The sequence below is a fragment of the Malus sylvestris genome, chromosome 16, assembly GCF_916048215.2.
Source record: "Malus sylvestris chromosome 16, drMalSylv7.2, whole genome shotgun sequence".
NCBI lineage: Eukaryota > Viridiplantae > Streptophyta > Magnoliopsida > Rosales > Rosaceae > Malus > Malus sylvestris.
The window spans coordinates 17,421,601-17,491,544 of record NC_062275.1 but is presented as its reverse complement, the minus strand read 5'-3'; the positions used below and the strand labels follow the sequence as shown (position 1 = coordinate 17,491,544).

Genomic DNA, 69,944 nt, shown 5'->3' with positions numbered 1-69,944 from the left:
AATTTATGGTGCCAACAAAAGCTTCATCAATGGAGGGCAACCATAATTCTCAAAAGCTTCACACACTTTTGATCAAGACAGTGTGAACCAATTTATGGTGCCAACAAAAGCCTCATCAAAGGAGTTCAACCACAATTCTCAAAAGCTTCACACACTCTTGATCAAGACAGTGTGAAGCAAAACCAATTTATGGTGCCAACAAAAGCTTCATCAATGAAGGGCAACTACAACTCGTAGAAAGCTTCACACACTCTTGATCAAGATTGTTCGAAGCAACTTCAATTTATATGGTTCATCCAAACCTTCGACTACTACAAGGTGTGGCTTGCATCACAATCTCTTGCTCAACAGTGTGGAAGCAAAATTTGTATATGTTGTCTCTCCCACATTTTCAAATTTCTAAATTTCCCCAAAAAAAAAAACCTTCATCAATGGGAAATTCAACAAAGCTTCACCACAAAAGCTTCATCAACAAAAGCTTCACCAACAAAAGCTTCATTAATGGAGGACAACTACAAATTCTCAAAAGCTTCACACTATCTTGATCAAGATAGTGTGAAGCAAAATCAATTCATGGTACCCAACAAAGCTTCACCACAAAAGCTTCACCAACAAAAGCTTCATCAATGGAGGATAACTACAAATTCTCAAAAGCTTCACACACTCTTGATCAAGATAGTGTGAAGCAAAATCAATTCATGGTACCCAACAAAGCTTCAACCTCAAAGCTTCACCTACAAAGCTTCAACACCAAAGCTTCATCTACAAAGCTTAAATATATATATTTTTTTTTTTGGAAATTCGAAAATTCGAAAATTCGAAAAAATAAATAAATTGCCTCGACCTCCTCTTCTTTGGGCCTAACAACTTTCATAACAAATATATATGAAGGAAGAGTTTTGGGCTACCACTTAGAAAGGAAATGCCTCATTCGTCAACACCCTCAACCGGAGACTTGAGGGACTCCTACCATATGCTACTGCACCTTGATACTTGGAAGTCTCACGACCACTCAGTGACTTGGATTTTTCAAGTCTCCAACCGAGAAGTTTTCCTCACTCGAGAAATTAAGGGAGTACTACCTCAACATACATGCTTCACTCACAAAGCTTCAACATACAAGCTTCAACAAAAGAAAAAAAATTCAAAGAACTTAGTGAAGAAGGCTTTGGTGTATTTAACACAATACGTTGAAATGAAGCAAAACTTATTTATTGATATTTCTGATAAGTTACAAGTATGTACATATACATGAATCAAAATAAACAAACAAGAGGGAGCCTTCACAAAGGTTGAAGTCTCAGCAGTCGGCAGAGCCCCAGAAAGAGAAGGCACTGGAGGGTGATCATTCGGAGCCTCAGTACTGGACAGAACCCCAGAAGGAGGAGGCATCATAGGTTGATCATTTGGAGCTTCATTACGCGGTACAGCCCCAAAAGACGAAGCTGGTCGAGCTTCCTCTTCATGTTTGTAGCATAGTCATGTGCGAGCATGTGCAACTGTTTATTCTTATGCTTGAACCCTTTAATCTCCTGTTTGAGACTTATCACTTCAACCGCCAATGATTCAACTTGGCGGGTTCGAGCAAATAGGCGTTGGGCCATATTAGACACAGAACCTACACATTGAACATTAAGAGCCAGAGAAACCTTAACAGCCAACTCATCAGACCGTTTGGAAAGTAGTCTATTATCTTTGGGAGTGAGAAAGTTCCTGGCCACCACCGCAGCGGTTTTATCATTCTTCATCACAGAGTCCCCAACGGTAAGAGGACCAGTAGAGGATAAGAAGGATGGGCGCCATATGTTGTCTTAAGAAGGCATGGCTACCTTTTCACCAAAGTTCAAGTCAAAACGACGATCGGATGGGCCAGACATTTTCAGCAATGATGAAGGAGAAATGAGGTGCAATAAATCTCTGAAGTACAAAAATAAGGGGAAAATTCCTGCAAGCAATAACTCTCTGAACGTATTTCTTGCACACAATTGGTGCCCTTATAAAAGAAAGGGCAACAGGGTCGTTGGTTCAAAAATCGAAGAGGCACCACTCTCCGAATTTCGAGAAGCAGATTTTCCTGAGTAAAATATGTCGACAATCCCCACACGCAACATCAGCTCCTCGGGCACCACAGATAACTTTGCCAAAGATCTCTGACAAAGTTTAGACACATAAATTTTGAAGGTTCAGCTACCCTACCATTACCCACAAGGGTCAAGGAACAGCACCACTGCTTGATAACTGGAAAGTCCCTGTGTGTGTCAACCTCCGTGCTCCGTGGCAAGGCAGACTAGCAAAAATGCCCAACCTTTACTCATATTCGAGAAAACACTCCCAACAAGATTGCTTGCTCAAAAATCGAAGAGGCACTACTATTCAAATCTTGAAAGCCAGACTCCCAACATGATTACTTTCTTAAAAATCGAAGAGGCACCGCCCAGACTCCCAACAAGATTACTTTCTCAAAAATCAAAGAGGCACCGTTCTATGAATCTCAAGAGCCAGACTCCCAACATGATTGCTTTCTCAGAAATCAAAGAGCCACCGTTCTCCGAATCTCGAGAGCCAGATCCCCGACAGGATTGCTTGTTCGAAAACCAAATAGGCACGCTCTCAGAACTTCGAGAGCTAGATTTCCTTGGATAAAGCTTGTCTGCAATTTTCACACGCAACATCAGCTTTCAAGATACCACAGACCACTTTTTCAAAGTGATCTGACAAAGTTAAAACACGTGAAGCTTACAGCTCCCACTACATTGCTAAGACCAAGAAGGGTAAAGGAATAGCGTTATTACTTGTTGTTGGAGAAACTCCTATATATGTCTACCTCCACCTTCCACGGATAGGCATACCTGCAAAAATGCTCAACCATTCCTCATATCTGAAAGGGCACTCCCAACGAAGCGTCTTGAAACACTCAGCTTTCTTTCCCCCGATAATACCTCTGCAAACAAGCCACACCAAAGTAAGAGTATCTCATATCATCAGGGTTAAAAGTAAAAGTATCTCATATCATGATTTTTCCCTGTCTTTTCCTTTGCCCTTGTTCTTACCTGCAAGACAAGGAGAAAGAGAGCAATCAGTCAGCACTTGGAATCAAGCTTCCAGTCAAGAACTAACTACCTGGAACTTCTTGCCTGATTACTTACCTGGCATTGCTCTCGAGTACTCATCTTCGACATCTTATACTTTCAGAAAAGATACCACATCTTCCTGAGGAACAGATAAGGCAAGTAAGAAGGATATAAGGAAACATGTGGAGACAAGCGCAACAGAACACGTGCCGATTCATCTATTACTTTGTCAACAGCAAAAGTGTCTCATATCATCAAGGTCGAACGCACTCTTAATTTGATGGACTTGTTTTGACCCTCAAATTCTTGAGTCGGCCTTATACTCTGAAGGAAACCAGAAAACCCTCCAGCCTAGTTCAAGAATAAGCCTGTGGAAAGTTACTTCTTAAAAAGCAAAAGTATCTCATATAATCACTTCTTTTTTTTCTTCTCTTTATCCTTCCTGCTACCTGCAAGATAGGGAGAATGAGAACAATCAACCAGAACTTGAAATCAAACTTCTAATCTGGGATTGATTGCTGGGAGCTCTGATTGCTTACCTTGTCTGTCACCTCTTTCAGCAGATCTCCTAGCTCGGCGACTTGGGGGACTCCTACTACATGGTTTGTATCGCGCTTAACCAAGCCTAAAACTACAAGTAAGCTTAAAGTGAAATTGATACATTACCTTGTGCATCTCCACTGGTTAAAGATACCACCCCTGGATGGAGGAAAAGTACTTCCAAAGAAGATGCCACATCTACCTATGAGACAGATAAGGCAAGTGAAAACGATACCATACTTCGGTACTTAGAAGTTTTGTGATTACTCAGCAGCTTGGATCTTGCAAGTCCCAAACCGATGAGCTTCCCTCACTCGGGAACTTAGGGGAGCACTGTTTGTACCATACTTGACCAATCCCGAAACTACCGAGCACCAGTCAACGTTATACCGTCAAGGACCCAAAAGAGTTTCCCTCAAACCAGGAGGCCAATCAGAGCACGACACGTGTCGACATCAGAAGCCAATCATAGCGCGACACGTGTCAACATCAGAAGCCAATCACAACACGACACGTGTCAATGTCAAAACAAAGCTAGAAACTCTCTTCTATAAAAGGAGATCATTCTCCCACAATATTGCCTAATGTCATTTGTACTAAATTATTCACTAGTATTCACTAAAGGAGAGCTTGAACCTATGTACTTGTGTAAACCCTTCACAATTAATGAGAACTCCTCTACTCCGTGGACGTAGCCAATCTGGGTGAATCACGTATATCTTGTGTTTACTTCCCTGTCTCTATCATTTACATACTTATCCACACTAGTGACCGGAGCAATCTAGCGAAGGTCACAAACTTAACACTTTCTGTTATACCAAAGTCCTCACTGATTTTGTGCTTCAACAAGTTTGTATAAAGCTTCATCTGCAGGTTCACTCCCATCTTCGTTATTGAGCTTCTTATTTACTGCCAATGGTATACTAACAGGTTTGCAATCCTTTACGTCAAACTTGTCAAAGAGTGCAAAAACATACTTCTTTTGGTTGATGAAGATGCTATGCTCATTTCGTAATATTCTCATCCCAAGAATTTGATAAAGTAAGCCAATATTTGTCATCTCATACTTGTTCATCATATCATTCTTGAACTCCTTAATCAACTTAGCATAATTACCTGCGTATAAAATATCATCCACATATATAGAAACAGTCAGTGATTCATCATTCTTGAACTTAATGTATAATGTAGCTTCACTAGGGCTCATGTGAAAACAACTCAGCAAATAGAAGTTAACTTCATCCCAATTCAACCTGCACTCAATCTTTCACCACTGCAACCGTTGAGTAGACCCTGCAACAATCCTTATGCCTCAACATAGACTTGTATATTGGCCTTGATTGTTAGATCTAATTTTTCTGTATTTAATTCTATGAGATGGTGATAGGTTTCAAGGCAGAAAAATAGAGCAGCTCATGGGCTGCAGCTTTGGCTTTGTCGAGAGTAGAAATTACAGATGGGCGTCATAACCCCCTCCCTTGTTGGTTCTTGTTATTAGTTTTTTTATTGGATCGCTTTGCGCTATCCTTTTGTGCCTTTTTCAGACTTGGTTACGATTTCTTCTTTTGTGGGAGTTTTATGTATTAACTCCTTCAGCATGGGATATCATTGTCTGTATTTAGTTCCGTTTCTTGGAGCTTTTGCTCTGTTATATGTAACTACCTCTTTCTGACCGAAAAAAAAAGAAAAAAAAAAAAGAAAAAAATTTGATAAAGGTGGTCTTATTAGTTAATTAATGTCATCCCAAATTGTCTTAGAAGAGTAGTACAACAAAACAACATGTATATTGTTGCCGTTGGCCAGTGGCGGAGCCACTTAAGAACCGGGAGAGGTCTTGTTCTACCCTGAAATTTTTCATTTTGTAGTTTTTGTTTGTGTGCTTTTAGTTGGATGCTTTGTATTCTTCGACTCATGTGCGTTTGCTCTCAGCTAGCTTTATTGTGTTTCTCTAATTGACAAAAAAATATGTTTTTACAATAGTATTGTTATGAAACCAAAGACATGTATCAACTAGTCTTCCTTAGTTAGTTCACTATTTTGCATGATACACTCTTGTTTTACAGTGAAACCATGAGTATATGGAATAGAGGAAGAATTCATCTTCAAAGACAATTTTCATAGCTGAAGTTTTGAGCCATATTTATTAATTTTGTTCAACTTTATTATAGGAACTTATAAAGAAGTTCTTGTGCTTACGACGTAATTATCTCAACAAAAAAAAAATTGTGACTTCATTACTCTCTTCTGATTAAAATTTTTCATTTCACTTCAAAAAATGAACATTTTCTTTCCACTAGTTATATTATATTTTTTTTCAATTTCTTTCATATAGTTTTGAAGCCCCTCTTAGTTTCGATTTCTAACTCCGTCACTGCTGTTGGCCTTATAACATAAGGTTATTCATCTATTGTTTGCGTTGAGCCTTTCGTATTTGGGGTCAATTCAAACGACTTGATCCAGATATTCAAAACGTTCACCCTATCTTTTCGTTTTTGTAGAATTTAATGTTAATTCTATGCGTCAACTTATGCAAATACCCAAGTCCTGCCGAAGGTTGAAAGCAAAAGCAATATAATTGTCCTGCTGACAGAGAAACTCATAACTTGCAAAATGGCTTGCAAGTGGCCCCTACCACAGTGATGGAGATGAGTGTTGTCTTTGCACTACAACATGAGTTCGAACCCTGTTGGCTCCTGAGTCTAACATCTAACCTAACAAATCTATAGTTTGGAACCAAAAAAAAAAACCCAAAATGATTGCAAAACTTATACAAAAGACCGGCACTTCTGCAAATATTGAAAATATTCCGAGTCTATATAAATCTATATGTTCGACATTCGGTATTTTCGATATTTTCTGACCTAAACTCAAGAAGATAGGATTATTGCATTCCTTAATGTCGAAAATATTTTCTGACCTAAACCAAATTTCTTATTACTTATTAAACTTGACCTAAATTAAATTTTCTATTACTTACAAAACTTGAGGTGAAGGACGTGTTGTTAATGAATTGTTAAGAAATTTTGATCAACAACTTGACCCCAATGAGTCTTGTAAACTTACAAAATTAGCTGAGCTGACTCCACATTCGGGGTGGTTGTTGATGTGATTCTCATCAAACCATTACATTACCACACACATAAGGTGGAGGTTGTTAATGATTTGATACGAAATTAAGCCACTATAAGTTAATTAAGTTGACCCTATGGCACTTTGTAGGATTTTTTTAATACAATGATATGTTTAAATTGAAAGTTTGATGAATAAATTATTATTTAACTCGACATTTATGATATTCGAAAATAAGACATCTCATTTATAAGTTGACCCCATAGCACTTTGTAGTACTAAGTGTTTGTAGGATTGAAATTTAGTTGAGTTGACTCTACAACCCAAACAACTAATGTACTTATATTCATTAATTCATTGGAACAATATTGATCTATCACTAATCCGGGACTTAAAACTATCAACCATTTCTATTTTTTTTTTTTTTAAGTTTTGACATAGGCATGGACTGATGGACGATCCTCAAACACCCAACTCTACCAAAATTTATTAGAAAAGAAAAAAAGTACACCAAGGGGGACAACTAGACAAAACCTCAAGAAAAAAAAAATTACAAACAAGGATATAAAAACCATATCAAAACGATAGTTGGGCTAACAATGTACGGGACCAAAAAGTTTCCACCATGCATGTCTAATCTGCTTCGTACAAATATCAATCTAACTTTAAAATCTTTTTGGCAAAAAAATAGAAATTGTTTATACCATATTTAGGACCTTCGTATTTAGACCTCGTATAAATACTTGTGGAACTCAAATGTAATTAAGGGAGGCTAAGTTTTAGGCCAAGATGGAGGGCAAGGCTTAGGCCACAGAAAATATGCACACTGCCTCTAGCCTTCTTGTATACTCACCATTCAGAGTGAATCAATATCAACATCAGTGTGGACGTGGCCCAAACATTGGGGTGAACCACGATACATCTTGTGTTCTTTACTTTCTTGCAGATTCACAGTCGGATTTACGTTGTTCCAAGACCTCTCCGGTTTCGTGCATCAACAGAAATAAAAAAATAACTTGAAATTCTTAATTTAATTGTATACATTTTGGGTAATTAATCAAGGAACGTATATTCCTGCGGGACTTCTTCCGCAACCAGCTTAGTTCTTGCATTGTTTCTTGGGGCTTTTAGATCCAGGTCCAAAAACATAGAGTGTTTTTAGGAGTGACTCCAGTTATCTAATTATATGTTTTTATTTCTTTTATACTCCTTTTATATTTTCTAAAAGTATTAAAAATTAATTAAAATATTTTAATATTATGCATTTTTCAACTCCAAACTATCTAATTAATATCTTATAAACAAAAAAAATTAATATACTAACATAAATCTATCTGCAAAACATTCTACCCTAACTCAAGTAGCAAATATATGAATGTATATTATACCTATAAGTGAGATATGAAACCTAACTAAAAGGTAGAAAAAAACATAATATACCTACAAGTAAGACACATTAATCTGTGACAGGTTGACTATGAAAATGAATATATCATATAGGTAGATAAATACAATTAACCTGTGATATAGGTTGATTATAAAAATTAAAAAAAAAATCTATAAATGGGTTAAAGCAGGAGGAAGAACAAGAAATAACAAAAAAATAAATAATCAAAGAGATAATTAGGCAGAAATTTGATTTTTACAATAAGTGTTTTCTTTTAGGAGATAATTATTGATAATTAAATAATTAAATTTAAAAATTTGAACTTATTTTAATAAACTGGACTATTCCTACTATTGGCTAAAAAAATTGGAGTTATATCAAGTTCCCCTTGTTTCTTTCTCCGACAGTGTACGCGGGTTACAGGTGCATGAATATTGTAGTCGTGTTGTACAGCACTAACGTATGAAAAGTTTCCAATTAAGTTGTGGATGAATTTAAAGAGTTAACATTTTGATTCTCTGTCGACGAAAACCCATTGACCACTCCAATTGGAATTTGGATGCCGTGGGGTTGGGAACAAGACCCACTCAAGGCTCATGTACTTCCGCCTCTGGCGGAAGAACATAAAGACTAGAGTAGTCATAGACAGTTAGATTTATCCTGGCTTGAAAATATAAGATTAGTATTCCACTTATTTTTATTGCTTGGCAACCCTTCTCAACACTTTAAACAAATTCAATTATTATCTTTTCTTTCATCCAACAGTTCCCATCTCAAAATTTAAGTATTTTATTTTAAATGGTCATTTATCACAAATCAATAACCTTTAAATTAAAACTCATCATTTATTTTTAATTAAAAAAAACCGTCTTTCACTTGTGCATTGGTAGAGCTATCCCCTCTTCTTCTTGAATTTCATGTATTTAGCCATTTCAAATCCCGAATTTATTGAGCAAAGAACAATAAGGTTTGTAAAACCCTGTTATTCTCTATACACTTTTATTTAGGGCTTGCAAATTTTTTAGTAATTCTTTCTCTTGTGTTTAATAATTTTTTCAATAATATAAATGACATCATGGAACGGTTTTGAAATATGAAAACTCGCCGGGAATAATTATGATTAGTATATATAAATAGATAAAATTATCTATGCATATGTAAATATTTAGATATATATTATGATGTTTTGTTTTAGTGATTTTATAGATACTATACATTTTTTTCTTCTATACATGTGTGAGGCCCCTCCTCACAAGAAATCATGCCCCCGCCACTTCTTCTGCCACTGGTTACTTCTAGGTTGTGTTTGGAGGAGATGAGTAGCAAATAAATTCATATCATGCATATACTTATTTGAAATTTGAGAAATTATGAACCAAAATAAAAAGTTAAGAATAAGTGACATAAGGAATGCGCGTGAGATTAAATTAACTGGCCCTTAATCAAATCTAATTCTTAACTTTTTCATGCGAACTGTTACGAATCAAGCTCATATAATTGCAAAAATATTATAAGAAAAGAAATTAAGGAGAAGAACAAAAAAATATTTCATGTATTTAATCAAATTGTTACATTGTGATTAGTTAGTTAAACAACTAAGAGCACCTCCAAAGGAAGAGTTAAAAAGTTCACATTAACAATAATAGTGAAAAAGAAACAACATTATTTTCTGATTGAAATGCCAATTTCTATATGTTATGATATGGATTGACAACAAAGTTAACTACTGTCAAATTTGAAAGCAACTTCAAATCTATTTTAGTGATTAATAAATATTTTCATCATTTTTATTATCTTTTTTTATTTTAGAAATATTGATCTCTACTAATTAATAAAACACTCATTGTCAACCAAAACCCAATGAAATTACCAGTTTAACCCTCTAATTAAAACTGAACATGAATAAGAAATATGGGGCATAAATGTAATTTCACACAACCAAATTTTGCTTGTTTTTTTAAAGCCTCACCTAAATGTAATCCTAACATATCTCTAATTATAAAATAAATAAATAAATAAAAATAAAAAACTTATCTCCCCCATGTTCTCTATCACTATCTTCCTCTCTCCTTCTATTTCAAAAACAAAAATAAAAAATTTTCTTACACACTTTATGTGTGCTCATATGCTAGTTACAATTATAAAAAGTAAATAATAGTTTAAATTTAACATATCGGATAAAATTTTATAATAAAAAAAGATTAAAGTGCCACATGAGTCTTTAAATTTAAATTTTATGTTCTAAAATTTGATATCTCTTTTAAAAATGTGATAAGTAATCATAACAGACGATCACGATCATCTATTTTGATCATTGTAGTTAGTTTGATTAGTTGTATTGGCATGTGAGGTCCTTTTCTCCTTATTCATAATTGTTCTCACGTGAAATTGTCAAGGTTTTTTCAGAGACCTTGTTTCATCGTTTCATACGCGCCGACTCTTTGCTTGTAATGTTATGGTGATTTTCCTTCAAAAAAACTTCATACGTTCTAACCAAGCCCCTTGCACAACTTTTTATATATATATATATATATATATAAACTTTGACTTTTGTTCACCTCGTCAATGTAAATTCAGTGTCCTTATTTCATGCTGGCTTATTAAAAATCGTTATCTATCTATTACAAGGATACAAAATATTGAACATTATTGTCTACTTTTTGTAGTTATTTACTATGAAATCATGGAAAGCTTCATAAAAAAAGTATAATATTATGTAAAAAACGAAGTAAAATACGCATAAAAAATAATAGGGTAAATTACACAAAATTATCTCAAGTATGGATCGAACCACAATCTTATACATCATGTTTTAAACATTGCAATGTCGTAACTCAACTTATGAATTCGTTGCAATGTCATACCCCTATTAATTTTTCTGTTAATTTGGCTGTTAAATTATGACGTGGCAAGAACTTGGCCCATTCCTTTGCCAACTGGAATAAACAATTAATTAATCAAAAAATAAATTATTTAATTTTTATTTAACAATTAAAGTTAAATAAAAACAAATAATTTTGTGGTCTCCCTCATCCCCAATCCTCTGTTATCCCCTTCGTTCACCCCTCAACCACAACCCCACCCTCAACCCCACATCTCCTCCCTAAACTCCATCGCGTTCTTCCTCCCTCCTAGAGCGATGCCTTCCACTACTCTAAAATTCCTACCACCTTCGATTCCACCAGTAGTAGCAACCATGTAAACAATGACAACCACATTAGCAGTGCTTTCCACTACTACAAAGTCCCTACCGCAGTCGTACTCGCACTCTCAATCCCAGGGCCATCGCCAAATCACTCATCTCATCATCAAATTCAAGGCCCTCTTCTTATTCATCTTTTGTCGATTTTGGTTTTAGATTGTTGGCGGGTCAACGCCTAAACAACATCCCCGCTCCATCGTCTCCCCCTTCTTCTTTCACCACCAAAACCACAACCCATCCACACTCTCTGCCACCCTCACCTGCCAATCACCTAAAATCCTTATATCCTTCACGTCCAAGGTTGGGCTCAGTACCCCTCTTTAAGTGAGACATGTTCTACCATAATTCCATAATGATGCAATCCCAACAGAAGCTCAAGGACAAAATCGACCTAGCTCGGTCGGCTCGCAAGCCTCCAAGTCATCTCCCACACCAACAACTGCATTGGCTTCATCCTTTCTCCTCCCCAGTCATCTCATATGACCCGTTTACCCAACCGCCTCATTTTCACCTCCAATCCCCTACCTCAGATCTGTCGTGAGCCTTGCCAAGGTCTTTTTTCAGATCGAGTCCAACCGAAATCCTGGAATAGATCGGAATCATTTCCTTGGCAACGAAACAACTCGATTGCCTGAAACCACCACGGTCTCGTTTTTGTTGAACGATGATGGCTGTAAAGATGCTATCGTAGAAGGACTCGATGTCTATGAAGGCTTTGGCGGTTAGTGTTGTGTAGGCCTGGCAATTCCTGACACGCCCAAGAACCCGACACGACACGAAATTAACAGGTGTTCGGGTTGACACAATAACGAATCGGGTCGGTATTGGGTAACCCAATAAGCACCTGTTAAGATAACGGGTTGGTTCGGGTATACACATGAGTAACATGATACACAATAAGCAAAATATTAATTTTATAATTTTATAACCCTAAAAAAATACTATAATAATTATATATATATATATATATATATATTAATTTAACAATTTTATACCCCTAAAATCTATAATAATTGTATATATATATATATTAAATTAAATTTAAAAAAGTGGTGACCATTGGATTGGTTAAGATTTAATCTCAACCATCCACTGTAAATTAGGTCTCTATTTCCCTCAAACCTCTTTCTGTCTCTCTCATTCTCGAATTGTTTGCGAACTCAAACTGAAACCCACCATTTCTGACGCCGCTCCTCCATCCACCCTCTCCGATTTGAATTTGGCCAGCCACAAGTAAGCCACACACAGAAAGAAGTAAGCACATCTTCTCCGACGCGAAGTCGACGCAAATCAAGTCCCAAAATCAAGGTAAGGGTTTCTGATTTTCGATGGGTTTTTGTTATTTAGGGTTTATTGCATGTTGATTTCTGAGTGCTTTGTCGAAATCTCTAGATAAAATTGGATGTTGGTTCTGATTTGATAGGGTTTCATATTTGTGAGGGTTTGAGGTTATGCGGGTTTTGAATTAGGGTGGGTGCAGTCGTGTTGGTTTCTGTTTGTTTTCTACAAGTCGTATGGCTTGTTTTTTTTTTTTTTTTTTTTTTTTACTTTTTTTTGGGTAAATTTATTGTGGATTTTAGGGCAATAAGAGTTCTCCACAGTGTTACCTCCATGCTTCCATGTTCTGACTCCATGCGTGCTCCTTCCATGTGCTAGCCCATAAGATTGTGAATATGTGTGCAAGTTGTCAGTGCATGTGCTAGCCAAAAGTTCTTCAATTTCTGTTGTGTATATATAAGCCTTCTTATAAGGCTTTAGATATTGAATCTGTATCCCATTTTCCCATGCCATCTGATCTTTGTAAACTATGTTAGATATATAAAAGTGTCCATTTGCACCGAAGCTTGTATATTTGAATTTGTGGATATGTGAATTGGATTTGAAATTGAATTGGATTGTGATTTGTGGATATGTGAATTTGATTTTGAAATTGAATTCGATATGTGAATTTGAAATGGATATAAATTGGTGAAATTGAATTGGATATGTGAAATTGAAATGGGTATGTGAAATTGAAATTGAAATGGATATGTGAATTTTAATGGATATGGATATATGAAATTGAAATTGAAATGGATATGTGAATTTGAAATGGATATGGTATGAAATTGGTATGAGTAAGATTTTAGAGTTTTGTTTTTCTTATGGGCAAGATTTTACAGTTTTGTTTTTCTTTCTTGAAGCAATGGATGTTGTAGAGCAAGATTTTACGAACTTTAATGATGGAAGGTCAGTGGAAGTTACAATGGGAATACAACCTAATCATGGAAGTGAAAATACAAAATATACAAATATAAGTCTGGCAAAGAAAAATGCTAAAGTGATCAAATTAGGTAAGCGAACACTCAGGTCTCTTGTTTGGAAAACTTTCAACAAATTGACTACTATTTTTGAAGATGATAAAAGTCGTGCTCAATGTAAAGATTATAAGAAATTGGTGATAGATGATAGTCATCATGGGACAAGTAATATGAATAGACATTTGAAAACTAGACGGATTGGTGGATTATTGTCGATGTCTGAATTATGTTCTCAAAACTTTGATCTTGTGGTATTTGTGGCTTATTGGTAGAGGCCATCATCAAGCATAATCTTCCTTTAGTTTTTCTGAATATGAGGGAATTAGGGCTTTCTTTGCATATATATCACCTGATATTAAGTTACCGTGTAGAAATACAATTAAAGCTTGTGTGTTGAGGATGTTCAAAAATGAAAAACGAAGGCTTCATAATTTGTTAGGCTCAATTGAAGGTAGAATTTGTTTGACATCAAACTTATGGACCTCGCAAGGCACTGATGAGTATCTTGCTCTTACTAATCACTTTGTAGACAAAGATTGGAAATTGCTTAAAAGAATTTTAAGTTTTTGCCACATGCCTCTTTTGTATGTTGGTGTTGCATTATCTAAGAAAATTAATGCATTGGTGACTAATTGGGGGATTGAGAAGAAGTTATTTTCTATTACTTTGGATAATGCTTCTTCAAATATTTCTTTTGTTAGCATTTTGAAGAATCAATTGAATCTTAGAAGTCTTCTCGTGATGAATAGTGACTTCTTTCATGTGCATTGTTGTGCTCATGTTTTGAATTTGATAGTCCAAGGTGAACTTAAAGAAATTGATTCTTTGGTGATAAAGATTTGTGAATGCATCAAGTATATAAAGGGCTCTGAGGCTAGGAAACTAAAGTTTTATGAATGTAGTAGACAATTAGGGATCTTGGATAGTAGGAGAGGTTTGAGACAAGATGTCCCTACTAGATGGAACTCAACCTATATTATGCTAGATAGTGCAATTTTCTATAGATATGCTTTGATTCATTTAGGGTTGAGTGATTCTAAATTTAGTAGTTGTCCTTCTTCTGAAGAGTGGGATAAAATAATGAAAATATCCATGTTTTTAGGGTACTTTTATGAGGTTACATGCTTATTCTCTGGGACAAAGTACCCCACATCAAATTTCTTCATTTCTTCTTCCCTAAGGTGTTTGTAAATCAGCTTCAAATTAAGGCAGTCATGGATGACTTTGAAAGTTTCATAATTAAGATGGGGACTTGCATGTACGTGAAGTTTGAGAAGTATTGGTTAGAGTACAATTTGATTTTGGCAATTGCAATCATCTTAGACCCTCATTATAAATTGCATTTTGTGGATTGGGCTTACACAAAGCTTCATGGTGGGAATTCGGTCGAATTTACAAAGGTTAATGACAAATTGAATGTTCTTTTTGGTGTGTACTTGGAAAAACTTTCGCATCTTGATAATTCAAATACTCCAGTGAATTCAGTGCCAATCATCAAATAGAATCTGGAGATCAAATAGAATCTGGAGATGCTCTCTTTGAGGTAACCTAAGTTTGTTTTTATTTACTTTATATATTTGTATTAGTAGTACTATAAAAATGTTGATATTATATTTGAAATTGACATGATGAATGATTCTTATTATGTTTTCGTTTTTATTTTTTATGATGTAGGATTTTGATAATAATTACGATGGTTCAAGTTTAAATGAAAAAATGAATTGTAGAAGTATTTGGATGATAAAAGAATAGATAGAAAAGTAGACATAGATGTTCTTTCTTGGTGGCAAATGGAGCGTTTTCATTATCCGATACTTTCTCAGTTAGCACGAGATGTGTTAACAATTTCCATTTCAACTGTTGCATCAGAATTTGCATTTAGTATTGGGGGTAGAGTATTAGATCAATATCGTAGTTCATTGTTACCAGAAAAAGTTCAAGGTTTGTTATGCACATGAGATTGGCTATTTGGAAAGGAGGTAAAATATTTTTATATGGTATAGTACTATTGTTTTATTTCTTTTCATAATTATTTTGGTAAACTTCTCATAATTTGAATAGTTTTTAATGTTTGGTTTTTCTATACTTAGTTTATGTGGAAAAGAGTTCTGACGTGGAAAACCTTATTGAAAACATCATCAACATAACTCTTGAAGTCAATAGATCAAGCCAAAGTTCCAATACAATTTCCTTATGATGATCGATGAAAATTGAGGATTTTGTAAAATGAATAACTTGCAAGCTTTGAGTTCCATTGGCAAGGTTTAAACTTTTGAGAAAGGCTTTCACAACCTTGAACAAAAAGTCTTTCATTTTGCATATCCTTGCACATTTAATATTTTGTAATAGACTAGTAGTGTATGGATGTTTTTTTATTAGGCTCTTATTATCAAGTGTATATGTAGTACTTAAACGACAAATGTGTTTTAATGTTTTGAAGTAATATTTATGTGGCAATGTGTGGTATGTGCAAATTTAAGAAAAAAATATTTTTTTTTCTTATCGGGTGTAACACGACATGACCCGTTAAGATAACAGGTGCTACACGACAGACACGACCCATTTGTCAGGCCTAGTGTTGTGGTTACGGGGATTAGAGGAATTCAGAGAGAGTTGTCTGGTGGGAGAAAGAGAGATTTTTTCATTAAAATTTTGTTCAAATTAGAAAAAAATCTTTAATTTTTTAATTTTTTTAATTTAATTAGGCAAAGATGTGGGCCCTTTGTCTGCCTAGTCATTAGTTAATAGAATAATTAACGATTTTTTTTTAACGGAGGTTTGACATTGCAACGAATTCATAAGTTGAGGCATGATACTGCAATGTTTAAAACATGAGGTATGAAATTGTGATTAGGCCAATAGTTGAGGTAATTTTGTGTAATTTACCCAAAATAATATTATGACACAAATGTCATAAGAAATCTCAAATTAGAGCAAAATTTAAAGAGAGAGTCAAAATTAATAGCAAGGGTAATACAATCATAATTTTTTTTTATATCAAATTGTTTTAGAGAGCTACTAGACCTGGTCTTATTTTCCCACCCACATTATAATCTCAACTACCTTAAAAAGTTAAAAAATTAAATGCTATTTTCCCACCCACTATTATTCTACAAGCAACTATGTTAGTCTGCTTGCAGTCATTTTCCACCCCTCTACTTCTCGTTATAGTTGGTTACTTGGTACGAGTCTGATATCTTGCACTTACACGCCTCTGTGTGTGCTATTTATGTACCAATTACACCATCGTAATGTGCCCAAATAGGACCACAAGGAAGAATAGGAATTTATTTTGGTTGTGATTCTCCTTTTATTATTTGTTACTTAGAGCCCTTGACAGACAATCTCTTTACCACTCGATTTACGGATTGTCACTTTGATGAGACAATCTTTCCGTCATTAGGAAGAGATAAGAACGTCAATGTTCATGATGAATGATGCAAATTAGCATGGATGGTACCCATTTTGTCTCATCTTAATTCCTGAACCGTCCAATTTGAAACTGAAGTGCAGAGAATCCTAGATCTTCACAGTGTTATCCAAAGCATGTCAGACGCTTTCACTGATTTAGCAAAAGTTACGAGATCACATATTCTTGCTGCAAATGTGCCTGCAAGGAAAAGCGTGCCTAATGGACATCAAGTTAACATCGACCATGGACATGTCTTCCTTGTTGGACAGTTAGCCTTCATTGTTAGGCAACTCAATACACCAATGGTTAGCCAATCACATGCACCCACCCTGAAATGTGGGAGAGTTATTAGTTCAAATGATTTGTATCCTAGGAAGAAGAAACAAACATAAGAAACTAGTTAAACTAGTTTGGATCCTATCGTTGTCTCATTTGATCAACCGCATGAAGTTATTTTAGATTATGGTAGTGTCCTGGAAGAGACATAACTGCCTTTCGAGATATTTATAACCATTATGGTAGCTTGGATGCAGTTTAGAATCAAAAATAGATTATTGTCTACAATGCATTTGCATTTATAGTAGTTACTGAGATTCTGATTAGCGTTGACATCGAACCTCGTCGTGTCGATGAATGTCGACGTAGAACCGATTTGTTAAAATAAAAGGAAGCAATCTAGGTTGAACTTGATTCCTTAACAAAGCCTAAAGTTTTTGGATCTGTAGTTCCAACATCACCTGATGTGAAGCCCGTTAACTATACGTGGATGTTCGTATGGAAGCGTAATGAGAATAATGAAATAGTGCATTACAAAGCACGCCTTGTGGCGCAAGCCTTCAGTCACCACCTTTAAATTGACTACTAGGAGACTTATTTCCCCATGATAGATGTCATAATATCTTGTTACCTTATTAGTCCAGTACCTTCTAGTAGGTAGAATATGCAACTTATGGATATGGTCATGTCATATCTTTATGGGGACTAGATACAGATATTTACATAAAAGTTCCTAACGGACTTACATTCATTGTCTCAAATAGTCCAAACCACGGAACACTCTCTCTATTACATTGAAACATTCGATTTATGGATTGAAGCAATTCGAACAAATGTGGTATAACTGTCTTAGAGAGTATTTGATCAATTAGGGATATGTAAATAACAAGTTATGCCCTTGCTTCTTCATTAATAAGTCATATTCCGAATTTGCGATTGTTGTAGTCTATGTCGATGACATAAATCTCATTAGGAGTTTGGAGGAGCTTGAGTAAACTAGCACACACCTAATATCAGTATTTGTGGTGAGAGATCTTTGGAAAACTCAATAATTTCTTGGTCTGGATATATAGAGCATCGTTATGATGGTATACTAGTCCACCAATCAAACTACACCCAAAAGGTGATGTGCTACTTTAATAAGGATAATGGGAAGTCTTTGTGTACTCCCATGATTGTCTGAACTCGGGATGCCAAACAAGATCAATTCCATCTAAAGATGATGACAAAGAGGTCTTAGAACTTGAAGTTTCATACCTAATTGCAATCAACGCTTTATTGTACTTGGCTCAATGTACTAGACCAGATATCTCATTTTCTGTGAATATTTTACTAAGATACAGCAGCGCACCAACACACAAACACTGGATATATGTTAAAGGCATCATGTGTTACCTTAAGGTACAATAAATATGGGCTTATTTTATCTCTAAACATTGCCGAGCAGATCCAACCCTCATGATCCATAGAGTGATGTACGCTTTGTTGGTTATGCGGATGCTGGTTGTTTATCTGACCCACACAAAGTGCATTCTCAAACAGGTTATGTCTTTACCATTAATGATACTACAATATCTTGGAGAACAACCCTACACGAAGTATCGGGTGAATGTTTTTGGTGGAGGAGTGTGATTGATCACATTAGAACCTCATATAGTTTTTCTTTCATCGTTGATATTCCAACAACGATTCATGAAGAAAACGATGCATGTACCGACCAATTAAAGAAAGGATACATCAAATGTGACAATACCAAGCATATTACCGCGAAGTTTTTCTTTACTCATCAGCAACATAAGTATCAAAAGATTGAAGTCGAACAAATCCGATCCCAAGACAATCTTGCCAACGTATTCCGAAGTCGTTGCCAAAGTCCACCTTTCATAAACTTGTTCATAAAATTAGATTGTGTAAACTTTTAGATTTGCATAACTAGTAATTGGAGAGTTTGTCGAACACCTTAATCTACTTTTTTTCCTACAATCAGGAGTGCTTTTTCCCATTGGGTTTTTGCTAACCTAATGAGATTTAATGAGGCACCTATCCTAGGATGGTCATACTCTTGTGTGCATTGATGATCATATTGAAGATGTGAAACATTAACATCTTGCATTTACTCACTTTTCTCCTTAGACTACTAGATTATCGAGACAAAGGTTTTTGTGATTTTTTTTTCTTTTGATATGAGCCCCTACTATGTGACTCGTGTTAGCAACTATTTGTACCTGTTGAGAACTGGTGATAACAATTGCCATCTCCTAATTATGAAAACTTGATGCAACTACTTCTTAAAGATCACCTCTGTTTAATTCTTTTATTAATACGCTTGTGATATCATCGTACAAATATTATGATCAGAATCTCTGTTTATTATTTTTTTATTATTATCTGAAGATCACCTCTAGAAAAGTCTATTCATTTTGAAGACCATTTAGCTATCTATACTTGTTGAACAAATCGACATTTATTGTAACAAGTAACATCCTCATCGCAAACCGTCAATTTGTTCTATTCGTATGGATGACTAAATGGTCTCGAGATCGAATGAATTTCTCTAAAGATGGTCTTTAGATGATGCTAAGGAAAAACATTATTTGAGAGCAAATCTTATATGGGACGTCTTAGTTTATAACATTTGTATAATTAAAACACACAATTGTAGTAACCTGATTTAGCAGGATCGTCCCACTTAATTGTTTTTCACTAGACAGATTTCTTGTAGCACTACTCAGATTTCTTGTTTTTTTCACTAGACGCCTCTAGTGTAATCCCAATTAATTTTAAGCACTCTTAAAGTGAGTAGGAGACGCATCAATTAGGCAAGTATGTAGGATTTCTCTTAATTTGTGCGTCAACCCTTAAGAGATCTATTCCAACATGTACCTCGCATTGTATTGATCCAGTTTGTTCGATTTAGGTCTGAATCGAACATGGAGTTCGAACTAGCAGTTTGGTTTAACCCTCAACTACTGGCCTAACTAAACCACCCAATTCATTGACTTCGGCTCCTTATTTCTTTCATAAGTAACTGGGCAAATATTTCCCTTCAAAAAGTTCATACTATAAAGTGAATAATAGATGAGAAAAGGAATTTTGAGAAAGAGAGTTGATGACATGAAATTTCAAGAATTAAAACGTTCTGGTTTTTGGAATGAAATGCGCATATTTTTCCAACGGAACATATTCACCTATCTAAATGGACGCATCCACAGATCCTAATTTATACGAGCTTGGGTTGGAGAAAAGTTGACATTCTGTAACATAATTTCTATGGATAATACGATGTGTTTCCATAGAGTATTCATAGTTATGAGAATGTCTCTCTTCCTCACCCTTTCCTCTTCCGCTTCTGTTTACTACAGTGCACCTTTCTTTTTCTGTTGGTTTTCCTCCTCCTCCACTACCACCAAATCCACCATGAATAACTTCAATCATCTTACAAGAAAACCCACCATGCATAACAGCTTTAATTTAATCCGAGCATCGCAACACAACGACACAAACCGAGGCTGAAATACTGTCCAATGCAGCTGACTGAGAAAAGGATGGGTGGGCGTGTCTTTTGGTTTTTCACCGAGAAGGGAAAAAGAGCGAGAAAGTGAAAGAAAGATGCACTGAAGTAATCGGAAACAGAAGGGGAAAGGGTGAGGAAGAGAAAAAGTTTAATTTTTTTATGGGACTCATCAACAGTTACTTTCTTATGATTCGTATGTCCAGCGAGTTCGGGGAGCCTTCAGTTTGCATCCATTACCAAGCAAACTCATTGCTTTTATTTGGCAATGCGTTTAATTTAAGCTTTTGACTTTTGGCCCAGCTGAGAAATTGTTGTCGACAAAGATGCGACGTGTCTTGTTAACACACTTACGTTTGCGAAGTAACAGAGAGGAAGAGGAAAAGCGTTTATTCTCATCTGTAGGAAACGAGTAGCCGCCATAAGTACTGAATGATGCAAAGATGTTTTGCGAAGTAACCGAGAGGAAGAAGAAAAGCGTTTATTCTCCTCTGTAGGAAACGAGTAGCCGCTATAAGTACTGAATGATGCAAAGATGTTTTGACACACACACACACAGCTAATCCATGCATGCATACCGCATACTGCATTCTTAACAATCTCTGAACTTCGCAGCACTTTTCAATTAAGCAGTCTTTCCATCCATAACAATCTCCAAATTGTAGCAATTTTCACTTAAGCGGTCTTTTCATCTCTTACTATCTCTAACTTTAAAGCACTTTCCAGTTAAGCATGTCTACCACCCTGCATGCAAAACTGGGTTGCATTGAAATCAGGCTGCTTTTCGATGTTCAGAAAAGCACTCTTAGCAAACACCAAAGAAATTGGCGTTCGGCTTTTGCCAAAATCTACTGCTCCAGAGCCTTCAACCTTTCTCTACCAAAATACAAAAACACCAAAATATCTCGATCAACTTCTTATGCCGCCATTACTGTTGATTCATCAGATAGCTTATTCCATTTTGATCAAACTACCCTCACTAACCTTGTCAAGCAGAAAAATCTCAACCAGCTTCAGGAGCTGGGAGGGGTTGAAGAAATTGCCTCCGCTCTCAAAACAGACGCAGAGCACGGATTCCATAGTGGCGATGATCCCGCAGACGACATTGCGAAAAGACTCAAGGCATTTGGCTCGAACACGTACAAGCAGCCACCAACAAAAGGGTTCTTCCACTTTGTGTTGGAGGCCTTCAAAGACCTCACAATTCTCATCCTCTTAGGCTGCGCTGCGCTTTCTCTCGCCTTGGGAATCAAAGTGCACGGCCTAAAAGAAGGATGGATCGATGGCGGAAGTATATTTCTCGCAATCATTCTGGTAATTTCTGTATCTGCTGTGAGTAATTTTAGACAGAATAGACAATTTGATAAGTTGTCCAAAGTCAGCGATAATGTCCAAATCGAAGCTGTGAGAGGCGGCAGGCGCCAGCAGATTTCAATATTCGAAATAGTAGTTGGTGATGTCATTTGTTTAAAGATCGGAGACCAAGTTCCGGCCGATGGATTGTTTCTAGACGGCCATTCGTTACAAGTAGACGAATCGAGCATGACAGGGGAGAGTGATCATGTCGAAATTAGTCACCACCAGAATCCTTTCTTGTTTTCTGGCACAAAAGTGGTTGATGGCTACGCTCGGATGCTTGTAACCTCTGTTGGAATGAACACGACATGGGGCGAAATGATGAGCCAAATCAGCCGCGACAATGGTGAAGAGACGCCTCTGCAAGCTCGGCTCAACAAGCTAACGTCATCGATTGGTAAAGTTGGTTTAGTAGTTGCATTTTTAGTCCTGATTGTCTTGATGGTTAGGTACTTCACTGGAAATACAGAGGACGAGAATGGAAACCAAGAGTATAATGGCAGCAAGACTAAAGTTGACGATATATTAAACGCGGTCGTAGGGATTGTCGCGGCTGCGGTTACAATTGTTGTGGTGGCAATTCCGGAAGGCCTGCCTCTGGCTGTGACTCTAACGCTTGCGTATTCGATGAAGAGAATGATGGCAGATAAGGCGATGGTGAGGAAGCTCTCTGCTTGTGAGACGATGGGGTCTGCCACCGTCATTTGTACCGACAAAACAGGCACTCTCACCATGAATGAAATGAAGGTGACCAAGTTTTGGCTTGGCGAGGAACCCGTGGAAGAAGAGGCGTATTCATCTATATCTCCTTTTGTTTGTAATTTGATTCATGAAGGGGTTGCTCTGAACACAACCGGGAGTGTGTTCAGGCCTAATTCGGGTTCGAAAATTGAAATCTCGGGGAGTCCTACTGAGAAGGCGATTCTTTCATGGGCGGTGCATGTGGCTAAGATGGATATGCAGAAAGTGGTGAAGAGTTGTAACACTCTTTATGTCGAGGCCTTCAATTCGCAGAAGAAACGGAGTGGGGTTTTGATGAAGCGGAAGGCGGACGATTATATGCAAGCACATTGGAAAGGAGCTCCAGAGATGGTATTAGCAATGTGCACAAGTTACTACAATGCATCTGGAGTTCTTAAAGATATGGATGAGAACTCGAAATTGAAATTCGAGCAGATTATCCAAGGTATGGCGGCGAGCAGCCTGAGATGCATTGCTTTTGCATACAAAGAAATTGAGGTAAAAGAGCAAGTGGATCAAGAACATAAAAATTTGCTAAAAGAAAATGGATTGACACTATTAGGCCTTGTTGGGTTAAAAGATCCATGCCGCCCAGGGGTGAAGAAAGCTGTTGAAGACTGTCAACGTGCAGGGGTGAATGTTAAAATGATCACAGGCGACAATGTGTTCACTGCTAAGGCAATAGCCACAGAATGCGGGATACTCAAGCCTGATCAGGACATGTTCTTCAGCGGTGCGGTGATTGAAGGCGTGCAATTTCGCAATTACACACCCGAAGAACGAATGGAGAAGGTGGACAAAATCTGTGTGATGGCAAGGTCCTCCCCATTTGACAAGCTTCTCATGGTGCAGTGCTTGAAACAGCTAGGCCATGTGGTGGCAGTGACGGGGGATGGCACGAACGATGCGCCCGCATTGAAAGAAGCTGACATCGGACTTTCCATGGGTATTCAAGGCACAGAAGTTGCGAAAGAATGCTCGGATATCGTGATCATGGACGACAACTTTTCGTCGGTGGCCACGGTTTTAAGGTGGGGAAGATGTGTTTACGAAAACATCCAGAAGTTCATCCAATTCCAACTCACCGTCAATGTCGCAGCGCTGGTGATCAACTTTGTGGCGGCAATTTCCGCCGGTGAAGTCCGTTAACAGCTGTTCAGTTACTGTGGGTGAATTTGATCATGGACACACTAGGTGCTCTGGCTCTCGCCACAGAGAAGCCAACGAAGGAGCTCATGAAGAAAAAGCCGGTTGGGAGGACAGAGCCTCTGATCACCAACATAATGTGGAGGAACCTCCTGCCTCAAGCAGTCTACCAGATTGCAATCCTCCTAACATTGCAGTTCAAAGGAAAATCGATCTTCGGCGTGGAGGACAAGGTGAAGGACACATTGATCTTCAACACATTTGTGTTGTGCCAGGTGTTCAATGAGTTCAATGCTAGGAAGCTTGAGAAGAAGAATGTGTTCAGAGGAATCCACACCAACAAGTTGTTTATGGGGATTATTGGCGTCACTATTTTGCTGCAGGTGGTGATGGTGGAGTATTTGAAGAAGTTTGCAGATACAGAAAGGTTGAATTGGGGGCAGTGGGGTGCTTGTGTTGGTATTGCAGCAGTCTCTTGGCCAATTGGTTGGGTTGTCAAGTCTATTCCTGTCCCTGAGACACCTATTTTCAGCTATCTCAAGTGGAAGAAGTCGAAGAAGAACTCTATTTGAAGTGGCTTTCATTTTGAAGGATTGAAGACCCAATTCAGAAGCGACACTACTCGTTCGTGTAAGTCATAGTTTGACATAATTTTTAGTTTAATATTTTTTAAATTCTTTTATTATTCTATAGTAATGTAATTTATACTTTGTTGTACAACATATATTTGTAGGATACAAGTATGTTCAACATATATTTCGTTGATAATATAATTAAAACTTAGTTCCAATGATGTAATGTCATTTGTGACTGGAAAACATAGTGACAATCCGGTCACTGTTGTCTGTTCTTTAGAAGGTTTGCACCTAGTGAGAAAGAAAATTCATTACACTATTTCATGTCAATCAAGCATGCTCATTTTATAAAAGTTCTACAACAAAACAAAAAATAAAATAAAACTCATTAGAGCAACTGTAAGTGTCATTTAAAGTTTGGATAATACTCGCATTTCTCCCTCCAGAATGAGTTTATCATTCTACATGCAAATGACATATTTTTTTATATCAGAACTGTTCAAATACTTAGTCTTTATTTGAAGATCAACCATACAAAAATCATTCAAATAAGAGATTGTTTAGTCATTCATATATATTGAATAAATTAACAATTTATTTACCAAGTAACATATTCATAATGAACCGTCCATTTATTTGTTGTAAGAATGTTCTTCAAATAAAAATTAAGAAAGGAAACGATTCTAATCATAAATTTTTACGATAAATAATATTATTTAAAAGTGAGAAATAAGCTCATTCCTCAAAAAGGAGGAATACAAACATTATCCAAAGTTTATACTTTACTGTTGCGGAGGCTGGTTCGAATAATGTAGACTTTATAAAAAAACTAATTAGCAGTCTAGAAAATATATTTTGAGTACATTGATATTTTTACATTAGAGGGAGGGAAAGTTCGGCTAAGCTACACAATGGGCAACCTAATTTGGTATCGAATTCGTTTAAACTTCTATATATCTTAATGCTTAGTTTCCATTAGAATGTTTGGACAAGTAATTTGATACAATTTATGTTGGAATATCACCCTGAAATTGAGTAGGGTTTCTTGTGATTGATAATTATAATTTCACTTAAAGTAAACATCACACTCTTAAGGGTTGCAAGCTTTTTTGAAAGTTTTTCATAAAACTTAATGAGTCTTGCATGTTCATATTTGATCTGAAAACACAGATGGATTGCATGTTGAATATCACGAGGAGAATATACATTAGAAAAACCTAACATTCAAAACATATATGTGATAATTCATAAGTAATTGGTAGTACTATGTAGGATTGTTAATAGTGAAGGCTAAACTCTTGTGCCTTTTGCTTTTGATTTTGCCAAAACGTTTGTTTTATTGTTGCTGATTTCATTCTTATTAATTTAGTCATTTTTAGGGTAAATTACAAAAGTATCTTAATTATCAGTCGCATAACAATCTCATACCTCATATTTTAAATACTGCAATGTCATACTTCATCTTATGAATTTGTTGCAATGTCATACCTCTGTCAACTTATGAATTTGTTGCAATGTCATACCTCTGTCAACTTTTTTGTTAAATGCTGACGTGGCATAAGCAAAGCTCACTTTTTTCTAATTAGAATAAAAAATTAATTAATTAATAAAAAATTAGTTGTTATTTACTTAACAATTAATATTTAATTATAAAAAATAATTTGGTGGGCCCCATCTCAATCTCTCTTTCTCCCTCAAACTCTCCCTTCTCTCCCAACGCTCACCATCGTTTCTTCTCTGTGTTCACAGAGAAGCCGAGCCCTAGAGAACGGCCATCACTAGACCACCACCACAACAGTGTCACTCTCTCTTCTTTTCTCTCTCAACGCTCAACTCCCTAGTTTCTCAAACCTCTCATCTTCTCTGTACAACAACATAAATGGACTCCACCACCACCTCGTGGTTTTCTGATGAAAATCCGTCAATTCCTCGTTAGATTGGACAAAACTTGGACCACGGATGACTTTCCCTTCATCCTGAGGTTCGGATTAGAGGATGGGAGACTCGAATCTGCCTCGATTTCGCAAGAAACCAAAAGCCTAGTTTCAGACTGACAACCTCAGGTCGTTCTCAGGCCATTATCCGGCCACGACTTGGTGTAAAAAAGGTATATTTCTACTCTTTGATCTATGATCTTTGTTTTGAGATAAATTTCGTGTGTTTTGGTAGAGATTTTAGGGTGAACGGAGCATAAATATTTCCGGATGGTCGATGCCCGTTTTTCTGGGGCATGTTGGGAAAGTTTGAGGGAGAGAGAGATTGGGATGAGGAGGCCCACAAAATTATTTGTTTATAATTAATATTTATTTGTTAAATAAATAATAAATAATTTATTGTTAATTAATTAATTTTTTATTCCAATTAGCAATAGAGTGGGTCTCGCTCATGTCACGTCAGCATTTAATAGAAAAATTAACAGAAATGTTAACGGATATATGACATTAGAATTTTTAAAACATGAGGTATAAAATTGTTATGCGACTCATAGTTGAAATAATTTTGTGTAATTTAGCCTTATTTTTATTACTTGTTTTTGTTATTTCTATTCACAATTTCAATTTTTTCTAAATCTTGTGTTAAATAGTTAACTAAGAATTGATTTTAAATACAAACTATTCATATCAATTATCGTTGACAACGATATTACTTGAGCTATCTATACTATAATAACCTTATTCTCTTGCATTTTAGACATTTTTTATTATATTTTCTCAGGTGGTAGAAATCTTATCAACATTTGTTTGTGGATGGACAAATCAAGCATGACAGGGGAGAGTGAGCATGTGGAAGTTAATGGAGGCCAGAATCCGTTCTTGTATTCCAGAACCAAAGTGGTCGATGGATATGGACAAATGCTTGTGGCTTTAGTTGGCATGAACTCGACGTGGGGCGAAATGATGAGTTTGGTCATCCGTGACACGAGTGATTGGCAGACACCATGACAAGAGCGGCTAAGTAAACTAAACCCGCTAATGGCGAAGATTGACTTGGGTGTTGCATTCATGGTTTAGGGCTTGGTAGCGCGTTACTTCACGGACAACGCGAAGAACGAGAGTGAATTTGGCAAGTTTGAGGGCAGCAAGGCGAAGATCGATGATGTGGTGAATGTTACGGTCAACATTGTAGCAGTTGCAGTAGTTGTTGTGATTGCAATTCTTGAAGGCTTCCCTTTTGCTGTCACTTTCACTCTCACTTATTCAATGAAGAGGATGATTGCAGAGCACTCTGGTGCGGAGGCTCTCTGCTTGCGAGATTATAGGATGTGCCACCGTAATTTGTACAGACAAAACTGGCACGCTGACACTCAATGAGATGAAGGATACAAATTTTTGGCTTGGACAGAAATCTGTGGAAGATGATGCTTCTTATTCATCAATTTCTCATTATCTTCTCGATTTAATCGAGGAGTTGCATTTAACACGACTGATAGTGTGTATAGGCCTAGTTCAGGATCGGGATTTGAGTTTTCGGGTAGTCGTACTGAAAAAGCCATTCTTTCATGGGCTACTCTGGAGCTGCATATGGACATGGATGAATTGAAACAAATGTGTCATTCATCATGTTGAAGCCTTCAATTCACATAAGAAACGAAGCGGGGTTTTGATTAGAAGAAAGGCAGACAATGCTACCCATGTGCATTGGAAAGAAACTGCAAAAATGATACTAGAAATATGCTCGAGTTACTACGATGCGTCTGTGTCACAAAAGATCTGAATGATGATGAAAGGTTGAAGTTTGAGCAGATTAGCCATGGCAACAAGCAGTCTCCGATGCATTGCTTTGGCACACAAACAAGTTCAGGATAAGCATAATAATGACGAAAAGAAGTACAAGAAGCTCGAAGAAAGCAGCTTGATCCTATTAGGATTGGTAGGTCTAAAGGATCCATATAGGCCAGGAGTGAAGGAAGCAGTAGAAGCTTGCCAGTTTGTCGAGGTGCAGGTGGAATTGATCACTGGCGACCGCTAAAGCAATAGCTAGTGAGTGTGGTATACTTAAGCCTGACTAGGAGGAAGCCCAAGAAGCAGTGGTAGAAGGTGTAGAATTTCGCAACTACACACTGGAACAAAGAATGCAGAAAGGCCAGGTAGTTGCCAAGGAAGCGGACATAGGACTCTCGATGAGGATTCAGGGCACCGAAGTTGCCAAGAAGAGCTCAGACATTGTCATTTTAGATGACAATTTTGCAACTTCGGTAATTGTTTTAAGATGGGGAAGAGTAGTTTCTGCCAACATCCAAAAGTTTGTCCACTTCCAGCTCACAATAAATGTTGCAACTCTTGTGATCAACTTTGTGCAACTGCCTCGGTCAGTGAATGACCTTTAACAACGGTCTAACTGCTGTTGTTGAATCTGATTATGGACACAATGGCTGCTTTGGCTCTCGCCACCGATAAGCCTGCCAAAGAGCTTATGGAGAGGCTGCCCATGGGTTGAACGGTGATCACCAACATCCTATGGATAAACCTTCTACCCCAAGCTTTGTTCCAGATAGCTGTGCTCTTGCTCTTGCAGTTCAGGGACAGACAAATATTTGGTGTTAGAAGGTACAACACGTTGGTATTCAATATATTTGTGTTTCGCTGTGTTTTATGAGTTGAATTTAAGGGATTTGGAGAGGATTAATGTCTTCAGAGGAAGTCAAAGGAACGAATTGTTTTTGGGTGGTTATGGTGGAACTTCTGGACAGGTTTGCAAATACATAGCGATTAAGTTAGAGACAATGGAGTGCGTGCATTGGGTGTGTAGCCATATCTTGGCCCATAAGTTGGGTTTTCAGGTTCATACCAGTTGAAGGTAAGCCCATATTCAGCTGTCCAAAAAGGGATAGCAAACACAGGTTAGAGTAGTTGGCCGAGGCAGAGTCCTCGTAGCATTACACCCAAGTTCGAACCCCCACCTAACAGTATGGAGCAATTGGATGCTGGTTGTCAAATCTAAAAATGTTCCAAACTAAATCTATGCTCTAAGACAAGAAATTGAGAGAATTTGATCATGCTTTTCTTTTGGATCCAGCATCTTAAATCATAACCAGTGCATACCGTAGAGGAATATTTTGCCATAGTAAAGGCATAGCACAATCTAATGTTCTACAGAAGAAAACCACATGATACAACGTACCACGGGAGTGCACAAATGCAGTGATGCAAGATGTAATTACATGGCACTAATTACAGTTGAGGCAAGTATCATTTCTCTGCACCAGTGGCTCACACGGTTTTATTCGAAACAGGTGAGAGATTCTTAGGAAATCTTGATCACACAAAGGAGACTAATCAGGCAATCTTGATTACATAAAGGAGACTAGATTAGCTAACTCCCAAATAGTGCAAGCACAATATGATACATCAACTCCACCTAGGCTGGAACAGCTTCTGGGACTTTACCATTGTCCGCAGGAGCCAAACTGTCATAGTAGTCAACTAGCACCTCCCAGCCACTAGGGCACATGAATCCTTCGGGAGGGTTCTCTTTGTTCCTTGCAAGTGTTCGCATCTGTCATAGTAATTTGCAATGTCTTTTAGATAAACTAAACTTAGTTTATGCACTTAAAATCAATGTGTTTTTCTTTAAATACTACTTTGAATGGTTGATTATAACAATAAAGAAAAAAGCATGTTGGAAACAACATTAAAAGAACTCGTACCTTTGTGCCAGATATGAAAAGGAAGTCCTGAGGCCTCGAGGGATCAAAAAATGCCATTTTGCCTTGAGTTTTATCATAAGCAGCAACCTGCAAGGGAATAACTTAAATGACGGAAGATATCATACAAGAAGGGCAAATAGTATCACTGCCAGATAATTGACTTACCTTGAAGGGAAGGATGTTAAGTCGCTCCAGTCCAGGTGCCATGCTTAATACTTTCTTGCCATGATCGGCATCATACAGATCTCTCTTCTCAGTTGGATGACCCATACCTGCAGGATCCCGACCAACAATGTAAAAGTCGGCCCCTGCATTGATCCTAGCCTTTGCATGCCACTGCACCTCAGTTGGGCCAGCATAGTGCATGGGAGAGGGAAAAATGGAAACAACAGTCGTCTCGGGATCAAGGACACCATCCTCAAGAACCTGAAGAAATATTAGAACAATATCGAACAGAATTCAGTATTTGGCTAAGGACAAGCAGACACGCAATTTAGTTAGGGCTTTCAGCAAACAAAACGTTTCTATACCTTCTCATGTTGTTTCATTCGCCAACTAAGTGGAACGTCATCTGCCTTTGTATAGCCTCCTAATGGATGAAGCAACAGAATGGGGTTCTTGTAGCCCATCTCAAGAAGCCGACGACGGGTATCAGTCATCAACAAAGCATGTCCATTGTGGACAGGATTTCGCAGCTGAAACGCAAATACAGCGTCAGCATTGCGCTTTGTGAATTCTTCACGGAGTTGTGCAGGAGACAATCGGAAGCGATCAAGGCCATCATTGTACTTTATAGGTTCTAGAACCTCTAGGTCACCTCCAATCAGCCAATTTCCTGCATTGGTTATGGCTTGATCAACATAAGGTAAACCAGGGGCAGTTGTTCCCCAAGTGCGGGCAATCCGTTCTTCTTTATGGTGCTTATAGATCTCAATGCTGCCAAATAAATAAAAGAGCTAGGCATCAGAAACCATGGCAAGTCATGGGATAAGACATACAATTTCATATACTAACTTCATTTTGAACCCAAAAGGAGCAGAACATGTTCTTATACTCAGGTTTTATCATCAGACACATAAACGAGAAAGTACACTACTCCACTTCCCAACTTTGTCCCTTACCACCATGGCATTATCACACTGTGTTCTACAACATGGTATGCATCACATGATGACATAAATATCCATATATAACCAATTAGAAATCGCAACCATGTTGTAGAACCCAATGTGATAATGCCACGATGGTTGGGATAAAAGTTGCAAAAGAAAACTTGGGACATGTACAACTCTCCAACCAGCAAATGCTTGAAGACATTAAATTGAATATTCCTCTTAAGAAAATGACTGGATGCAATGTGGCATCAATATATATTTGCATATATTCAAAGATGAACGCAAAGAGTTTAAAAATCCTAAATGTTTGAAGTCCAACAAAATCAAATGCTCTACATCGATAAATATATGATGATCTAAGATTTCAAATTGTATAATTTCACAATTGTTCTTTAGAAATGTGTACAGCTAATATGATAAGAGAAAAGAATTCATAATATTTCTACTGCTCCACTTCTATAGTTGAGTTCCTATTTTTACCACCCTCTAACTACTAGGAAATAAGAAAAATCTTGCTTTTCAAAACCAAAATCATGTAACTCAAAATGTTCGAAAATGCATGGTCACTCACTTTTAAGTTTAATACTAAAAGTTCAATAATAAACAATAAAAAAACATATATTTATCGTTTTTTCTCATCACATGACATATTGACATGTATGTGATAGAGACCCAAAATTCCCGGTCACAATCAATAATATTGTCGAGTGGAAAGGCATATAGACCATTTGGATGAGATTTTTTCGGTGTTCATATTATGACCACTTAAATCATTTATCATTATAAAAGTAAAGGAACGCTTGAAAAGACCGAAAAAAAAAAAAAAAAAAAGATTCCCTCCTTTAGGCCAACTCCAACACATGGTCTAAAACCTATAATTTTCCTTATATTCCCCCCAGTTCATTCCAACCCTAGTTCTAATTTGAGCCTAAAACCTAAAACCTAAAACCTGAAGAAAAAAAAAAGCCAGAAACCGGGCGGTTGGAAGGCAGACGCACCAACGCGAAATGGTGTGGGCCCCACCAACACGAGTGAAACTCGACAGTTGGAAGGCAAATGCACGCACATGAGCAACGAGCCCAAGGCAGATACCGGCATGCCCCACCCACGTGGGCATGTCGATCACCTGCGTCATTAATCCAACGGCTAGTTTCACGAGCAACAGCTGAGATCAACTGGCCGTTGGTTGATCCAACGGCCTACATTCAAATTTGTTTTTTAGTTTTATATTTATATATTTATTAAATCTAACAGCTGAGATCGAATATAATCAAATCAAACTAAAAAAAAAAAATCTAACGACCCAAATTTAAATTCAACAGTTAAAATAATTAGAAAAATTTATTTAACTCAAAATTCACCCAAAACTCTATAAATACCTATACATTTGTTCAAACATTTATACAAAACTCACTTTTTATGTATTGATTTAATGATTTTTTAATATTTATCGAAATTTAAATATTTTTAGTTAAAATGTTCATAAAACTAATTTAGGATAATCTACATTTTTTTTTATAAAAAAGTTAATTTAAAAAAAATTAACCTAAATTCATTATTTAATTTTAGATCAGATTGGAGGAGAAAATATATTTCTGAGTTAAAACCTAAACTTTCTGAAGCTAATGGTCGGAGATAATCTTAAAATTGTAACCCAAGAAAAATAATTTTACTTTGGCGAAAAGAAATGATATTTACAATCAAAACATGCTATCTAAAGTGAAAATATTAACAAGCTTTGAAAGGAAATAGGGAGAGGAAGATCATCTTACTCTTTCAAAATAGCGATCAGATTATCATCCGAGTCGACAAGCGCGACTCTGGTCGATTCGCAGATCCGGCGTTTCTGCGCGTCGTCGATGGCCAGAACGATCGGCACGGACATATTCACTACCGACCCGTCATCGAGTCGGAGTGAATTGAAATGAAGAGTTTGGAGGAACTCGGATTCTCTCATGAATCCGCGGAGAGGGCTCGACCAGCCTTCGCTGATCACGTGAACCCATTGGAGGTCGATCCTTGAAAGCTTGATCCTGGGCAGCGCCGCCGCCTCTTTCTTCGTCTCGCCCTTCTTCGACTCATGGACGAAGAGCTCGACGAGCTTCCCGCCGTCCGGCTCGATCAACCCGTTTGAAATTCGGAGCCTCTGGGGGGTCCTGGGCTTGGACCCGAGATGGGTTGAGAGCTTGAGGGCCGGGAAGAAATGGGTAGTTGAAGTTTTGGGGAAAGAGTGAGAGGGGTAGGGGGTTTTGACGAAAAGGGTGGCCATGGACGCCATTGAAGGAGGTGACCAAGGTCGAAAGGCCTCTGTTTTTAATTTTTGCCTCTGCGGCTCTGTGCTTCAAAGGAGCAGATATTAGTTAGGGGTTTATAATTAAGTAGATAATAATGGAGGATTATTTGGTGGATTAAAAAATGAATGAATCAAAGTGTAATCTGACGGGCAGGGATTATCAAATTCAGGAATGGTGCGATTTGAGTGGGAAAGTATGGATTTAGGGCTTTAATTTATAAGGAGGGGTTAGGTACGAATCTTGGTATTTAGCAGAGGATGAACCTGGACGCCTTATTGGATATAGGAGTTTTTGTTGGTTTCTTTTTTTTTTTTTTTTGTAATTGCAGCACCTTCGGAGTCGTATCGTATGTAACTGATGAGGTGAGGTGAGTTTGCCTTTATTAATAAAAAAACAATGAATGCTATTCTTTTTCCTTTTTTAAATTTTTTTTATTAAATTCTAATATAAACATTTCATCTTTTGCAAGAATATTAAAAAAAAATTCAGGACTATAATCATCTCTTAGGATTGAACCACTACTAGGTAGCATAGAAAACTACTGCATGGGCAGTGAGGTTGCCATTCCGTTGAACATGCATAAACTTAACCTCCCGAATCTGAGATGCCAAATTCTGAATATCAAAAATGAAGCATTCCAAGTTTGCATCAATTGAGCATTCCTCATTTATCATGTTGATAAGAGATAGAGCATTAGACTCTATCTCTACCATCTCGTAATGCATGTCCCTACATATCACCAAAGCTGCACGAATTGCAGCCGCTTCAACCATAGCTGCATCATTGAAAAACTTACCTCCCACCCCACCAGCCATCTGCAAAAGTCCCGCAAAATCTCGCACCACCACCCATAGCCACCTAACATTGATTTCCCATGCCATGCCCCATCACAATTAATTTTCAAAGTCCCAAAACTAGGACATTTCCATCGAACTTGTTGCCCAGCAAAAACCGACGTTGAAGGTTTCCCGCAATGCTCCTTCTCCCTTGTCTTTACCAGCTGGGCATCTCTAAACTCTTGAATATGGCTTTGTGATAAATCAATCGCATCCTTTGGAGTTTTATAGGTACCTTCAAAAGCCAATGCATTCCGATATTTCCATATTCTCCAAAGGCCGAAAACAACTTCCTGTAGCAGCTCGCCTCTTACAGCTTCATCCTTAAACCGTGCTTCAATCTTCTTCCAACTTTCCAGAAAATCCACCCCTTTGACGGCATCCACATCAATCTGTAAAGGGCAGCAATACCAAATGACCCGGCAAAATTCACACCCAAAGAACAGATGCTCATCTGTTTCCTCAAACGAACCACACAAAACGCATGTCGTCTCCACTCGCATCCTCCTTCGGGCTAGATTCCTCCGCACCGCCAAAGTATTGTTGCAACACCTCCATATAAAAAAAAACTTCAGTTTATTTGGCACTCTTAGGTATGGTTTGGGGTTGAGGTGGTTTTAAAAACAAGTTGGTATGAAAAAAAGATGGGAGAGTTTTCGGTGTTTGGTAAACACCCCAAACCAGCTTTTTTTCAAAGTTTCAGATGAAAAAAAAAACTAAAAAGTGGAAGCTGCAAAAGCAGCTTCAAAAAGTGGCTTATTTTCAAAGTTTCTCCTGATTCCTCACACTTTCAGGAGGAAGAACAATGTTGCCATGTCCCAGCGACCCAGCTCCAATCCGTTGATCAAGAATTGCAAATTGACAGCCCGATCGTCCATTTCTTCATTGCCGCCTTTCTCCTCCCCTTCATTGCTTTCTCCATTGCCATCTTTGCCTCTAGCCCTGTCATAAAAAATGGTGAATTTCTCAGCCTTGAACGTGAGGCTGGAGCGCACAATTTCAGAAACCCTAGTCCCGTCAATTCCATTAAACCCTAATTTGGAGGTGGAGTGAGAGGAGGAGGAGGAGAAAATAAGGATTGGGGCCGAAGAGTGAGCAAGCGTCGTCGTCATCGCCGAAGAAGAAATCATAGTCTAAGGTTCCGACACAGATGAGGTGAAGAAATGGGTGGTATCGGCGGCAGAGAGAGATCGAAGAAGGGGACTCAACTGGAGATATGGGAGAATGGTGGTTGGTATTGCCAGTGCCAATGAGATCGAGGTAGGAGAGGAGGGATTTGAGAGAAGGGTCGCGGTCGACGAAGGAGGTGAGGAGGTGGGTCCCATTTTCGACGACCATGCGGAAGGAGAAGATGAGGAGGGGGAGGAAGACAAAGGTGAAGAGGTTGCCAGCAAATGACGTCATGGCTTGTCATAGCACATCTAGTATTATACCATTTTGATCATTTCACGCGGTCACAACTGTTTTACATAAAAGTTTACAGAACACTATCATACTGCTTTTTTTCTTTTCCAAAAGAACTTATACAAAAAAGTTTACCAAACACTCTGTTACTTTATTTTACAGCTGCTTATTTTCACAGCATAGCAAAAAACAGTTTTTTTTCAAAACACAACAACACCAAATCAGCCCTTAGCCTCCATACATCTTGCCAAACACGGTCAGACACCATACTCCTACTTCCCATTCCGGTACCCTTCCTATTCTTTTTCCTATTTGATTTGTTGTAAGCATTTTCAATTCGGATCCTCTCTTTGGATTGGGTATCGTTTGTTTTCAATCCAAATGATCTCATAGAAGTTTAACAAACTAAATGCAACGTATAAATGGTTTGGTTGAAATATAGAGAAGGTGGTATTTAATTTTGAAAAGTGATTGAAAATTTGATAATTCACAGATTAAAAGGTAATTTGTTTTACATGTGGATCATTGCTTGTAAAGTTACGCATGGTGCATGCTTTATTAGTTGTTGTATGAATCGTTATCCAGCACCACATCGACTCAATTAGCCTCTTGAAATGAAAAGACATAGTAATCAAGAGTGTTTTTCTATTTAAATATCATTTTCTGTCTGAATTCCTATTAATTTATTTTATTTTTTAAAACACAATTTTATCCTTACCAAACAAAATTAAAAAGCAAAAGATAGAGAAAAATACAAACGAACAGGGCCACAAACTAGACCTGGCATTCGTGTTGTGTTTCTCATGTTCGTATCGTTTTCGTGTCATACCCAATAGCTTAACAGGTCGTGTAGTGTAATATCCGTTAAAGTAAACGGGTAATATGACCCGACCCGAAATCAACCCGTTAATATTATCAAGTAATATGACCCGACCCGTTACCCGTTACCCATTAAGAAAAATATTTTTTAAATCAATAAAAAAGAAAATGAAAAACATAATTTGACCCCAAAAAAATGTAAAACATAATACTAAAATTAGTATATACATACTAAATTTCGGAGTTGATCCCTTCATGAAAGTTGTAAAGTTTTCATTACGAGTGATTACATTTTTCACACTTGTACAATAATTATTATTAATTTTATCAATTTTGCACTCAAGTAAAAAACATTGTTCATGAGATTTGGAGGGTTTTAAAAATCTAAACGACCATGTAAGCATTGTCTCAGCGTTGAGGATGTAATTATGAACGTTTATTATTCTTTCATATCTTTCAAACTTATACATTAATGATTATGAATTTTGTTTATTTTGAACCCCCTTAAAAATACTATTCATGAGAGTTTGTATGGTTTTAAAAAATCAAACGATCATATACCCATCCTCAAAGCATAGAGGATGCGACTACGAGCATTTGTGTCATGCCCCGATCCCGACATACGTCCAGGATCGACACGTGACGTCACCAAATACTGGTATCTCTAACATAACTTAAGAACCAACTGTGCAATAATTCTTCGTAGACTTTATGGCTACATCTAACATCCTCGTTAGACTGCCTACGTACCATAAATAAGGATCAAGCCATTCGTAGTTCATTATTTCACTACACTCGAATATTCATCACATAAATCGTTATGTCTCAACAATATACCACAATGCATATCATGCAATATTTCAAAGAACAAACGATTGAGCACAATCATATTCTCTAGCCATATTTATCAACAAGTCTAATCATAACAATAATAATGATATCCAACATAACAATCTCACATGACGATTAACATTTCCACTTCATCCATCACATAAAGCATCATGTTTCCCACATAAAATTACAACTCATAGCGTATAACATATTAAAGAATTAACAATGCACAATATTATTCTCTAGAAACATTGATCAACTAAAATAATCATAATAACAACACTCATATCCAGCGTCATTCCACAATCCTGTCAATTAATCAATTCATGAATCAAAGATGCACGATCTTAGCATTTAATTACGTTAATCAAACAATGTGATAACATATCATTTCACGAATTTAACCAAGGAACTCTATATAATTCTCTACTTGGATGATGAATAATAACATGGTAATTCTAATTTGTATTCACAAGATCTATTGTGGGTAATTCCCATTCACTCGAATCTAGGATTCTACGATAACCTTATGGAAATGAGCAAGAGTAAGGATTATGGACCACTCAATGGAACCAAAATATCAAGCGGTTTCTCGTAATCTACCCAGACCTGTCACATGTAAAATCAATGCCTACATTATATGAATGGTACACTAGGCAAATCAGGCACTCTATATAAGCTGCGAGGCTCGAGTGAGTGATAATAATACAAGTATGTGATATTCAATAAAAACAGACCATCGATCACAATCTATAAACATCGAGTATAGAATCATGCTTTGTGAAATCATAATCAAGTCACTGAAAACTCCGAATGAGTCACACAGACATCCAACGGCTTTTCCTATTCAAACCACCAAAATACTCAAAAACCATCATTCATATGTGCATTAAAAACTAGGGCTAGAGGGATGCAGTTCGGCCGAAGCCTACATAAGTAACCAAACACAAAGTGGCCCCCAAAAACGGATTAGCCAAGTAGAGCCACCTCTGAGAAGGTAACCAAGTAGACAGTGACCCCCAATGCGGATTAACCAAGCAGATTCACTCTTACAGCTATTAGGAAGTGATCACCCAATTCGGATTAACCAAGCATGATCACTCCTAAGCATACATGGCCATAAGGATCGCCCAACGCGGATTAACCAAACACGATCCACATATAGTATAGTCCCCCAATGCGGATTAACCGAGCAGGGTCAAGATAATCAGGTAGGTAGTGACCCCCCAAAGTGGATTAACCAAGCAAAGTCACACCTACAAAACTATTAGGCAGTGATCACCCAACGCGGATTAACCAAGCATGATCACCCCTAAGTATAAATGGCCATAAGGATCGCCCAACGCAGATTAACTAAGCACGATCCATATATAGTATGGTCCTCCAATGTGAATTAACCAAGCAGAACCACTAGTGACCCTGTAATGCGGATTAACCAAGCAGGGTCATAGTCCCCTACTAGCCCTCAATTTACAAAACATTTCAATATGCAATTCAAATCACTTTTTCACAAATATTACCAATCCATGAATCAAATCACATTTAATAAAAATATATCGATGGCCAATTATAAAAGAATCACATTTTAACAGAAAACACATTTATAAAACCATGTCATATCCACAAAGGATATTAATATAAAGAATCGGGTAATCACCATATCACATATATTAAAGTCACTCACCGAGACAAGTTCGCAAAGCCTCACTGAGTCTTTAGTAATACTAATTTTTGTAATTCAAATGGTTCGAGACATGTTGACCAAAAGACAACTCTCAGTCAACGGTGAGGTCCATACCCTAGCAATTTAACCCGAAAGATCCGCCTATCAAATTTTTGATCCGTAACCTCCCAAAGTCCCCATTACACTTTTAGAACCACATACTAAAATTTCATAACGATCCGACGGTCGGATCTCTGCCAATTGCTAGAATTAGGTGACGGTTAGCAATTAATTTTACTAACTTAGAAATCTAATTCGGGAAGATCCGTAAGTCGGATTCCCGATCTATTAGTTCCAGTTATCCTCAAATATTATGTTCTATAACGCATTAAAGTTTGGTGACGATCCAACGATCGGATTGTCGATTCCTATTTTGATCAAGTTAAGTCATATGGATATCAATTATGGAATCAGGGCATGTAATTGAACTTAGGAAGACATCATCAACCCACTGGCCACGCGCCTCCGTGGGTGGCGATCGGCAGCCCCAACTCGCCGGAAAATTCAACTATTTTAAAAAATTACCAAATTTTACAGGCAAGTATATCTCAATGAGGGGAGAAATTTTCATACATGTGGCAAAGGCCAATTTGGCCAGGAAGTGTCCCAATTTCATCCAAACTCGCCGGAAACCCTAGAAATGGGTGTTACCTTGATTCATCGCCAAAACAAACTCTGATGCCTCATCCAATGCGTAGGCCTTGCTCTAGGGGTTGAGGGGAGTCTATTGGTAGTGGTGATCAACGGTAATCAATGTCGCAATCACCATAAAATGAGAATACTCGCTGGAAAACCCTCAGTACTTTGTGGCTTTGAGCTAGAAAAATTGAAATGAAAAATGGAAATATAACACTACATAGATGTAGGACTCGTTAAGAGCTTTCCATAGACACCAAGATCACCCAAATCAGAAGTCGGATGAAGGAGATATGGTCGGGTCAAAAATGGTGGTTCGCGGGTCAAAAATGACACATTTCGGGTCTCTCATTTCCCCTCCTTTTCTCTCCCGCAACCTCGTCTTCTTCTCTCTCTTCCTGCCACCTGGCAGCATTCAGTCCCTCTTCTTTTTTTTTTTTTTTTTTTTTTTTAAACCAAGACGTCTCTAATTTCTTCGTTATAGCTCTGTTTCACGAATGGTTTGCGTCTACGCGTTCGTGAGATCGAGCCCTATCCAAAGATATAAATTGTGACCTCGAAATGTCTACGAGTTTTAAATAAATAATTTCCAAACTTCACTTTTCGTAACTAGTTTAATAAAAAATCTAAATTCAAACATAAATTCTCAAAAATAATATAAAACCTCAATAATACAAATACGTGGGTAAAATCCAGGAATGGGATTTCACAATTTGCATATTTTTTTTCATATTTTTCGCACATGTAAATTAATTATTATAATTTTTTTAATGTGTTTGGTATTTTAAAATTATTTGATATTTTTATTTTTAATGTGTTTTATGATTTTTAATCTCAATCTTTGCCTATAATATCCTATAAAAATAAATAAATAAATAAATAAAACTTAAATTTTAAAATTTATATAGAATAATAATTAATAAACAATATATACATGTTCATTATATCTATTTTATTTTATAGTAAGTTTTTTTTTAGTAGTTTAAAAAATTAAAATCATCAAAATAACTTTTTTTTATCGTGTCGAAATAGGTTACCTGCGTGTCACTCTCGTGTAAACCTGTTAAGGACCCATTATTAACGGGTTATTATCGTGTGACCCGATAATGACCCGATTAGTTATCTTGTTGACCCAAAACCTGTTATTTTCGTGTCGTTTACATATCGTGTTAACAAGTCGTGTAAGAAATTGTCAGGTCTACCACAACCAGTACCCTCCGTCTCCAACCCCCTCCCATTCTTCAACTAAAAAGCCAAATTGAATTATTGAAGAGCACAAGTGGCCCTCTATCATAATGGGAGAAAAATATTGAGTTCATATATGATGATGTGAGTTTAAATTTTATCGATGGCTAATCTAACATCCTAATTTAACAAAATCTTATTTGACTTAAGGAGCCCCTCACTGTAGCCCTTCCTCTCCCCTACCTTCATTTTTTTTTTCTTTTTGAATAAAAACTTGAATTGATAAAAGCTTTTGAAATCAGCAAATACTGACAAGCTCTATGGCATGGGAAGAGTGGGGTTGTTGACGTGTAACTAGATAAATTCTGGGACCCGACCTGGTGAGTCTGCTTAACTGTGGTCACAGACAGGGTAAAATTCTCTATAGTCTTCTCGGGGCCGGAGAGATGAATAACAGTGACTTGAACCCGTTTTCCCCCGATGCTCCGAGCTGATGAGTCTACTTAACTGTGGTCACGGACATAATAAAATTATCTGGGCCTAAAAGGAGAGAATAACAGGGGCTTGAACCAGTATTTCTTGTCCTAATCACAAATTATGGTTTTCAATTTGTGATTCTAAATTCTAATATAAAATAACCTTTTGGTTCAAATAGACAAGTCTCAGTGCCGACTATATGTTTGTCATTTTGCTTAGTTTTGTGTCTGACGTATGGGCTTCTGTAATGCCATGGTGCTTTCTACTTTCCGCGAACTTACTTCATTTGAAATTCAAAGACGCACACATAGTTGGTCAAACTGTGTCTGCTTTCTTACTTTGAAAAGTGTGCGTGTGTAGTTGCACCACGTTTTGAACATGTCACATTTCAAGGCCACATTCATGCGTTAGCTCATAAGCAAGTGTTGAAGACCAATTTTTCTTCCTTTTTCTTTCTTTTAATTAATCTTCAGTTGCATTCTTTTAGTTCAATTGTTTTAATATGTTAACTCAAAGGTTTTGTGATTGTTGTTGCTTTCTCGCTCTGTTAAAGATAGCATTTTGTAACGTTTATGTCTTGTTGATTAAATTCATATTTTTAAATGGCCGTTGTTGCTTAAATTTAAAATGGTAGTTCTTGTTTTTTTTTAATTTGCATGACAAAAAATTATAAAAAGAAAACTTGACATTTGTTGAAAGTGACTAATAAAATAACTAGAAAATATAAAGATAACTAACGTGTGTCTCTCCTCCAATTAACCACACCTTTTAGTTTTGTCCTTCATTTCCCGGCTTTACCCCCCACCCCACAATCACCCAAAATCTGAGTTAATGTAATGTACAATGGGATGTATAACTACTTATCATATATGTGAAGAAAAAGTTATAGCTGATGAGTGCATATTTACTATTTATTTTATCCCTAAAAACTACATTTTCTAATGATAAGTTTGCCCTTAATTAAGGTCATGGCAGGTTTATATGTGTTTTTGATGGAGTAAAATTTTAAGGAATTATATTATAATTCTTAAGCTTTATGGGCTAGTCAATTGAACTGAGAATTATCTTGCATATTTTTTTACTTGCATTTGTGTGTGCCATTGGGTTTAGAGTGCATTTTTGCTCACCACTATTTAGTGTGGTGTATACTCACCACCCCATTATCATCGTTAGATAAATTTAAATTTTGGATTTGTGCCTATCTATTACACGAATCTCGAAATTCAAACTCATCTAACTATGATAAATAGGATGGTGAACATACAATACTATAAATGGTGGTGAGCAAAAATGCTCCTTTAGGTTTATTGATACATTTAATTTTTCTTGTTATGCAGGAAAGTTGATCACCACGTGTAGAATGGCCTTAATCTTTCTTTTTCATGAGAAAGAGAAAGCAAATGTATTCCCACCAGCTAATTAGCACACTGCTTCAAATATCAAAGTTAAATTGGAAATAAAGATGACGATTAATTGACATAAAGGCTATGGCCGGTGAAATACTAAGAGGCTAGCAAGGAGTTAACAGTGTATTTCCATTTCCTCTCTTTATGATAATAAAGTGGCTATTAAGTTTGGTGAGTTATGGGAGAGGTAAAGAATGCCCAGCGGCAAGGTGGCATGGTAATTGGGAGAGGAAGGAATAGAGGAGGAATGAGGAAATCTTGACATTCTCTTCTTTCAGTTTTATCTTCTCAGCTCATGTCTTTCTTTTAGTTTAATTTAAGAATTATGTATAGTTAAATTTTCAGAAGTTAGGGGCTGTTTTGAAGCCCCGAATATGATTGCAAATATATTTTGACATTTCGTTTCAATTTCTTTTATGAAATGATGAAAATTGGTTCACTACTTATGTCAGTGATGAATTCTTTATGTGTTTTTTTATGGATGCGTACTCAGTAAGCATATCTAGGATTCTAAGTACTAGTTTGGTACTGAGGTGCTTTTATAAAAAGTGGGTATAAAAAAAAGCTGAGCTCAAAAATGTGTTTGGTAAAAACTTAAAACAGTTTATTTTCATAGTTTTGGGTGAAAAAAAGCTGAAAACGTGAAGCAGCAAAAATGAGCTTATTTTCACAGCACAGTAGAAGCAATATTTTTTCAAAGCACATCAATACCAAACCAAGACTAATGCTATGAATATGTGTGTGTCCACCCTTATTGAATGAGGACCCACATATATTCTAGAGTAGTGCTTATTAATTGTGATTAACATATGTGAATCGATTTCTAGGATAAATAAGACAACGCTAGTACTTTCGATACCTTGTGATGACTCAAACTCTTTTCATTCTTAATGATTTCTACTTACTAAATATATGAACTCACCATTCTAGATTGCATGCTAGGGACTAAGTTAAGTTGAAAATGTCATTCTCTTAACATACTACGGAAGAAAGAGTAATAGATTGAGTTCTAACATTGAGCCAACTTGAGCATCTTCATCTAGAAATAAAAGGAATTTGAATGAAACATAACATGTTTGTATGATTATTTGTTGGTGGGTAGCTATTCCCCTAACTAGTTTTCTTAACTTGTGGACTACACTCTATTTTTATTATTTAAAATTTCCTTATGTCCTGTTTTTGTTTGATTTAATTAAAATAGCAAATCAACTCCAAAAATCCCAAAACTTTGTGAGAGTGTCCGCTGTGTGTCTAGTGTCTACATATAAAATTTTGTTGAATTTAAATAAATGTAAGTCGGTCTAATAATTATTTTTCGGTGGCTGGTCAGTAGGGATAGCAGCCCAGTTTTTGTGACATTTTAAGTAGTTAGATCAAACAATTTTCTGCAGAAAAGACCCTTATTTTCATATGCTACAATTGACAAATCTTAGTGTTAATAAAGAAAATTAATAAGACATTTATGTGCTACTTTGTGATGTGCTTTTAATCCTATCAATAGCTATCTGACATTAAGCAAATCTTAGGTGATATTTGCAAAAATCATTACTTAATCCAAAGATCGAATCCAATACATAGAGTATTATAACACGTAACAAAATTAAGTAGGCTCTTATCGGATGAAATACTCGGTTATCGCTCAAAGATATTTTCATAATATATGTTTTTTTTTTTTTTGTTTACATATACTTGTAAACTTGATCATGTGGATACTTACACCAGACCAAACACGTGGTATATTTGTTTGATTTGTTGGTAAGCTATGAGAGTTTTTTGTTTTGTTTTGTTTTGTTTTTTTTTTTGTTTTCGAAAAAGAGAATCGGAAGAGAAATATTAAGGAGACTATCTCAAATGTGAGTTTCTTTATGAGCTCTTTGTCATTTCATGTATTTTGCATAATGTTTTATAATGTTGATACGGAAGTTGATCTATGATGTGGTAGAGAGTTCATATAGAGTCTCACTTTGAGAAAGTCTCCTTAGCATTTCACTTATAGTGGTTGTGGAAAACAAAGCAAGCAATTTCATTGATAGAAGAAGGTCCGGTACAAGTACATCAAATTAGCCCAATAAGGTGGGGTTGGCCAAAGCCCAATCAACAAAAATGCAGGGAAAAAATCCTAATCCTCAAGCCCGACCTTCACAGTCACCGTCACCTCGCCAGCAACCACACATCTAGTCATCGGAAGAAAATCAACTCTGCGTTTCAATGAAAGGTTCGCAACACAAAACAAAAGAACATGCAACAAGGAAAAAGCCCCAACCAATTTTCGCCACCAAAGCCTCAACACCGAAGAAGAGCCAACATATTTGAACCATGAATACAAGCACCTGCAAGTAGAAACAAAAACTGAAACAAAAAAGAAGTGGATGGTGCTATGAGGGCACCTAAAACACCCTCGATTTGGGCAAAGCAGCAACACGACTTTGAGAAGAGGTTCTGGGAAGGACGGTAGGTGGAGAGAAGAGGTAGATAAACAAGGTGGAAGAGGATGGATGTTTAAGGTTGAATGAGGAGGGATGTAGGGCAAGGATTGGGTTTGCGGAGATGCAAAAGAACAGTTATAAACACCAATAAATAGCAAATAATGCTGCTTCGTGGCGGATTAAGCGGACAAACCGACATCGAAGCCCTTTCGTGACCCTAGCAGTGGTGTCACTATTCCAATCCGACATTGCATGGTTTTATGTCGGATTTTTACCAAATTTCAGACAGAAATTGGAGTTCTTGTCAGTTTTTGTTTCGGCAGTGATAACTTCTTTTGTAGTAGTGGGATATGGCAAGCACCGCCAGGAGGACTTCAAAGAAAGCACAGAAAATAAGGGGTGATTTCTCAAATCGACAACCAAGGACATCACAAGTGCAATACACCAGCATAACTAAAGAAATGAGAGGGAGGAGAAGGAAAGCAATAAAAAGCGGGGGTTGTAACCCCAACTCAAGGAAGAAGTCAGCGGCGCTGAGTTGGTTTTGGGGTTGGCTTCGTGCGAGAGAGAAGAAGGGGGAGAGCGGCTAGATCAATCTATCCTAATTCACCACCAATAAACACTGTTTTAGTCAATGCCTCAGTGGAATGATTATCAGTTTTCATGTTCATTATACTACTGTATCTTGCGCATTCAAATATTAATAAATAATAATAATAATAATCCTAATATACGTCATTACCTTTGGAGCCAATTAAGTAATCAATCAAATGACAAAACGAGAACAGAATCGTCGATGTACGTACGTACTGTTTTGGTGCCTCTTTTAGTTGGTGTTTAAAATGCATTTGCCCCACAAAATGCACTTCCAAATTGCAAAACAACTTCCCTATTTCATAACTTGTGAAATCAGACATTTCGCAGCAAAAAAAAAAAAAAAAAAAAAAGGGTCTCTTTAGGCTTTATGGTTTGACTTAGCCTGCTATTAAATATTGATGGTGATAACCACGACAGTTTGACAGAAGTGATGAAGATGATTTCTGTAAAATTCAAAACTTGAGTTTGGTCAACTTTTCTTCCTCTTTTCGATTTCGTTTAGTTAATGATAAGCTACGAGGAACTTTCAAATTTACCATCATCTATCTCATTTTAAGCAAACAAAACAAAATGTTATCATTTACATCCAAAGAAGAAAAGATTTTGCCAAATTAAGTTGTGGTTTTTCTTTACATCTACAAACTCCTTGTCCTTTGACCTAACAGATCAATATTCTTCTCTAAATTACTCAAATTTATGAAAAAAAGATTCGAACTCCGATAAATTGTTCAGTCTTACAAAAGTAACAGGAAAAAAAAAAGCATCAGTCCCTAGTTCTCATTGACAGTCAGCCCAATAATAAACAAAAGCCCAATGATCCACTTAAGCTGGACTTTCAATTTGGACTTGGAGTACATAAAGATAAACTGTCAAAAAAGAGGACAAAGATCTTTGTAATGCGCAATTACATGAAAATAACTAGTATTATATGGTCTATGTTGTAGGCCTAATTTACTGAACTATTATAAGGAAATAGAGATGGGGAGGCCGACGGCAAGAGAGAGAGAAGAGAGATTCAATTGTGAGGTGTGTTGTATTTCACTTCAGTAGGGAAGGTTAATTCTTTACCCTAATAGGATGACAATTCTAATAGGATAATATCTAACTTAGAGAATATTCTAAGATATCTCTAGATATACTAGGATTTACACAATCACATTCCTATATTAAATATGACTACAACACTCCCCCTTGAGTGTGTAAATACTCAAACAAAACATCGCATCAGGTTTTCAGCAGATAAGGTAGAACAGTTGATGAAGTCGTTGACACAACGGGCGAATGTGAGTCTCAAATTAAAGAAAGTATGCATTGGTAGTAAAACTCACCAAACCTCGCTATGGTAAAACCTAAGGTAGGTAAAAACCCATAGACTAAGGAGAAAAGTGAGAAGTATGCATAATGTTTAAAACAAACGTCATATGAGACAAAAGTAGTGAACTCAACAGAGTATGATCATCTCAGGATGGGTGCCTCATCAAAACCTCGTTAAGTAGCAAAAATCTAGTAAGAAAAATGCTCCTAATCGTAGGAAAGAGAGTACATTAAGATCAAGTGAGCATGTTTTTGGATACTCTTTCTGAGTTAGACATAACTTCCAAATAAGAGAACTACAAGCAATTCAACTCAGATAATTTACACATACCGATTCCTTGGACGAACTTATGAAAAGTAGACTCGGGCAATGACTTGGTGAAGAGATTGACCACATTGTCCGAGGAACGGATTTGCTTGACTACAATGTTTTGAGGCTGTTGTTGCTAGTGAGAGTAAAAGAACTTTGGTGTAATGTGCTTGGTGTTGTCTTCCTTGATGTATCCCTTCTTTAACTACTCGATACATGCTGCATTATCTTCAAAGCGTCGTAGGAATGTCAATAACGAAAGTAAGACCACTAGTGCTTCGAATATGTTCCATGACTATTCTCAACCAAAAGCATTCACACGAGGATTCATGCAAGGCAAGAATTTCAGCATGGTTCAAAGAAGTCGCAACTAGTGTTTGCTTGGTAAACCTCCAAGATATTACGGTGCCTCTATTGGTAAAGACATAGCGCGTTTGAGAACGTGTCTTATGTGGGTCAAACAGATAACTAGCATCTACATAACCAATGAGGCGTGAATCAACCCGAGGATTGAGGGGGCGGCGGCTCCTCTCGAGGATTCGTAGGTGTATAACAAGCCCAAATTTGTCATACCTTTGAGGTAGCCAAAAATGTCTTTAACACCATTCCAGTGTATGCGTGTAGGCGCGTTGATGTATCTAGCCAAAAGATTAACATCATATTAGATGTTAGGTCTAGTGCATTGAACCAAGTACAATAAAGCGCCAATTGCACTTAGGTATGGAATTTCAGGCTCCAAAATTACTTCCTCATCCTCTTTGGGACAAAAAGGATTTTGTTTAGCATCTAGAGTCCGGATGACCATATGAGTACTTGAAAGCTTCGCTTTATCCTCATTAAAACGTCGCAACACATTTTTGGGTGTAATTTGATTTATGCACTAGGATTCCATCCGAACAATGCTCGACCTCCAAGCCAAGATAATATTGAGTTTTCCCAAGATCAATCATCTCAAATTTTGATTTCAAGTGAACGACAATTTCCTCAAGCTCTGCGGGAGTTTCGATGAGGTCATGTTGTTGACATAAACTTCAACGATCACAAATTCGGAATGTGACTTCTTAATGAACACACATGGGCATAATTCATTGTTCACATAACCCTGACTTGTCAAATATTCACTTAGATGGTTATACAACATCCGCCCAAATTGTTTCAATTCGTAGAATGATCCCCTTAACTAATCCAGAGAGTGTTTCGTGGTCTAGAACTATTTGAACCAGTCAATGGAAGTCCTTTTGGAACTTTCATGTAGATTTTCGTATCTAGATCCCCATAGAGATACGCGGTTACCACATCCATAAGCTGCATATTCAGCTTTTCGAAAACTACCAAACTGATAAGGTAGCGGAACGTTATGACGTCTATTATGGGAGAATATGTCTCCTCATAAACAATCACAGGGTGTTGAGAGAAGCCTTGCTCTACAAGGCGTGCTTTGTATCGCACTATTTCATTCTTCTTATTACGCTTCTTTGCGAAAACCCACTTGTAGCCCACAAGCTTCACATATGGTGAAATATAAGCTACGAGCCCAAACACCTTATGTTTTGCAAGTGAATCGAGGTTGACCTGGATTGCTTGTTTCCAGTTTGACGAATCGGTTCTACGTCAACATTTATCAACGAAATGTGGTTCAATGTCATCGCTAAGCTTGATGTTAGTAGCTACTGTGTACGCAAATGCATCGTCGATGATCATCTCATTCCGAATCTAAACCTTATCCAATACTACGTAGTGGACCAAAATCTTGCGATTCTCGGGGGACCGGGTTATCTCATCTAAGACATCACGATAATCTAGAATAACCTCATGCGTTGGAATAGATGAGTAAACGATGGTCAGATGCAGACTAGTGTCACTAGTTTGTGCCGTTTTCCTCTTCCAAGGTTGTGAATCCTTTGAACCAGGAGGTTTGCCATGCTTCAAGGTAAGAGCAAATAATTGGCTAGCCACCAACGTATCGGGTGCGTGGAAGGTGCGGTCACCCCACCTTCAAGGACGGTTTGGCCTTCCAGGGTGTTAATACGGCATACTTTAGGTACGTCGATCCTTACAAGTGCATTTGCAATGGGTATATGTGATCTCGTCACCTTTGCTAGATCAGTAAAAGCATTTGGCATGCTTTGAGCAATGCTCTGAAGATCTAGAATACAACGCACTTCAATTTCAGACTGGAACGTTAGGTTCTTATCTCCCCTTAACGACGGAAAGATTGTCTTATCGAAGTGACAATCCGTAAAATGTGCGGTAAATAGGTCTCATGTCAAGGGCTCTAAGTAGTAAATAATTGATGGCGAATCATAACCGAAGTAGACTCTTATTCTTCTCTGAGGACCCATTTTGGTACATAGTGGCAGCGTTATTGGCACATAAACTGCGCACCCAGACACACGTAAATGTGAGACGCCGGGCTCGTATCCAGTAACCAACTGTAATGGTGAATGAGGTTGGGTAGCGGTAGGTCTCAGGCAAGCCAATATAGCCGTGTGCAATATTGCATAGCTCAAAGCAGATACTAGCAATTTGGTTCGCATAACCAAAGTCTGAGTTACCAATTGAAGACACTTTATGAAAGCTTCTGCCTAGGCTGTTTTGGGTGTGAACATGGGGTACATGATGTTCAACTTCACTCTCAAAAGACATGCAATAATTGTCAAAAGTATGTGACGTAAACTCTTTAGCATTATCCAGTCGAATTGACTTAATCGGATAATCAGGGTGGTGAGCCCTCAGTAGGGGTGGGCATAAAAACCACCAAACCATAAACTGCATCGAACCGTATGAAAAAAACCAAAAAAAAAAAAACCGTGTTGATCGGAAAAGTCAACTTTGAGCCAAAAACCAAACCGGACCGTTCAAACCGGTTCCAGTTCCGGTTTCGAATGACCATGAATCGGCCAGAACCGAACCGAACCATTTTATTAATAATAAATGATTTAATTATATGTATACACACATGTCATGGTATGATTGGTTGAAAAATTGGTTTCACCAAATTTCAAAGCATTGGATTTCATCCCAATTAGGGTTCACTCTCACTCACCACACCCTTACCTCACTCACTCACACACACGGCCTCACAGACTCACACCCCATTCCTGATTCCCCCATCCCATTTCACACAAAGAGCAGACCGACGACCACCCACCCACTCACGACCTCAGACCTTTCATCCAAAATATCAACGATTCAGCCCACAACCTCAACTGCGACGACCCTCATCATCCTTCCTCCGCAACAGCTCGGACACTTCGTCCTCCTTCGATCCGTCCTCCACGACAACTCACACAGTTCCTTGGTATTTTCTCTATCTATTCTCATATTTGAGATCAGGAATATGGTTGAGTTCCACTGGAAGTGTGAAGTTGATCAAACTTCCATTGCTATATGATCTAAAAGCATTGTTAAAATCTTTTGACATAGATAAAAGAAAGTATGCAGTTTAAGCTAAGTCAATGGTACAAGAGTCTGATATAAGGAAGCCTGGGCATGGTTTATGTTGTTGGGAACCACTTAATGTTTACAAATTTTGGTCTTAGAAATTTTAATATTTTTAATTAGAAAATTTTGGTCTTTTTCTTATTCTCATATTGGGATTCAGCATCATAATACATGACAATACTTTATGTGGCTTTTCTCCTTTTCTTTGGTAGTAGTATTTGTTTTTTTGTTTTTGCAAATCTTTAATTAAGGTCGTGTAGGCTAGATTACTAGCATTCTAATTTTTAACTAGATGATTGTTGAAACCTACGAATAAGGTTATGCTTGTTGAATTGCTTAGATTAGTCTGTACAGTATACTGCTTAGTAACTGTAGCTTAATACTTGCATGATCTATATTATTGAAATGTCTTGTTTAAATTCAAGGATCAACTGATGCAAGGCTATGAAAATGTCATAATTTTCACTTTATAAGTGGTTACAAATAGGTGTTATCTCTCTTTTCCAAATTTTTTCATGTGAAATAAAATGAGTATTGGAGAATGATTTTTGGTTTTTATTTGGTTTAATTTGATTTGTTTTTAAATCTACTATGCTCCTTCTTGGCGTTCAACTTAAATAAACCTCCTGACAAGCTTGACTGTTTATTGATTCTCTTAATTTAATTGGTATCTTTGGGTTGGGGATATATTATTTTCACCGAGTAATGTGACATACTGAATAACTTTTCAGAGAAGGGTTGATGTCATACAAACAATTTATTTAGGAGCTTGAAGATGACAATTTATTCAGTAACCTTCATGTTTAGAGTAATTATTCCTCAATTGCTTTGCAGAGGTATTGTCTTCTCTGCCTCCTCTTGGAATATGAGTGTAGTTAATTGATGAGATCTTTTTCTAATCCCTTAATGTGTCTTTTTTGGCCTGTACATTGAATGATGCAGGGGCAGAAGAATAAACCTGAGGCGAAAGATTTGTGGTTGGAGCCATTAGTTCCTTCTATTTCTTGGAAACCTTGTGCCGACCAACGAGTTAGATTATCAAGTGCAACAAACGGAGAGAACTAAAGGTGTGTCATTGTCCGTTCTTATTCCAATAGACGGGTTAGATTATTAGGAGTTTTTTATATACTGATGCAACGGACGGAGAGAAATGAAGATAACATTCCAGTATATTCCTATAATTCAGAATATGTATGTGAATGACAAACTCTGTGTTGAATTTGGGTTTTTTTGTGTGTTTATTTTAGGGATGACGAACCAATCAAAATCACATGGTTTTTGTTCTTTTGTTGCATCTGTTTCTTCATCATCACCTTCGTCATTACCAGGTCCAACACCATTAACACTAACTCAAACCCAATCCTAACCACCAACTCAAACCCAATCCCAACCACCAACTCCACCACAACCCAAACCACCAGCTCCACCCCAAGCACAATCACTAACTCAACCGGGTGGTATATCTCCATTGCCTCATCTTGTGAACAATAGGCGTAAGGCAAAAGTGTGGGAGCATTTTGTTGAATATGATGACATAGAAAACATTGTGAAGCCAGATGGGACCGAAGAAACAATTATTAGAAGGAGAGCTAGGTGTAAGCACTGTTCTACTACCTTTGCTGCTAACCCTTCTGGAAATGGTACTTCAACTATTACAAAACATATTGAGGGAGGAAGATGTAAGAGTTACCCGGGAATAAATCATGATAAAAGGCAAAAGATTTTGTCTTTTAATGATGGTGTTGGTACTCTTATGGCTAGGGGGAATACGAAAGAGGATTGCATAAAGGCATTGGTACAAATGGTTGTCGTAGATGAGTTGCCGTTTAGCCATGTTGAAGGGAAAGGGTTTAGGTTTTTCTGTAGTGTTGTTTGCCCCCATTTTTATCCACCATCTCGTAGGGCACTTGCGAGGCACTTTGTCCTTATGTACGATGAAATGAAAGCAAAATTGAAAACAGAGTTAGCCTCACAACCAACACCTGGACAAGTCTTCAAAAGGTAAACTAATTGGTGATAACGGAACATTTCATAGATAGTAATTGGAAGTTGCACAAAAGAATACTAAACTTTTGTGTCATAGCTAATCACAAGGGGAACTCCATTGGAAAACTTCTTGAGGTTTGTTTGCTAGAATGGGGTTTGGAGAATGTACTAACCATCACAGTCGATAATGCTTCTTCAAACAAGGTTGCAATAGATTATTTGAAGACAAAGATGTGTCATTGGCAAAATTCACGAATGATTCTTGAGGGAAAGCACATGCATGTCAGGTGTTGTGCTCATATTGTTAACTTGATAGTTCAAGATGGGTTGATGACATTAGATAAATCCATCTTAGCTAGTAGGAATGCGTTGGTGTATGTAACGTCTTCTCCACAAAGGGTGGAAGCTTTTAGGAGTTGTGTTAAGAAGGAAAAAATTGAATGCAAGGTCTTGTTTTCTTAGATGTGCCAACTAGGTGGAATTCCACCTATTTGATGTTAATGAAGGCTATGAAATTTGAAAATGCTTTTGTGAGAATGGGAGATTATGAGATTTCATACTTGTCATGGTTTGGTGAAGATTTTTGTTGAGAAGAAGAACATGTGGGTGGACCTTCCAATGGTAAAAAGAGGTATGGGCCACCAAAATATGGAAGATTGGAGCAATGCCGCTATCTTTGTCAAATTTTTGAAAGTGTTCTATCAAATGACATTGAAGATGAGTGTTACTTTACATCCGGCTTGTCATAGTACTTTTTCTGATTTGCTTGCAATTGACGAAGAGATAGTTGATTTGTTTGTCAAAGAAGATATGTTATTGACTCAAACCTACACAAGCTTGATATTGCATGAAATGGCATTAAGCATGAAGGTAAAATTTGATAAGTATTGGGGTGATCTTGTTAAAGTGAATCCTTTTCTATTTGTGGGACTTGTGCTTGATCAAGATATAAACTGGGCTATGTGCCACATATTTTGAAGCATCATGGGTGTAGTATTGATGAAGCCATGGCTAAGAAGGATGAGATAAAAAGCCTAATCTTCAAACTATATGATGAATATGTTCCTTTTTCCAACCAACCAAGTGGTTCTAGTGCTAATAGTTGTTCTAATACTACTAGTACTACAACTACTATTGGTGGGGCTGATCCAAAACAACATGGAAGGGGGGAAAATGTGCACAAATGGAGAAAGTTGGATAAAAGAAGTTGAAGCAAGTAATACCATGCTTTCGGACCATGAGTTTGATAGGTACTTGTTAGATCGAAATGAAAAAGTGGAAGTAGGTAAAGATTTTGATATTTTAAATTGGTGGAAATTGAATGGTGTTAAATACCCAATGTTGGCAATAATTGCAAAGGAAGTTCTTGCAATTCCGGTCTCAAAGGTAACTTCAAAATCTGCCTTTAGCACATGAGGAAGGATTGTGAACTCATATTGTTCTTCATTGACTCCTCTAATGGTAGAGAGGTTAATTTGTACTCAAAATTGGTTGATGTTAGATAACATCTCAATTTTAGATGACGAGACAATCTTAGAAGATATAGTTTTATGAAGCACTTGAAGTAGGTATGAATATTTGTTTTTTCATTACTTTGTTTTTGTTTTTTTCTCTTGTTTTGTTGCATGCTTACTTTCTTATTTTCTAATGAGTTCTTGATTTTTATATGTTCTAAGGAATGGTGGCACATCTAGCATTGGGAATTCATAAGCTATTCAGTCCTAACTTATCACCTTTTACTAGTGATGGTATGTATGTAACTTTAATTTTGTTAGCACCTTCCTTACTAGTTTGAGTTGTAAGATATATAATTTTGAATTCAACGAATAAGATATATAATTAATTGATACATGAAAGAGATCATATGGGATGGGATAGTTTAATTGTTGTGTAATTAAATTTATACTTGCAATTTGCTTCTTCAAACTTTTAAAACTGGGTGTATATTTGTGGGTGTGTATTAAATTTATACCTGTAATTAAATTGGGTGTATACATGTAATTAAACTTATACCTATAGAAAGAGTGGGTGTATATTTGTCAACCCATGCTTCCTCTCTGAAATAAGTTGTTTGATTATGCTTGCTCTCTGAAATAAGTTGCTTGATTGTGTACAGGAGCTGCTGCTTGCTCTCTGTCTAAAATAAACCTACAGTTTGCTTCTTCATTTTTTGTTTGTTGACCGACTGACCAATATACTTGGTCAAGAATCAAGATTGGTTACAAGGCAAATGAAAAAAGCAAAGAAATTTTGGTATTGGACAAGCATTTTGATACCACAGAGATAATGTGTCTATCGACTTTTGTTGCATTGTCCAATCAATTATGTGCGAAGAGACTCATGACAATTGACACATATGGCCAAGTTTGCTGACCAATGTATATCTCTTTTAGTTCTCTTTTTGTTGACTTGGTGCCACTACCAAAGACAATTACATTAGAAGATGTATTTGAATGCATGATGATTTGGTGTTCAAATAATTTAATATTCGGAATAGTAAACCGGCAAGAACCAAATCGGAACCGGTGTAGACCGAACCGTAAGGTTCTAGTAATAAATTTAAGTGGAAGTGTAGACCGAACCGTAAGGTTCTAGTAATAAATTTAAGTGGAACTGCACCAAACCAAATCGTTGATATTTTCCGGTTCCAGTTCCGGTTTAGGGGTGGAACCGCACCGAACCACACTGTGCCCACCGCTAGCCCTTAGGTTAACTATTTGAGCTAGGAGTTTTGTAAGTGCAGCATTGCGTGTGGACAATAAGCAGACATGTGACTAACGCATCGATGCATTAACCAACACCATAATGTCTAAATGGTCCGCATGTTGATTGGATAGGTCCACAAATATCCCTTTGAATCCTCTAAAGAAACTTAGGAGGATTGTGAATAATCTTTGTAATTGAGGGTTGAGTGTTCAACTTTCCCAAAGAACAAGCTTTGCATGGCGGAAATCCAACGTAAGGAGGTAAATGATGTCCATGTGATGATTTGAAGATATAACGCATCATGTCACGTCTAGGATGTCTTATATGGTCATGCTAAAGCAACAACGTGCTCTGGAACCTAGGCACAAGGTCGGCCACATGGTGGGTCTCTATACCTCGAATGGTTGTGATGTACAACCCCTTTAGGAAACGTTCTAACTTTTTGTGAATATGTTTTTTGCCATACTCATAAGAAGTGATACAAAGAAATTCAGAACCATTCTCTTCAGTGGTTTCAACATGATATTGATTATCTCAAATATCTCTAAAACTCAGCAACGTTCTTCCGAAATGTGGAGAATAGAGGGCCTCTTTAATGGTTAAAATTGTACCATTATACAACATCATATGGGTTTTTCCGTATCCTTCTATCAGGTTGGATGAGCTTAAGAGGGTTGTCAGAGTTTCATTTTTCGATACGAAGTTAGTAAAATAGTGTTTCTCATGCAAGATGGTGTGCGTGGTAGCACTATCAGTCAGACAACTAACATCCCCACTAGTCATACCTAGAAATAAATTAATTGAATCGGTCACATGCTAAATATAATTCCATTCATTTAATTAATCAATCTAGAAATAATATCCATAGAAAAATAATTATCCATAATTCAAAACAAACCAATCTAAACAAATTATTCCAAAAACTTAGAAAAATTGTCCAAAAATCAAACCATAAACCTAGAAAATAAGGGCGGGTCGGCCACACCTAGTGGGTGCCAATAGAGGCAAAACACCCTAAAAACATGTCTAGAAAAATAAAATTTTATTCTTCCATAGGAGCTAATGTTTCTTGAAAATTTGAAATCTCCATAGATGTAGTAGCATATTCGGGATGTTCCACATGGAAAAGTTAGACTCACGATGGGAATGATACATAGCAATGGCCTTAATGGTAGCTCGGCATACGTACGACCAATGATCATTTGATCCACAACAGTATCACATGTTCAATTCAGTGGAAACTAATTGAATGGTAACTTTTCCCTTATTCTTAAAGTTTGGGGCCTTAGGGGCAGGTTAGCACTTTTGGGTCAAATTTTCTCCCATTGGTGGGTCTCTGCTCTGTTGACCTCGGGCCTGTGGGTAGGCTTGCTGCCCATTTCCAAGGCCAAGACGGTTTTTTCGTCATTTTTTGCTGCTAGAATTAGTCGTATGTGCTTCAGGCGGAGCGTTCGAGATAATGGGTTAAGCTTGATGATTTTTCATGAAAAGTTAGTTCTGCTTTTTAGTGAGAAGTAAAACAAAGTTCAAATCCGAAAATTTGGTGAACTTATGTGCCCTATATTATTGATGCAGAACAATATTGGTGGCATTGAATGTTGAATAGGTCTTTTCCAGTAGATCCTATTTGGTTAAGTCTTCTTTACAAAACAATGATCGGATTCTACAAACTTCATAGTTGTATTCATTCACATACTTAAAGTCTTGGAAGCGTAAATACTGCTAGTCGTGTCTTTCTTCAAGCAAGTAAATGTCTTTCTGGTGATCGAAACGATCTACCAGAGTAAGCCAGTGGATGTGTGGGTCCTCCTCAGCGAGGTACTTAGTCTGTAGTGCATCATGGACGTGTCTTTGGATGAAGATCATAGCAGTAGCTTTTTAAGCTTTGTCAACTGGTCATTGGTAGGTTCCTCAATGGTGGCTCAAAGACTCGTTGAGGTAAGATGAAACTTCACGTCTTGAACCCACTTCAGGTAGTTTCTTCCAGATACTTCCAAATCGATGAAATCGAGCTTGTTCAAGTTCAACATGTCCCTAAAACAGAGGGTACAACAAAAACGTGGTTAGTCATATGGTAATTCATAGACATACATCATAGAACATTTAGGTTCTATAGACATGTAAAGGTTCAATTTAAACATGAAAGCTATAGGTTTCATGTGGTAAGTTTTGAATGAAAACTGCCGGTTTCAAAGGCACTAAATATGAAACTACATGTTCAATTTAGTTTTATGAACAATTAGTGTGAAATCCCGTCCCTGGATTTCACTATTTAAAATTACGTATTTCGTATTATTATAATCGACGCGTTTATATTTGTGGAGAATAAATTTATTTTAGTAAAATGATGAAAACGCTCTTAATGGACTAAATGGAATTTTGAGGTGCATATATTTTCCTACTTTTCTTTACGTATTTGGATAGTACTCATCGATACGAGTGCGTGAGCACAAACGGAATGTAATTTGGAACTATAATGAATAAAATATAAACGAGCAAAAGCTAGGGACTAAATAGTAATTTTGTACCATTTGCTGAAAGGCTCCAGAAAATTTGGGAGCCTTCCCGTCACTTTTAGGAAGGGGAGGAGGAGGGAGGCTGTTCTTGTTTCCATATTGGCTCTCCTAAACACAAATCATATATACCTCTTTCATTTAATCACCGATTTTGACCATCCTTATATCTAAACTCAAGTCCTCGTCCAACCCATCACGTTTGTCACCTCGATTTTGCCAGAAACCACTAAACAAGGTCGAAGTTCGTAGCTTTGTTCACAGGGAAACTTATCAATGTTCTTCCATGGCAGCCCAAGCTGGTTCTTCTTCTGATTAGGAAGACCCATTTCTAGAAAACAAGGAAGAATTATTTTGCGGAGCTGAATCGGGTTGATCGAGGCACCAACATCTTGCAATCAAATTGCTTCCCGTCCTCTGATCTTACTCACATTCCCACTTCCGATACTGCCTACAACAGAAATAGAAAGACATGGTGCAGCGTCAGATATACATATACCACTTGCTGTCTTAAAGTCATGTCTCACTTTGTCAGTGGACAAGGCCAGAAGGAAAGAAAGCATGCTCGAACAGGTACATGTTCTTCTCCCCATCCATTGCTTTTTCAATCGATTTAAGTACTTCTAAATTTAAGCAAACCTGGAGATATACATGCCAATCTTCCTCGTAGATTAATATTAGTTATAAAGTAAGCTAGCTATTGTAAATGTGTATATGCTTGAATCATAACCACGAGGGTGAAAGCTTGGACGAATTAACGAGTGGCTAGACAATAGCAAAATGGTTGAGATAAATAATTAATTGTAGAATTATATGCTTACATTCTTAGTCTAAGAGAATACAACAGAGACGATGATTCTTAATAGACAACTTAAACCATAATATATCCTCTCTATTTTGACTCATAATATTATATAATTAGCGTTAATTATTATCCAATATCAAAGTTATACCCTATTGTAAGATGTGTGTTCGACCAATCGGCTGAAGTATGTACCCTCTTTTCAATAGTGGAAGAATTCTCTAGTCATCTTATTAATATTCGTTATCTTTATGTTTTTTACTGATTCATTATCGTAAACATTCGTCCAATTAATGCATGATGCTGTTAAGTGCCAACGTCTTAATGAATTCAGGATAAATGAGTTTTATTCTTTTTATGTTTTATGTTTTATTGGTTGCATTTCCTTTCTTGTGTTCTACACATAAAGGAATTATATAGCGTGCTTATTCAATTTTGATGCAATGACGGGGAACGTCATATAATCTGTAGCATTAGGCAAATATTCAATAAGACATCTCCACTCTTTTCTATGTCAATGTCATGGCTGATGATTTTTGGGAAGATAGTGTAAGGGCGGGATAGTTTAATGTTCTTGTATAAAGGATTCCTAAGGTTTAGACCGTGGATTTTTATATGAATTGACAAGGAAATGTGTTACGCTTTGCGATGAAGGAAAGGTAGTGCAAAGAAGGTAGAGACTAACGATACAAACAGCGCAGTTGAAAAGAGAGTAAACTATGGGAGGTTGTACCATTTAAGAAAGATGTAGCAGCGGCAGATTCCTCCGAGATTGAGATGATCGGCTTTAGGGTATGGCACTGTGCCCAAGTATAATTAACCAAAGGAGAAATTAGGTTCACATCCTTCTTTTTGCTACTTCATTGATTAAAATCCTATTCATTTTCAATTTTTGATCAAGGTCATTGGATATTAATAACATCATTAATTATTTGAATAATAAAATATTTTTATTTTTAAATATATTCTTTTAGTGTTAAAAATGTTACAATTAGTATATTTATATTTATGGCTAAATTTTTTTTTCATATATTTTTATTTTTAGTTTGTACCTATTTTTAATTTGTACCAATTTTTTTTTCATTTTTAATTTGTACCCATATATTAGTTCTTTTGTGCCCATATTTTTTAAAGTTTTATTTGTGTTTGTACCCATGTGTATACCGTCACATGACATTGTACATTTAATCAATGATAGAAAAATTACATATGGTATATTTATGTTTTATGCCTAAACTTTGTATCATATATTTATATTTTTAGTTTGTCCCTACTTTTAATTTGAAACATTTTTTTTAAATTTGTAGTATTTTCTTTTTAGTTTTATTTTGTACCCATGTATTAATTTCTTTTAGTGCCTATATTTTTTTTTAAATTCATTTGTACTCATAATTTTTTAATCTTTTATCTGTACCCTAATTTATTTATAATGTACACATTCTTCTTTATTAGTGTACCACTTTGTTATATGTAAAATGTACCAATTTTTTTTAACATTATGGATACATTCTTTTTCCATTTATTATTTCTTATTTTTACATAGTTTTTATCCATTTATTCAATAAAAATGAGTTTTTATCCATTTATTCAATAAAAATGTTTGAATTTTTTTTATTGTAACCGTTTCTAATAGTATTATAATGAGAGATTTTAAATTTATAGGATTATAAATCTCATAAAATATCAAACAATTAATGTCAAAACTATAAAAATATAAATATTAATTGTAATATAATGAGGTGTACAAAGTCAAGGGACTTTGATCAAACTTTGAATATCATCAAGGTTTTAGTAAAAAAATGTTAAGGATTAAGGACCGTATCCAAAGTATCCCTTAACCAAATGCATTTCATTAGAAGTATATATAGTGAAATCCATCAACTAGCCTAAGTTCTTCTAGTGTACCTCTGAGCTTAGAGTGTTGTTAAGATTTCATGGAACTTGACGGGCTCATTGTGATGACGTGTCTCCTCGGTTGACGTGTGACTCGATTGATGTACTAGTGGCACTGTATTATATTATACTTGTTTATTAAGTATGTTTTGATTTGTATGATTGGCATGATGTGATGAAATGTGAGAGCTAAAAGTAGACCGTTACCCCATTACCATGGGGTTTGTTGCTTCGGAGTTTGTTTCATATCCCGTTTCATTGTTTCGTTTCTCGTTTCGTTGACCGTTCTAAATTTAGTACTTGTACTTTGTTTCATTTCATTGAGCCTTTGTAAATTGTGCACTTGATTCATGTTCTGTTTCTTCAAGCCGTTGAGTGATCCGGAACTGGGTATCCGCTGGGGTTCTGTTGAGTGGTCTGGTTCCCTGCTCCGTCTGGATTCTGTTGAGTGGTTCGGAATCCCTCGTGCTCCACGATTCCGTTGAGTGGTCCAGAATCATATCAAGTTTAGATTTGAATGAGTAGTTTGATATGCATTGTACTCTGCGATTCCGTTGAGTAGTTCGGAATCGTATCTACTCAGATTCTGTTGAGAGGTCCGGAATCCCTTCTACTTCGCGATTCCGTTGAATGGTCTGGAATCGTATACTGGTTTGGATTCCGTTGAGTAGTCTGGAATCCCGCTTGGTGTTTTGGTTCCGTTGAGTGGTCCAGAACTTGATGTTGTTGGATTTCGTTGAATGGTTCGAAATCCCATTTTTCAGAGATGTAGGCTTCGGCCAAACTGTGTTGCTCTAGCCCTGCATTTCGATGTTTTGTATGTGTTATTGATGATGTGATTATAGAATGATGTTGGTTGTGATTGTTGGCATTATGATTAGACTTGATGATCAATATGATTAGAGAATATGTTTGTGCTTCGTAGTTTGTTCTTTGAAATATTGCATGATATGCATTGTGGTATTATGTTGAGACATAGTGGTTTATGTGATAATTATTCAAGTATAGTAAAGGTGAACTACGAATGGCTTGATCCCTTTTTAGGGTACGTAGGCAGTTTAACAAGGTTAGATGCAGCCATAAAGTGTACGAAAAATTATTACGCAGTTGGATCTCGAGTTGTGCTTCGCCCATATCCCAGAGGCAGGGTATGTTAGAAATACGGGTATTTGGTGACGTCACGTGTCGATCTGGACGTATGTCGGGATTGGGGCGTGACAATTAGTTCATAAATGAGAGGTTCCTACAAGAACATGAAATACAATATGCTGATTTAAGTGTAATGGATTTGAGTTACTTCAGGAACTCAAGTGTGAGAGCTTTAAGACTACGAAATGATGTCAACGATTCAAAGTAGAAAAATAAATAATTGAAGCGTTAATGTCCAAAAGTGATCTTCAGGTTAATAATTTTGGATTAATTATCAGATTAATGGACTGCTAGACACTTTTAATTAATTCAATAGATCAGGATCAAACGAAGTCGATCGTGGAAGCAAAACTATGACAAACATGTCATATTAGTTTCGTTTGGCGATGGGTTAAGTGATAATTAAATTAAAATTAATTAGCTTAAACCAAAGTACCCTAAATAAAATAATTGGGTATGATTTATAATGCGGGAATGCTAAAAATTGGCATTGGGTAAAAAAAATATCACTGCCCAGCCAAAAGTGGGCTAGCTGCGGTGAGGAACTAAGCCTTACAACAAATCTGAAAGTGATTGGGCCTTGGGAAGGACTGCAGGAGCAACCTAATTATGGTTGTAGGCCATTGGGCCAGTTTTGGGGTGAGCCTAACAACAAAGGTTGCTGGTTTTGGGCCAAAACAAGGTGCATGGCGAGGCCTAACCGAAAGCTAGCTTGCAGGTTGGTGCGTTGGAAGCCTAGCCGAAGCTGGCTCTCGGGTTTGGGCCAAGTCAAGGCAAGCCTAGCAGCATTTGGGGATGTTGGCAATTGAGCCGAGTGGTGGGCGAATCCCAGCAAACAGCATGGGCTTGCTATAGGCGGGCCTAGGGCATAGGACAAAATTGGGTTAGCTCCTTTTCGACAAATAAAGATAACACTGATGTACTAGATACATGAGACTTTCTAGTTTCATGTGGTTGCTGGTTTTGGGCCAAGGACTCGGTAGACATATCCAAGAAGAGCTGCAAGCCTTCTTGGGATGGGCTGGGCTGCAAGCCCGAGGAAACCCTACCAGGTCGAGGGCTTGGGGTGTCGTGTGTGCGCAGCAAAGCCCAAAAGGCTATCCAGACGTCATCCCAAGGTGCTCCACGCAGATAGGCTGTAGGCCAACGATAGTGATACCATCGGTGGTGCGGTGGGAGTTGTGGCTTATGCCGTAAAAAAATCCATAAATTCTATTTTATTTTTCGACTTTTCTAGGGTTTGAAATACCCTAAATTGCTTTTAATTTATTTCAATGCTTTGACTCACAAATTCCACTTAGCAAAATATTAATTGCATAATGCATGAAACGTATACAATATATGAATCATATACAATATATACATATATATACATATACATATACATATATATATATATATATATATATATATATATATATATATATATCAGAAGGTAAATATAAATATAGGGTGTTCATGCATCATAAGGAATGTTTTCATGCTTTGTGGACGTTTCAAATATCTTACTTTATTTTAAGTGTACCTGATTGGCAGAAAACAAATTTTTGCCTTTGAATTTTGTAAAAGAAAGCCTCCTCCACGATCCTTCAATTCCTTAGCTTCTTGTAAGAGCGTGATGTTAACGTGTTGTATGTAACATCCCACATCGCCCAGGGGAGTGATCCTTAAATGTATATTCTTATCCCTACTTAGCACGAGGCTTTTTTGAAGCTCACTGGCTTCGGGTTCCGTCGGAACTTTGAAGTTAAGCGAGAAGTTGGCCATAGCATTCCCATGATGGGTGACCCATTGGGAAGTTGCTCGTGAGTTCCCAGAAACAAAACCGTGAAGGCATGGTTGGGGCCCAAAGCGGACAATATCGTGCTACGGTGGTGAAGCGGGCCCGGGAAGTGGTCCGCCCCGGGCCAGGATGTGACATTGTAGGCTAAATTTACTGAACTATTCTAAGGGAATAGAGAGGGGGAGGCCGGTGGTAAAAGATAGATTTAATTGTGAGGTGTGTTTTATTTGATCCCCATTGTGCCTTTATTTATAGTAGTAGGGCATGTTAATTCCTTACCCTAATATGATTACAACTCTTATAGGATAATATATAACTTAGAGAATATTCCAAGATATCCCTAGATATAATAGGATTTACACAATCATATTTTTATATTAAATATAACTGCAACAGTCTAATAATATTTTTTTTCCTTAAAACTTATAACTAAAAGGTCCAAGGTCAACAATCGTGAATGATGATTTTAATACCAAATTATTGTAATTATTTCATTAAGCTCAGTCCAAATCAACAATCTCTAAATATAAAATTATTGCTATATTAAGAAAAACATGATGATTAAGAAATCATTAAAGTGTGATTATACATGGATGTCCTTTTCTCTTTTCCTTTTCTTCCTAAGCTCAAGGGATACGTCAAATACAATTTTTATGGATAAGTGTTTTTGGTTCGCTGCATCTTTATAGACTTGGGCATTGGCGGACACTTTTTACCTTCTCTAGTCCGTTTCAACAATACCAACTATTTAAAAAAAAAAAAAAACAATACTAACTATTTTAGCTTATGTTAAAATATTTTAATATCATTTTTTCCTAAACTTAACGACCCAAGTTTTTTTCTTCTCTTGAAAATCACAAACAATGTAAACTTATAAATTTTAATATTTAGCAAAGTTAAGATAGCTAGTCATTTAGTTAGGCTGTTGGAGATGCTCTTACAACAATTTCTTTTTCTTGCAAATCAAGAGAGTAGAAGAGCAAGACTTGAATAAATATGATAAAACTGTAATGCATATGCCACATAATATGTACATGAACACTAAATGACACACCCCGACCGAGATCAAGGCATGCTGGCCGTCACGTGAGAGTGACATAACCATGTGCACATTGCAGAAGTGATAAAGATAATAAATATACAAATAATTAAAAACCAAATTACTAGAGTGCACTACTAAACAGAAGTGATAGGAGTTAGTTACAACAGTAAACACTCATAATCAGAGCATAAAAGTCTAGGTGCAGTCCAGTAGGACAAGTACTAGTTATACAGTACCAGGAATGTCCTACTATTATTTGGATAAGTCAGAACTGCCGACGTCCTCAAGCCACCAACAACAAGCTTACTTAAAACCTGGAAGGGCGCAAAACAAAAAACATGAGTAGCCAAAAATAAATGTTTTACACAACCATCTTATTTATCAATATTTCTAACCCCTCGTTGTAAAACATGTATAATTTTTCCCATAATCAAGATATAAGCATATATATATATATATATGTATATGAAATCATATCAATTCAATTCATGCTTCACATAATCATATTCAAATGTATGCTATGCCAAAATATAACAAAGTAAACAATCCAGGTAAGAATGATTTAATAGAAATATGATATGTTAGCCGGAACCCCTGTGGTAATCTGTACGGCTGAATTCATAGCTCAAAAATCAATCTAGCCGGAGTCACTACAATGACCTATACGGCAATATAGTGCACATAAGTCGGAACCACTAAAAAGGGTTTGTACGACAAGATTGGATGAAATATAATTATGCTCAATTATATTCTCTCATAATGGCCGGGCGATAAATCGCTAGTTACCTACGAGTCGGAACAATGAATAAGGTCTGTACGACAAGACTGTGCACTTAAGTTGGATCCAATATGAGCATATAGTGCAGGAGGTGACATAAATAAACAGGCCTGTACTTCACATCTCTGGCTAAATCACAATCACCCTAGGTGCAGTTTTATGAGCTCAACATTATTCAATCACATACCACATCATCGATGATTCACATAACCAAACATGACTTACCTGAACTTACATGTGCCTCCACAACACCACATTTATATATATATGCAACCATGAAATGCATATTCAGAATATAAAAGCATTTGGCATATTATTTCACAGCATACTTTCCTTAAAAATGCATTTTTGGGAAAATATATCAAGTATATAAGTATATACTGAAAACAAAAGCCCACTCACTGATATGTCGACGGGCCGCAACCCCCGAGTCGCCCTTGGATACGCTCATCCTTGGGATAAGTCTCACCTATATGCGAATTAACTATAAAAATGTTATTTTAAAGCACATAGGCAAAATTAGCTAATAACTTCTCATACATTGCTCAAAATGGGTATATGAATACACCACAGTGACCTACACAACCTCAGGATCATCCCCAAATTTTTAGAAAAATTTTTGGAAGCCTCACGCGCCCCCACGCACGGCCAAACCTGACGGATTCCCTAACCACCGTTAGGGAATATTTCGTTAAAACCTAACAGATTCTGTTAAAACTGACTGACGGCGTCAGCATATTCTGTCCAAATGAAATATGCCGTCATCTTCTCCGGCGAGTCGCCGGTCGCCGGAAAACTGGGTAAAACTTTAAACCCACTATTTTCACTCGTTTTTCAACCATTTTTCATGAAATTTGAACCATTGGAAAGCTAACAACATGTAGAATCACGTTATACTATTTTTAAGCCTTGAAATCCGCTAGAATTTACCTGAGGAAGCTTGATAATCCGGTCAACTTCAAAACTAGCTATCCCGACGTCCAAATTTATCTAACGAACCACCCTGAGCCTCCTTAGGACCTCCTAAAGCTCTCTATGAGCTTGAAATTCCCTGAAATTGATACCTTTGAATTCGTAGGGTCCTCACGAACGTAATGGTACCATTTTCTTCCTCGATGAGTGAGGTTTGAGAGGTCCTTGGTGCTTGTTCGTGCAAGAAGAAGAGAAGATAGAGAGTTTGAGAGATGAGAGAGAGAGAAAGCACGGGAAGAAGAGAGAAGGGGTAAGTGTGGTGTGTGTGTGATCCACGTGGTCACCAATTCAAGACCACAAAACAATTTCTAAGTCTCAATATGTCACACATACACACTACCATTTTCCCGTCCAAGGATAAAGCTGTCATTTTACATCACTTATAAATGAATTTCGGGATGGGCTGTGACAATCTCCCTACCTTATAAAATTTCGTCCTTAAAATTACATACAACCAATACATCCACTAATAATAAAAAAACAAGCGTGGATACATCTCTCTCATCCAATCCTCTGTCTCCCGAGTAGCTTCTTCCACTGAATGATTTCTCCATAAAACTTTCACCAAGTGTACTGTCTTGTTCCTTAGTTTCTTATCCTTCCAATCCAACAGAGTCACTGGCTCCTCATCATAAGTCAAGTTCAAATTGATTTCCAAAGGTTGAGGAGGAATCATATGTGTAGGATCCAAAACATAATGTTGAAGCATCGAAACATGAAATTGTTTGGGCCCAAAATATTAGTTTGGGCCGAGTATAGAATTATTCTCGGCCCAGAAAGCCTTACGACAGGGTTATCAGGGATCGTTTAGTTCTGGATCGGTTAGGTCGTGGGCTTCCAAACCTAGGTCAGTTAAGTCATGCTGCAAAACGAGTAGAATCCTGGTGCAATGAGGAGAAGGGGAAACACTGGGAGTCGTCGCCCTCGTAGTTTGACTGGAGATAACATGAATCTCCCGTTCCCTTTTCTTCACCAGCTTTTTGACCCGTTTGGCGGGCCGAGTAGCTTCGATGGCCGGCTCGACCTCTTGACGAGACCGTTTGCTCAACACGGCCTGTACAACGGTCTTAGCCCTCTTGGAAACGACCCTGGACCTCAGAAGCGAGGGGGTAATGTTTGGGCCCAAAATATCAGTTTGGGCCGAGTATAGAATTATTCTCGGCCCAGAAGGCCTTACGACAGGGTTATCAGGGATCGTTTAGTTCTAGATCGGTTAGGTCGTCGGCTTCCAAACCTGGGTCGATTAAGTTATGCTGCAAGACGAGTCGAGTCTTGGTGCAATGAGGAGTCTCGACAAGATTAATAATCCGGAAGTGAATCCGGCTTAATAAAGGACTAGGTTCACAATTATAGTGAATAGGACTGGTCGAGTTGGTGTTTGATCAGGAGAAGAAGTCCTAATCCGGGTAGGGTTTGAACTCGACCTTGAAGGTATCCGGTGTTATAAATAGAGGAGGCTGTACATCATTCAGTCCCCTTCCAATTCAACACACAACTGCCCTGCGTAAATTCTCTCAACAACTTTGAAATTTTTATTTTCTCTTTTCGCTGACACATCTTCCGTTGGCATTAACAACACTGTGAAAGCAACCGGTGATATCTTAAGTCGGCATAGATAGCTCTGTCGCCGTAGAATTAGCCGATCTCGTAGCATCTTCCATTGGCATCAACAGCACTGCGTCGAGGACGGTTGGTTATCTATCCAAGTCTCGGTGGAGAAGGATTTCTGAATCCTTATTGATTGAGGTCATCTCATTAGCCTTCTCGGCAAAGTGAGGTGTTGCAGTTTACTGAGCTCGGCGCATTGCATGCCGAGTTATTTTATGATTGGATACTCTCAAGTGAGATTTAGAGTTTGTCATTCAGACGGCCGAACCACGTTCACTATTAAGACTAATATTTTCTTTGAGTATTTGTGTCCTTACACTTTGGTGTCAATTCGGCGTGAGTTTACTCTGACGAATAACATTACTGTGACCAAATCTGACGACGGCGATTCGTGAACTTCGTAAGAATAGTAGCCTTGTCTTCAGGTTCTAGAACCCGAAGGCCGAGACAAGTTCATTCCTCGGCCGTAGTCGCAAGATTCAGAAGTCAGCAGCGCACCCAACGCAACATCAACAACGAGACCTGCTATTGTCAAGCCCATGGTAGATTACAGCACTGATGAAGACAGTAGGTTGGCAGTTTTATTGAGCAAATGTAAAGCAAATGTCAACACTAAGCCAAAGGAAAAGTCCTCTCCGCCTATAATGGAACAACCTACAGCCACAACATAGCAAAAGGTGCTCAACGCAGGCCAACATCAAGAGGTTTTTGATAAGCTCGGTCCTAAAGTACGGGTGGAAGAGACACCTTCAGTCAGACGATGCCTTAATTTTGATGCTCCGTTTTATGACGAAGGTTATTACAAACGTAATTCTAGCATCTCGGAATCATCGCAGAGCCAAAAAACTTTTAAACCTCCCGAACCTTGAGACCAGCGTTGGTATACATATCACTCTTCAAAAGGTGTCTACACTGCACTGTCCAAATCCCAGAAACGTCGGCACCAAAGAATAGATTGCATGGCCCGCCGACGGGCAGCCCAAGAAACTTCGGTCCCTAAATGGTGGCCGAAGGAAACAGTTGCCAATAACGATGAACGACTATCTTCAACGATTATAACAGAGCTGGTTCCAGGGAAACAGCTGGTCAATCGAGATGTCGAAACCACATTTGAGGAGGATGATAAATGGATCAAACTTCTTCTGCGGCCCAGGGAGATAAAGGCACACTTCGAGCATTTCAGGCAAGAAGCTGAAAGTAAACTGCCCCTGCCAACCACACAAGCACCTTTGATTAAAATTCGACGGAATTTGCATCCACCATTCCTCGGGGAGGCCTTGGAATATATGTGAGAGTTTCATAAAAAACATTCGGCCAACGATCTATATGGTTTACCGAAAACATGTTAAGATACAATTAATCTTGTCCTAACTTACCCGGATGCCGAGCGAATTATTCAGAAGACCTCAGATCCAGGATTGAAAGCTAGGTTCCAGCACATACGAGAAGCTCGAGTCCTTGGTTTTGAAGTCAACCTATACACTGATATCGATGCAGCTGACCTTCCTTTCTCAATGGAGGACCTTCAGTATTTATGATACCATTTCGAAGTCTTTTCGGCTGTTTCCCTTTTCAGCCTTACGGCCGATGAAATAACATGAGTCACATGGTTGGATGCCTTACGGCCGATAGTCAGCCCTTCGAAGCTAACATGATCCAAGC

The 69,944-nt window shown here is 37.2% G+C and overlaps 1 protein-coding gene, 1 long non-coding RNA gene and 2 pseudogenes across 2 annotated transcripts; 3 read left to right on the top strand and 1 right to left on the bottom strand.

The window, feature by feature from the left end:
- The first annotated feature begins 13,455 nt into the window (after positions 1-13,455).
- LOC126608741 (uncharacterized) lies at positions 13,456-15,922 on the top strand. Its single transcript, XR_007617952.1, has 3 exons — positions 13,456-13,602; positions 14,672-15,112; positions 15,244-15,922. It is a non-coding gene; the product is annotated as an uncharacterized LOC126608741 (long non-coding RNA).
- Positions 15,923-21,297: 5,375 nt separating this feature from the next.
- Positions 21,298-29,265, top strand: LOC126607237 (putative calcium-transporting ATPase 13, plasma membrane-type; annotated as a pseudogene).
- Positions 27,349-29,597, top strand: LOC126609167 (calcium-transporting ATPase 12, plasma membrane-type-like; annotated as a pseudogene).
- A 9-nt stretch (positions 29,598-29,606) lies between these two features.
- Positions 29,607-33,809, bottom strand: LOC126607238 (ATP sulfurylase 1, chloroplastic). Its single transcript, XM_050274755.1, has 5 exons — positions 33,121-33,809; positions 30,764-31,169; positions 30,399-30,659; positions 30,234-30,320; positions 29,607-30,082 (listed from the first exon to the last, which is right to left on the bottom strand). Exons 1-5 carry the CDS (start codon positions 33,624-33,626, stop codon positions 29,945-29,947), a joined length of 1,398 nt encoding a protein of 465 aa, XP_050130712.1. The 5' UTR covers positions 33,627-33,809; the 3' UTR covers positions 29,607-29,944.
- Positions 33,810-69,944: the final 36,135 nt, after the last annotated feature.

Coding starts and splice junctions, on each gene's coding strand:
- LOC126607238 (XM_050274755.1), bottom strand. CDS start 33,626: ATGGCGTCCATGGCCACCCTTTTCGTCAAAACCCCCTACCCCTCTCAC. Junction 31,170..33,120: donor CTGATCGCTATTTTGAAAGA/GTAAGATGATCT, acceptor TTTATTTGGCAG/CATTGAGATCTATAAGCACC. Junction 30,321..30,398: donor TTAACATCCTTCCCTTCAAG/GTAAGTCAATTA, acceptor ATTCCCTTGCAG/GTTGCTGCTTATGATAAAAC.